This window comes from Aedes aegypti, chromosome 3, assembly GCF_002204515.2.
Source record: "Aedes aegypti strain LVP_AGWG chromosome 3, AaegL5.0 Primary Assembly, whole genome shotgun sequence".
In the NCBI taxonomy this organism is placed as follows: domain Eukaryota; kingdom Metazoa; phylum Arthropoda; class Insecta; order Diptera; family Culicidae; genus Aedes; species Aedes aegypti.
Window position 1 is genome coordinate 310587494 of NC_035109.1, and position 60948 is coordinate 310648441.

The window sequence follows — 60948 nt, forward strand, 5'->3', positions numbered from 1 at the left end:
TTCTAGTTTGAATCACTTAAGTTCCGTTAAAAATTTTACAAAATCTCCAGTGAGCAATATAACTAATGAACTATGGACATAGTCTAATGAAACATAAAACATCGGTTGACTTCACTATACATGATAGTGACGGCTACCGTTTGTAAGTATATATTTTTCAGTAACAATTTCATTGAAAATTTCGAAAATGTTCAAGTAGGCAGATCTATAGAACCTGGCAATCGTTCTTGTTGAAAATTTGATGGATTTATTGCATTCTAGTGATGATCAAACGATCATCTTTTCAAACTCAGAGCGCTGTTTGGTTCTCTAGACTAGTGAATATTCGAGGTTTGGCTTCGTTTTATTATTGATTACACTGCGGAACACGTTTGTGTCTCCAGCATCAAAATACCGCTATTCACTTAATTAAAGGTTGCTGAATCCATCGCCGTTTTCAGAAATATCATAACACGTCTAGTTTTTGAGATATCGACTGATGAAAATGCAAAAAATGACTATTTCAGCCAACTTGCATGCAAGTTAACCAGCTTGTAAGGTAATATATTGGCTTAATTTGCCCCAGAATTCAAACTTTATGTGTATAACTGTACTTATCATTAAAGTTTGATAGCCCACTTAACGAGAGTCCAATTAAAACGAAGTGCAATTAAACGTAGTGCAACGAACGAAATTCGACTGTATTTCAGTTTACAATTATGACGATACATTCTGGATTGTTGAACTTAGTCAACTTGGGGTTCAACGAAAGCTTCTGGAAGGTGATTTTCACTCAACGGGAGCAGTCCAACAGCACCAACAACAACGGCTGTGTCACCAGAGGCGCGTCCACATTTAAAACCATGGGTAGGACAAACGTTGGCAAAATCTGTATGTCCAAGGAAGTCCAGAAAGTTTTCAATTTCATGGAATCCTTGACAGAAAATTGAAAGTGACTGTTTTCATGTCAGTCATTACCACTAGACTGAGAAAGCTGCAATATTATTAGTATGTTCAACTTTATAAGTGATTTATTATTTAATCAAAATTTATACCCTTTTCCGGACCAGTTTACTTTTGACAGTCTTGACCAAAACAAGAACAAACTGAGAAACTCAATAGTCAATGATATATTTCTATAATTTCCTTATGAAAATATCAAAATGCAGTGAATCTGCTTTAATTTTTTGTTTTTTTTTCCACAAAGTTTTGAAATAAAGATTTTCTAGGTATCTTAACAGAACTTGCAGCAGAACTGGTAGCAGATCTGTCCCTAAAAAGACTCTATTTTTTACGGAATATCTTTAAAGTCTGTATTTTAACAAAAAATGGTCTCTAAAGTTAAAGAGAGTAGTGTTTGATCCTTCGACCTTGACGCTTGCTCCTGCGGGAGCGGGTGATGAGGGCAGGATCAAACATGTCGCGCGTCGGTAGTGAAGCGGTGAAAAAGTGATCGGTTCGTTAGTAGTGTTTGATCCTTCGACCTTGACACTTGCTCCTGCTGGGGCGGGTGATGAGGGCAGGATCAAACATGTCGCGCGTCGGTAGTGAAGCGGTGAAAAAGTGATCGGTTCGTTAGTAGTGTTTGATCCTTCGACCTTGACGCTTGCTCCTGCGGGGGCGGGCGATGGGGGCAGGAACAAACTTGTCGCGCGTCGTTCGCTCAGAGAAATGAAAAAGCGCCGCGGATCGCTAGTAGTGTTTGATCTATTGATCGCGTCGCTTGCTCTTGCGTGGGCGAGTGACGAACACTTGTTCGGCGTTTAATGCGATTATCGAATTATTTCGCGAATCCGGTTAGGCGTGATTATATCAAGGATCGCATCTCCAAACATTGGTGACTCCCAGATCTTTACCTTATCCCACTAACCCAATATCCTCTCCATGACAACCGTGGAGATGCAGAGGTGATCTCGGTCTCTAGTAACAACGGTAGTCACACTAACATTCCTTCCCTTCCCCGATGACCGTAAGGACGTGGCCGGCGCCGTTATTGACTTTTAAATTTGAGCTCTCGATTTGTGCACATTGAAGAATGGTAAGCTAATCCCAAGCCCCATTCATTAATTCCCTGTGCAACTTCGATTGTTCTGGTTAATCACGGAGTAGCAACTACGAATTGTACGGTCATCTATGCTTATGCTTATGCTTATGCTTATATAACTGTACTTATCATTAAAGTTTGTAATACTTTCGATACGGAAAAGTTATTTTTTGATGGTTTAGAGAATTGTTGTATTTTGCCATATAGAAGAAACGAAGAATTTTGTATGGAGACTGCAAGCATGTTGAAAAATTCGATTTAATCGAAATTTAATCGCGCAATTTCAATCAAATTATGTCTGAAATGGAAGTTCAAGTTCTATTTTGCATGTTTGGTGGATTAGATTACAAAAAAGTTTGATAAATTGTACTTTTAATTTCATGTAAACATTAATAAAACTAGTGTTTTATACAACTTTGGCGACCTCTAGCTAAAAATTGTGATGTGCTGGAACATTTCTGAGAATGGCACCTGATTCAGCAACCCCAAATCTACTAGAGACACATAATTTGATCCTTGAGACACGCAAAAATGTCATTTTTGTTATGCTGTTATCATTCATTCAACATCTTTTTTCTTTCTAGAACATCCGAAACATTTAAAATCGGTCAAAACGGCTGGGTTATTCAGGAAAGTGTTCATTTATATATATAATTTGCAATTGGATTAAATGGACAATTTGAAGTGAAATTTGTGGAAAAGTTACACATTTTCTCGATGAGAATCGAACTCACGACTCCCTGTTCACTGGATAAAACGCGTTACCTCTACACCACGAGAAGGCCCATGGACTCAGAGGTTAACCTGAATTCGATTTCAACTCAATAATTACGTGCTCTTCTTTCGCAAAGCGCACCTCTTTCGGAAGGATTAGATGCCCATATGAGCAATGCCTTGCCGAGAGCGCGTTTTTTATTAGGTATTGAAAGACCACATACCACTTACCAAAGACGAGATTTGCATAGTGCGGGCTCCCAGTGGGTCGCGACGTTCTCAAACGACCGGTTACGGAACATGAGTCCGTTGCTCTATAAATTCGTTTTAGTTATGATTTCATCGTTTTTTTTTACGGCTAACCAGCCGAATGGAAGTTTGTACAACTACCATAAAACTGAACATTACATATACTTCGCAATTGGAAGACGTGTTACTTTTTCGCAAATTTCTTATCAATTTGTCCATTTGTGTAACTTTGAACAAACGTTAACCTGGTTCTGGAGACGATCGTGAACATGGCTGGCAATGGTAATAGTGGTAGGTTTGACTTTCGAGAAACTCACGTGGCTTTCCTGACTACAATGGTTTAAAAACGTGAATCTCATCAAGTAGCCTTTGTTGGGTGGATACATTTTCTAAATCAGTAGTGTCGTTGCGGGCTGAAAAAGCGGGAAATGCAGCGAGAAATAGAACATTTTTCTACTGTAATTTTGGGTTGCCATTAGCAACCGGTGTTTTGCTACATTTAAGGCGTTTTGCCTACAACAGCGATAGGCGTGAGTTTCACTGGCTTCGCTGACTGTAACTTTTATACTGTAGCGTGAATTTCAGAACTTTTCCCAACACTGATCGTGAATATCCGTAAAATTGTCAATTTATGAAACTCATCCTAGACATCCTAGACAGACCCGTTAAAAGTACGAACTTAAAAAGTATGGACCTATGCACGGGTTCATTATTTGATGTTTTAGCGGTGCCGTGTTATTTATGTGACCATGGAAACCAGTGAATTCTGCACCGCTCAAACGTCAAATTAGTGAACTCGTGCATCGGTCCATCGCGACAGTTAATTTTGTAATCACCCCCGACAAGTTTACCGTCCCCTTAAAAGGATGATTCAAATATTATGTCATGTACCAGGGGAAGGGAGCGGGTCTTCCATAACGTTACGGTTCATACGAAAATTTCATTATTCCCATACTAAAGATGGTGCGTGGGGAGAGAGAGGGGGTCTTAAATTGGCAAATTTTGCGCCAAACAGACAAATTCACTTTGCTATATCTTGAGATCCTGATAATTTGTAAAGAAACGATTTTCATCAAAGTTGTTCATAAGCTCAAGGATATCCGGTAGGCAAACAATTTGGTTCGAAATTTTGCCGCTAAGTACCGCTCGTGAACTTTTAAGGTGGCAGGATTCGTCATCAATTTTCGAATTTTTAAAAGCAATTTTTTCGTTTTTTTCGTAAGGGATTCTTGATCGTTAATGACATGTGCACAACCAATATTTTAAATCGTTTCAAATTTTGATAGGATAATAAATCATGCTTGAATCGTTTAAGGCCCAACTAAAAATGGTGCAAAATTCAGAACTGAAAAAGCAGTTTTCTCTTTTTAAATAGACAAATCGAAGAAAATAAAAACACACAGCTCTTCTATTTGCCAAATAAAATGGCTGTGTGTTCTTATTTTTAACAATTTATTGTTTTAAAAGGAGAAAACTGCATTTTCAGTTCTGACTTTTGTGCCATTTTTTCTTGCATCTTAAGTATAGGATAATTATCCTTTAACTAAAACTTCAAAATTCACATCAGATGAACGTATCAAATAAAGAACCTGATGAGACATCACAACCGAATTTTCGCAAACTTATTCATCGCCGCATCATCGGGCTGCGATGGGTTAAATTAAAAATTTGATGAAGAATGGTTTTTCAATTTTGTTCTTTTCAACTGTATCGGTACTGGAGCTTATCTACGCAATGTTAGGTCCAGAATCTGATTATTTTTCTATAATTGCATAAACGTCACTCGGTTCATTATCGTATTTTTGATAATTATAAGCTAAAAAATAATTTTCCCGAAAAACGTTTGTCCCACAGTGAAAGACAGAGACAAACGATTGCGCGATGAATTTGCTGATTAGTGACAGATTGATAATTTCAGCCCACAGACCATCGTATCGGTGCTAAGTTAAGTTGTTATGTTCATAGATAAACATTGTTCCGCTGTTTAAATTATTCCCATACGACAATTACCAGTTTTGAAGCTACAGGTAATTTCCACAGATTTCTATCTAAGCTTAGAGCTTAACGAACATAATTCTAATTTACAGTCAAAAAATGAATGCCGAATACGTTGTATGTCGGTTGTGTTTAAATGATGAACCAGATCTGGAGTCCAAAAATGGAAACTCCACTAATGATGACTACACTAACACCGAAGACTGCTCAGAACAAACTGTGGAGCAACTAATCAGGCAATACCTACCGATTCAGGTTAGAGGTCTTCTAGTAGTATGAGAGTTCCTAATTCTAATTATCTTCAAATTTTCAGATAATGAAAGCCGAAGACTCGGGGTGCCCTTTTATTTGTAGTTGCTGCATATCTCAGATAAACCAGTGGCATCGATTTTGCCTTAATTGCATCCATAATGATAAAATCTACCAAGAACAGTTATCGGAACAGCAGGTCATTGAGGAAGAAGTTTTCCACCATGAAGAAGTGATGCTACTGAAAGAGGAGATGTTGGAAGTTTACCATGACGATCCCGAAGCTCAAGATCAATATCTGGAAATGAAACCGCTGGACATAATTGAAAGTTTAGCGGTTTCCAATAGTGAGGTTTGTGCTAGTCAGGAATTCGTCCCAGAAGTACAGGAGGCAAAGGTCGAAAAAATTGAATCTAAAGACAGCCCACAATTGAAACCTGCACCTAAAAAACGCGGAAGGCCAAAGAAAGATCCGGCAGATGATTTGAATTTGTTTCTGAGGAGGCCCTGTGGACCAAGGATCAAACAAACGGGCGAGAAACCAGCTCAGCGTTTACCCGAGATGTGCCCGATCTGTGGAAAGTTCGTCATAGTATTGAAGGAACACATGCGAGTTCACATTGACGATCGAAAGTAAGGGAGTATGATTTTGCTATTTTTCTACTGTATGTTCATTAGAATCTCTGTTTTACAGGTATCAATGTCCGCACTGTCCGAAAACTTTCGTTGCCAGAGATAACTTTCGCAGACACGTTAACATTCACACCCGAGCCAAAATGTACAAATGCAATCAGTGCGACAAAGAGTACACCCAAAGGAACTGCTTGAAAGCACACTTGAATACGCACACCAAGGATCGGAAATATGCGTGTCCGGTCTGCGAAAAGACGTATTACCAGCATACGGGTCTCGCCAGACATAAGCGTAAGCACTTTGAACAACCCACGGTCAAATGTCTCGAGTGTGACCACATGTTTTACTCCAAGTGAGTTAGGCGGCTCTGCATTCAGGTGCCTTCTTATATTTAATCAAATCATACATCTATTCTAGCGGTGAAATGAGACAGCACTACAGAAAGCATTTAAAGGTGAGGCCATTTCCTTGTGAAATTTGTAAGAGCGCTTTCTATCGGAAAGAAAACCTCAGAGTTCATATGAAAATCCACGAGAGGAAGAAAGCGGCCATACGCTCCGTTCAAGATGCATCCCTGAATTCTGCTTCTCCTATGCCGGAATGATTTGTGATATTGAGACTTTTCCCGAATACAATTGATTTGCGTTTTGTTCTCGTTTTCATCAACAAATGTTTATTTGTTCTTTATTTTTGAAGAGAACAATCCTAAAGCATTATCACAGACAAACAGGCGTAACACAGTGTTGTTACAGCTGGAGAAGTTTTTGCGTTTGGCGCAATAGAAATAATATGAATGGGTAATTTTCCTATAGAATATCAGTTTTGAGAGCCTTCAGTAAGCAAACACTGGAATTGAAAATACGGGGATTATAAAAATAACGCATCCTGAGCTAAAGCTCATGAGAAATTTAACTGAACGTATTACAAAATCGATTATTGGAAATTCTTGAAATTACTCATGTTAAATCAATCAAGCTTGTAACTCGTAAAAACTCAATTATAAATATCTGTAAAATGTTTTATTTACCTTTCAAGGAGTTTTCCTCTGATATTTTTCAAGAATATTAAAGAAAGGCGATTATCCAAACTCGGAAAATAATTCAGTGAGTTCTAAAAAAAGGGACGCCTTCCTTAGCCGTGTGGTTTGAGTCTGTGGCTACAAAGCAAAGCCATGCTGAAGGTGTCTGGGTTCGATTTCCGGTCGTTCCAGGATCTTTTCGTAATGGAAATTTCCTTGACTTCCCTAGGCATAGAGTATCATCGTACCTGCCACTCGATATACGAATGCGAAAATGACAACTTAAGCAAGGAAAAGCTCTCAGTTAATAACTGTGGAAGTGCTCATAATAACGCTAAGCTGAGGAGCAGGCTCTGTCTACAGTGAGGACATTAATGCCAAGAAGAGGAAGAGTTCTAAAAAAATTAAACCTAATATACCATGGGGCAAGTGTGTAAGGAAAATCGTATATTTAAAGTTCTCGACATACGTTAAAACTGAATATGATCACACACTGGGCAGATCGCTGTTTTCAACGGCCAGAACTTCTAGTAGGATATACATCGGTGTCTACCAAGTATTTTGGAATATTGTACTACATCTTGACTCCTTCGGATTTGAACTAGATCAAATATATCTTATCTAGATCAATTACGAAAAAGTCAAAACGTCGGATGTTTTATGTATCTTGAACAAAGCGTTACGCGTATATAATTTGGTCACCTCCATTTGATTTTGCTGTAAATGGCCAAATAATATAAACGTAACGGTCTGTCCCAAAATACATTGATCACCCTAATACAAATTATTCTTCGAGTTGTTTAGTGAAATACCTATACTGCCGTGAATCGCATGTCAATCCCATCTGAATTTTCGTCAGTTGAGTTGAGTTGAGTTCAGTTTTCAACATATATTTCAATGCTTTTTTCAGCTGCCATCATAAGAAAATATGATTTGTTCTGAAAAAATAGGAAAAAAACAGCAAGTCATATTGTCCCATAACGAAAAGAAATCGCATATCAGTCCCACTACAAATTTCCGCCACGTGCAACACTAAAAACAACCGGGTTTTGATCATCTCTATATTTTTCTCGGAAAGACATCGAAATGAAAAGCAATTTGGGAAAGTTTTATTAAGATCTGATCATTTTTCAATTTCAAGGGATTTTTTGAATATTCGTATGGAAAACAAGTTTGGAAACTTCACAATCCATTTTCCTAATGCCTACTTTTTACAGATGGGACTGACTTGCGATTCAGAACAGTATAAGTAGATTAAAAACCGAATTCAGTACTTCGAGTCGAGTCTACTACACGACACTGAAGACCGCCTTACAGTTTAGCATAAGTATAAGCATAAGTATTGATGACTGTACAATTCGTAGTTGCTACTCCGTGATTGACCAGAATCATCGAAGTTGCACAAGGAACCAAGAGATGTAGCTTGGGAGTAGCTTTCCACCTTCAATGTACACTTTCAAGAACTCCAAACATTAAAAAGTCAATAACGGCGCCGGTCACGTCCTTACGTCCATCGGGGAACGAAGGGAATGTTAGTATGACATCCATTGCTACTAGAGACCGAGATCACCTTTGCATCTCCATGGTTGTCATGGAAAGGAGTTTTATTAGTGAGGAGATATCATAGCTGCATGATCAGGATTCACCTTGGTAAGGGATGCGTTTCATGCAACCTCAGTTCAAAAAATCACCCAACTATTAGTACTCTAAAGACAACGTGGACATACGATAAGTCGACACTCTTAGCATCTTACCATTCAAAGGTTATTTTTTATAATGATAAAAATAAGGTAAAAGCAAGGGTATAGGGTTCTAAATGTTTATGTGCAAGAGTCTATGTCGTTACAGTGACGAACTGTTCATATTTTGTTAAATCAATTCATTTTAGTACCATGTCCACTGTTATCATGTAAAAAATACGGTTCAAAATGTATTGTACATTTAAACAAAAGCATGAAACGAGCTCACCAAACTGATCATCCATCCTTGATTGAGCAGCTGTAAGCCACTTTAACCAGCATGCTCATTTCACAAAAACAAAATATCACTCGGGTGACGTGAAAACCCGAACTCGATTGCACTCAGAACGCGTGCAAATTAAATGATGTCATTACCTGACTTGCACCGATTCGGCTCTGAACATAGTACCCCAGTACCCCATGGATCGCAATAGACAGTACCTCCCGAAAATGCAGGTAGCTGCTGAGCAACTCGATGTCATCATCGAGTTTGTTAAGAGCAAAAGAAACATCAGTAAAGACTTGAAAACAAGTCTGCTGAAATTGCGACAAACAGTCCTAGCTGCAAAGCAGGACTACGAGGAAGCCAAGGCACAACTTGGCAAGGTAGAAGGTAAAAGAGACACTAAGTCGTGTCAGACCGAAATGTTTTGCTTCACAGGCAACGCGAATATATTAGATGATATTATTCAATACGCGATGCGAAAGAGGGGACATTCCGAGGGAGGAATAGCGGAATTTGGGGCAAGTGTGCCACCTTAAGCAAATTGTTCTCTAACTTTGCCTAAAGCTTATAAAATCCACCAATATAGTCTCATGATGTTAGTTTCACATCTTTTCATAACCACTAGACTGGCCCAGCTCAGTATGGCAGAAAAATAAAGTTGTATAACTCCACGGGGCACCCCCTAGGATTATTTCTTAGGGTTAGAGGAAGACTTCCTGAAAATTTCAGCTCATTTGATCGTTCCATGAGTTGGCCCAATTGAATTGAAGTTAATATGGGATTTTCAGCTCACACATATGGGAAACAGCATATCATCTCCTGTTTGGGTCAGGAAAATTGTTGATCGCGTTTAATTGAACCCAGAATGTCAAAAACACTACTTGATACCATAGCGAACAATATTGTAGAAGGTTGTATGTTGATAAAAATTGAGAAAGTTGGTGTTTTAACTATCTGAAGTAGATTTGCAATAATGCTTGGTATTTCTTCAACATAGCTGGGTGGTAGCCACTAAGCGCATCATAGCCACCTATGACATTGGGCGAGCTGCGGTACAATGTGCATGCATATATGTGATTGTACGGGAGTGCTGACCTAAGCCTAACTTGCAACTACTGGAAGGATAATGAAAATGAGCTTAAAACCAGATACAACCTTCTGCAACTATGTTCATTAGGGTATCAACTAGTGAATTTGTCATTCTGGGCTCAATTGAACGCGATTAACTAGTCTACGGAACGAAACAGTGGCAAAGGGTCAATTTTCAATATATTTTAAACAAATATTCCATACAAACTTCGAATTGAATGCGCCAGCTGAGGGAGCAACCAAATGAGTTGAAATTTTGAGAGAGCTTTTTTCTTACCCTAAGACACATATCTAAGGGGTGCCCCGTTGAGTTTTTCAACTTTTTTGTTTAAGGGCCAGTCTAAAACCACTGTGCCATTTAAAAAGAAAATAACTTTAAAGAGTATTAGTTTTGGAGCTTCTCAAATATCGTCCAAAAACAACCTATTTTTCGACACTATGGGGCAAGTGTGCCACCCATATGGGGCAAAACGGCCACCTAATAAACATCGCATGTAATTCGACTTGTAATGAAATTTTATTTATTTCCTATTAATACTACTTACAAAGCAGACGCTAATCGACAAAATAAAAAATAATTTTAAGTTTACCGTAATAAGGGGATGCTTTATAACAAGGTTCAAAACACGCGTAATTACCTATTACGCAATTCGTATAACTAAAATGGTTATTTTTGTCTCCATTCAATACAATATATTCTTCTTCTTCTTTCTGGCATTACATCCCCACTGGGACAGAGCCTGCTTCTCAGCTTAGTGTTCTTATGAGCACTTTCACAGTTATTAACTGAGAGCTTACTGTGCCATGACCATTTTTGCATGCGTATATCGTGTGGCAGGTACGAAGATACTCTATGCCCTGGGAAGTCGAGAAAATTTCCAACCCGAAAAGATCCTCGACCGGTGGGATTCGAACCCACGACCCTCAGCTTGGTCTTGCTGAATAGCTGCGCGTTTACCGCTACGGCTATCTGGGCCCCAATATATGTATTACCCTTATATTACGGCGAATATGTATAACATTAAACTAGATCACCACTAAATAACGGTAACATATTGATGTAGATATGTAAAACGGTACTTAACAAGCCAAAAATTATGTTATTATTGAATATTTTGAGAAAAAATCACTTTAGGGGGGGCAAAAATGTAAGTTATTCCCCTACTATACTTCAATACTACTACTGGTGTCTCAATTTGGTTTATTATTATGATTTTGTTGATGATGTTCACATTTATATAAATTTCACTCCAACAATTTTTGTTTACCAAATAGGTGGCTCACTTGCCCCAATAAGTATACATTTCAACCAAACCGGATTACGTATGTAAAACAAAATACTTTTTTTCGTTCAAATGCCACAATAACTTACACATTTGAATCGTTTCACGATGTACAGTATGTTAGAAAACTCTGTTAATAATTTACCTTTCATTATGCTATTTAGAAACAACGAAATCTTATAAAAATCCACTCAAAATTGGATGTCTATGCACAACTCGATGTAAATACGTGAAAAATAAAGCAATTTTCATCATATTTTGATCATTGTATTGTGAACATATTGTTAAGCTCAAAATGAAAATATATATTGTAGTTTTGACGTTAACTACGTCTTACGGCAATATACTGGGTGTCAATTGAAAATCTAAAATTTTGCGACCGTCACGAAATTATGTAAGATTTTGAACGCTAATAACTCAGTCATTTATCGATAGATTTTCAATATTTTCCCACCAATCGATCGGAAATGTATACAACAATTTCCTCGAATGGAGAAAACGATTGATTATTGACAATAAACTATTGAAAATTGGGAAAATGTCGACCCCTTTCTTACGCAACCAATCACGTGCAAGCAGTTTTCCACGCTTCTTTTGCGTTCCGCTTCGCACTATAAAAGCAGACCGATTCCTGCTTCTTCGCTCATTCTTCTTTTTGCCGTCAGATTGTGAACATAGTCGGCGAGCAATTCTCGAGTGCCTTTCGCATTCTCAGTTCAGTTTTCAATGGAACGCGAATGGAACAACAACACGCCGCCGCGACTGAAGCCGCTTGTTGAAGCGCCCATCGTCATCGCCACCGCAAACCTCATCGGGCGAGGAGGATTCTACCAGTGCGCCGTCAGCACCTCGCTACCAGAGGCAAGCTTTTGATCATCAAGCGGCGGCAAAACACCAGCGTCCGGATTGTGAAATCGCTCAAGATTTCTCAATGGACTCGCGCTTCCAGAATTGGCGCTGCAGGAATCGGGGCGCAAAGGTAAGTTTTTACGAGGTGGCTGAAGAAAATCGACCAAAGCCGCTTGTTGAAGCGCACATCGTCATCAGCACCGAAAATCTCACCGGGCGAGGAGGATTGCAACCAGTGCGCCGTCAAAATGTGTCCGTGTTACGCAAATTCAACAATTCAATCGGCACTTTTCAGAGCCAACAAATGTGTTTTGAAGAGTTGATTGTGTAATATTCCTTAATTTGTTCGAGATGGCTGAAGAAAATCGACTAAAGCCGCCGAAATGTGTGTGTGTTACGCAAATTCAACAATTCAATCGGCCCTTTCCAGAGCCAACAAATGTGTTTTAAAAAGTTAATTGAGTAATTTTCCCTAATGTGTTTACCACATACTTGCTATAATTTCTTAATTTATCTCATAGCAGCATACAATAATTGATTTATTACGAATAATTGACAATACGGCAATTTGAGGATGTTTCCGAGGACGCTGCTGCAGTACCGTCAGGATGCAATAACAGCATAATGCTAATCTTGTACATCCCTTACCCAGACATCAGTTTCATATAGCCTATTTCCCAGATAAGATAACGAAGAATTTGAAAGGAGGAGCATCACCTGCTATTCTAAGGGTATAAAGCATCCCTTCTTCGTTGAATTCGGTTTCATTCTGTTTTCGCTTTCGAGCTGGTAAGAGCCCCTCCAAACCTGCTCAGCTCCTCGCTGCCAGAGGCTAGCTGTTTGTACGAGATGGCTGAAGAAAATCGACCAAAGCCGCTTGTTGAAGCGCACATCGTCATCCGCACCGCAAATCTCATCGGGCGAGGAGGATTGCAACCAGTGCGCCGTCAAAGTGTGTCCGTGATACGCAAATTCAACAATTCAATCGGCCCTTTTCAGAGCCAACAAATGTGTTTTAAAGAGTTGGTTGTGTAATATTCCCAAATTTGTTCGAGATGGCTGAAGAAAATCGACCAAAGCCGCTTGTTGAAGCGCACATCGTCATCCGCACCGCAAATCTCATCGGGCGAGGAGGATTGCAACCAGTGCGCCGTCAAAGTGTGTCCGTGTTACGCAAATTCAACAATTCAATCGGCCCTTTTCAGAGCCATCAAATGTGTTTTAAATAGTTGGTTGTGTAATATTCCCAAATTTGTTCGAGATGGCTGAAGAAAATCGACCAAAGCCGCTTGTTGAAGCGCACATCGTCATCCGCACCGCTAATCTCATCGGGCGAGGAGGACGCAACCAGTGCGCCGTCAAAATGTGTCCGTGTTACGCAAATTCAACAATTCAATCGGCCCTTTTCAGAGCCATCAAATGTGTTTTAAATAGTTGGTTGTGTAATATTCCCAAATTTGTTCGAGATGGCTGAAGAAAATCGACCAAAGCCGCTTGTTGAAGCGCACATCGTCATCCGCACCGCAAATCTCATCGGGCGAGGAGGATTGCAACCAGTGCGCCGTCAAAATGTGTCCGTGTTACGCAAATTCAACAATACAATCGGCCCTTTTCAGAGCCAACAAATGTGTTTTAAATTGATTGTGTAATATTCCTTAATTTGTTCGAGATGGCTGAAGAAAATCGACCAAAGCCGCCAAAATGTGTCCGTGTTACGCAAATTCAACAATTCAATCGGCCCTTTCCAGAGCCAACAAATGTGTCAAAGAGTTGATTGTGAAATATTCCCTAATGTGTTTACCACATACTTGCTATAATTTCTTAATTCATCTCATAGCAGCATACAATAATTGATTTATTACGAATAATTGACAATACGGCAATTTGAGGATGTTTCTGAGGACGCTGCTGCAGTGCCGTCGGGATGCAATAACAGCATAATGCTAATCTTGTACATCCCTTACCCAGACATCAGTTTCATATAGCCTATTTCCCAGATAAGAAAACGAAGAATTTGAAAGGAGGAGCATCACCTGCTATTCTAAGGGTATAAAGCATCCCTTCTTCGTTGAATTCGGTTTCATTCTGTTTTCGCTTTCGAGCTGGTAAGAGCTCCTCCAAACCTGCTCAGCTCCTCGCTACCAGAGGCTAGCTGTTTGTACGAGATGGCTGAAGAAAATCGACCAAAGCCGCTTGTTGAAGCGCACATCGTCATCCGCACCGCAAACCTTATCGGGCGAGGAGGATTGCAACCAGTGCGCCGTCAAAGTGTGTCCGTGATACGCAAATTCAACAATTCAATCGGCCCTTTTCAGAGCCAACAAATGTGTTTTAACCTTAGTAAGATACTGGGGTCATAATGACCCAAAATCGAATTTCAACCTGCAATATCTCTGTTGTTATCAAACGGATCTTTCTGAAATTTCCTGACTTTTAATATTTTGTGGAAACGAAGCGCAAGACCAAAAAAAAATTTTCTTAAGGTGATTCTAAGATGGCGCCACAAAAAAACAACTTAATAAGATACTGGGGTCATTATGACCCAGAAATGTATACCCCTATAAATCAGCGAAATATCAACCGAATAATGAAATTTATGCTGCATTCGAAAGATATACTCCTCAAGATTCTGGTCACTACCTGGAATACCCGTTCCGGATTAAGTGGCCACCGGGAATCGGCTACGAAGGGGAACATGTTGGCCACGTGGAATTTCAGTACACTCAGTCCAGAAATCTGCAGTCATCACCAAATTGTATAACATGCAGGCCATATAGGAATGTACTGTCTTCAGCAAACTTGTTTCGGGGACCAAGAACTTCCACATGGGATACAATTTAGTTCAGAACTCGACCGCGACGTGGCGCTAGCGTCGATATGAACTTCCGGTTGAGGCTAATTATGCGATAACTCGAGATCGCGAGCACATAGAAGGATGCTGTCTTCGGCAAAGTTGCTCAGGAGGATAAGCACTTCCTCATGAGATACAATTTAGTTCAGAACTCGACCGCTGCGTGGCGCTAGCGTCGATATGAACTTCCGGTTGAGGCTAATTATGCGATAACTCGAGATTGCGAGCACATAGAAGGATGCTGTCTTCGACAAAGTTGCTCAGGAGGATCAGAACTTCCACAAAAGATGCAATTTAGTTCAGAACTCGACCACCGCGTGGCGCTAGCGTCGATATGGACTTTCGGTAAGGGCTAATTATGCGATAACACGAGATTGCTAGCACATAGAAGGATGCCGTCTTCGACAAAGTTGCTCAGGATGATAAGCACTTCCTCATGAGATACAATTTAGTTCATAAATCGACCGCTGCGTGGCGCTAGCGTCGATATGGACTTTCGGTAAGGGCTAATTATGCGATAACGCGAGATTGCGAGCACATAGAAAGATGCTGATTTGGGCAAAGTTGTTCATGAGGATAAGGACTTCCTCATGAGATACAATTTAGTTCAGAACTCGACCGCTGCGTGGCGCTAGCGTCGATATGAACTTCCGGAAGGAGCTAATTATGCGATAACACAAGATTGCGAGCACATAGAAGGATGCTGTCTTCGACAAAGTTGCTCAGGAGGATAAGAACTTCCACATGAGATACAATTTAGTTCAGAACTCGACCATCGCGTGGCGTTAGCGTCGATATGAACTTCCGGTAGGGGCTTATTATGCGATAACTCGAGATTGCGAGCACATAGAAGGATGTTGTCTTAGGCAAAGTTGCTCAGGAGGATAAGCACTTCCACATGAGATACAATTTAGTTCAGAACTCGACCACCGCGTGGCGCTAGCGTCAATACGAACTTCCGGTGAAGGCTAATTATGCGATAACTCGAGATTGCGAACACATAGATGGATTCTGTCTTTGGCAAAGTTGCTCAGGAGGATAAGCACTTCCTCATGAGATACAATTTAGTTCAGAACTCGACCGCTGCGTGGCGCTAGCGTCGATGTGAACTTCCGGTAGGAGCTAATTATGCGATAACTCGAGATTGCGAGCACATAGAAAGATGCTGTCTTCGGCAAAGTTGTTCAGGAGGATAAGGACTTCCACATAAGATGCAATTTAGTTCAGAACTCGACCACCGCGTGCCGCTAGCGTCGATATGGACTTTCGGTAAGGGCTAATTATGCGATAACTCGAGATTGCGAACATATAGAAGGATTCTGTCTTTGGCAAAGTTGCTCAGGAAGATAAGCATACAATTTAGTTCAGAACTCGACCGCTGCGTGGCGCTAGCGTCGATATGGACTTTCGGTAAGGGCTAATTATGCGATAACACGAGATTGCGAGCACATAGAAGGATGCTGTCTTAGGCAAAGTTGCTCAGGAGGATAAGCACTTCCACATGAGATACAATTTAGTTCAGAACTCGACCACCGCGTGGCGCTAGCGTCGATACGAACTTCCGGTGAAGGCTAATTATGCGATAACTCGAGATTGCGAACACATAGAAGGATTCTGTCTTTGGCAAAGTTGCTCAGGAGAATAAGCACTTCCTCATGAGATACAATTTAGTTCAGAACTCGACCGCTGCGTCGCGCTAGCGTCGATGTGAACTTCCGGTAGGAGCTAATTATGCGATAACTCGAGATTGCGAGCACATAGAAAGATGCTGTCTTCGGCAAAGTTGTTCAGGAGGATAAGGACTTCCACATAAGATGCAATTTAGTTCAGAACTCGACCACCGCGTGCCGCTAGCGTCGATATGGACTTTCGGTAAGGGCTAATTATGCGATAACTCGAGATTGCGAACATATAGAAGGATTCTGTCTTTGGCAAAGTTGCTCAGGAAGATAAGCATACAATTTAGTTCAGAACTCGACCGCTGCGTGGCGCTAGCGTCGATATGGACTTTCGGTAAGGGCTAATTATGCGATAACACGAGATTGCGAGCACATAGAAGGATGCTGTCTTCGACAAAGTTGCTCAGGATGATACGGACTTCCACATGAGATACAATTTGATTCAGAGCTCGACCACCGCGTGGCGTTGGCGTTGCTATGAACTTCCGGTAGGAGCTAATTATGCGATAACTCGAGATCGCGAGCACATAGAAAATGCAGTCTTCGACCAAGTTGTTCATGAGGATAAGGACTTCCACATAAGATACAATTTAATTCAGAACTCGACCATCGCGTGACGCTAACGTTGATGTGGCCTTCCGGTAGGGGCTAATTGTGCGATAATACAAGAATGCGAACACATAGAAAGATGCAGTCTTCGGCAAGGTTGCTCAGGAGGATAAGAACTTCCACATAAGACACAATTTAGTTTAGAACACGACCATCACGTGGCTAATTTTCAATGTAAACAAAGAAATAAATTGCTGAAAGAAATTCGTGAGAAACTCCAAAAAGAACTAAACAGTAATTTAAGGAGTAATTTTTAAATTATTGGATAAATAAATAAATTGATAAAATTACGCCTTGAGGAGAACTGGGGGTGTCTCTCCTAGGAAATAATTTATAAGGACGTCCCCGAAAAAAAAATTGTGTGGCGTATCCCTAGAAGAAATAAGAGATAGAATTCCGAAAGAAACTCTTGAGCACATTTCATAAGAAACTTCCTACATTTTCTTACCCCCACTTAGAAAAGTGCACGTCAAAAACTTTAATTTGAACGTAATCTTCTGCTTGAGTTGTGATTATCTAATCACCTACACTATTCTTCGCAAGTTAGAGTAAGTAGATTTGCGAGCATGACTTGAAGTATAAAGATGTGAATGTTTTCGGATAGTGATAATTATCAATATTATTATTGAGATAATTAAAAATTTATAGTACAGTGAAACCTCCAGAACCCAGAACCTCCAGAACCTCAGAAAAATTTCGTCAGATTATCTTGAAAAAAGGTTTGTAAAAAAAATTAGGCAATTTCGCAAACACCAATGAAAAAATCCCAAAAATCCAAATTTCTTGTAGAATTCTATAATAAAGGATTAGAAGAATCAAATTAGACTGAATATATAACCGTGGAGGAATTCATACATCAACTCGAACGAATGTTGGAAATATCTTATGGACTAATACTAGAAAGAACAGCTGGAGGATTTCCAAAAATAGCTTCATTGGGACGCATTATTAAAAAGTACTCTGAAGTGTTTTTAAAAAATCCTCTTGAGAAAATTCAAAATTATCCTTTAGAAAAAAATCAGACTATTATTCCGTCAAATCCAAAAATAATAACTTGAGAAATACCGAAAACAATTTTAAAATCAGATCGTCGAAGAATTCAATAAAAAAAGACCTGTGAGGGAATTGCAAAAACTCTGAAGAATTCACTCCAGATAGATTTCTCCGGGAATTAATCCATCCTCAGGGAACTTTTCCAGGAATTATTGCATAGATTACTTCAAGCACATCTCCAGCGATTCTTCCAAAGATTCTTCAAGCGATTTCTCCTGACATTTCTCTAATAAAAAATAAGAGATTCCTCTAAGGATTCCTCCAAGAAGATCTCTACAGAGATTTTTGCAGAATGTCGAAGTTTCTCTAAGAAACATTTCTTCAAGGATTACTTAAAATATTTCCACAGTACATTCCGCTGGTAGTCCTCTCAAGATTCCTCTAGGATTTACTTCTAAGATTTCCTCCAGGGATCGCTCCAGGAATTCTATAGTGAATTATTCCAGAGATTCTACCATTCAATTGGGGATTTTACAAGAAATTATTTTATGAGTTCTTATAGGGATCGCTGGAGAAATTCTTGCAAGAGCCCAAGAAAGGATTCTCCAGCAAAGCCCTGGAGGAATTCCTTACAAAAATCCCCGGAACAGCATACATGCTTTTCAGTTACGCAGTCTCTATTTTTTTCAACGTTCTATTTATGATGAAGACTGCGTAGACGAAACTCATATTTCATTTATATATACAGTCAAATCTCTACCAGTTCATTCCTGAATCGATATCTACAGGAAACCATGTAGAGATTTTTCTGTAGCAATCCTTGGAGAAATTCCTGAAGAAAAAGCTGGAGAAATCTCTGCAGGAATTCCTGTAAAGATTTGCATAGAGAAATCTCTGTAGGAGTCTTTGGATAGACTCATGTACTGCCCATAACTGCATATTTGTAACATTCGACAAAAGTAGGCATTGAGTAAATGGAATACCAAGAGTACATTTGATGACAGTATGGGAGGAAACTAAAATTACTAAAAATTACCAGGAACTCAAAAGTGCTTATTTGAGCCTGATATTTTGTACAACTCATATCGCATACTAGGTGAATAGTCAGAAAATAATTCTGGTAGAAATTTCATTGCTGTTACATTACGAGGCTCATTTATAATCTCAATGTTACTGTTATGCGGTTATAATTACCAATGTGACAAAACAACTTTGTATTTTTTTCGAATTTTCTAGAACAATCTCACATATTTCAGTAAGCTGATCGAAAGTATTTATCATTTGATGACTCTCCATGGTATTAACTTCAATTTGTCAAAAATGTCGAATATGACAAATATGCAGATATGGGCAGTGTAGGCATCCATGAAGGACTCTTGGAGACATCTTTGGAGGAATCACTGATGAATGGAGGTATCCTAGGAAGAATCGATGTAGAAATTTTGCAGATGGAATCGCTAGAGAAATCCCTGGAAAAAACCTCTGTAGATTTTTTGCTGGAAAAACCCCTGTAGATTTTTGTTGGATAAATCCCTGAAAGAATCCTTATAGGAGTATTAAAATAGAAAAATTTCTCGAAAAATCTAAGGAGAAATATCTAAAGAAATCCATGAATAGATTTTCAAAAAAAAAAATTATAGAGATTTTACTGTAGGATATGTAGAGATTTTTTAAATGAAATCCATGGAGAAATTTTTAGCATAAGTTCTGATAATATTCTAGCAGGAATTAATGGGAGAATCTTTAGATAAATTTCAAGAAGAACTCTTGGGGGAATCCATGGAGTATTATTGAAGACCCAGTATGAATCCCTGGAGAAATTCTTGGGGAATCCCTGGAAGATTACCTTGAGAAATTCTTGAGGCGTTTCATGAAATTTCCTTGAGGAATTCCTGAGTTTTAGAATACCTGCAGAAATTCCTTGTGGAATCCTTGTAGAATTTCCTCGTAGAATCATCCCTGGAGGAATCCTGGAATAATATTTGAACGAATCTCGAGAGAACTGCTTGGGGATATTTTTGTATGTATCCGTTGAGGAATCCTCGAAAAAAATTATGAAGATATCACTAGAGAAACATCTTTAGTAATCCTCGAAGAAATTGTTTTAAGTGTTACTCCTGGAGGAATTCCTGGAGAAAGCCTTGAAGATATCTGTGCAAGAATCTTTGAAGACACTTTCCTGGAGAAATCCTTGCAAAAGTCTGTGGAAAATTTTATAGAGGAATACCAGAAGAAATAACTTAAAAAATCCCTGGAGAAATCTCCGGAGAAATTTCGAAGTATTCCTAAAACAAATCCTGGAGGAACCCTTGGAAAAAATCCTGAAAGAATCCCAATAAAGATTTTGTTGGAGGAATCTACGAAGGAATCACTTAAGACATTTCTGCTGGAAACCTTTGCGAAATCTCTGAAGAAATCCTTATGCATATTTTTTTTTTGTAGGAATCCTTGTAAAAATTCCATGTCAACTCCCTGGAGGAAGCTATTCCATGCATGGCAAACAAAAGTTCTTCCTGAAAGAATCTCTGGCAAAAGTCCTAGGGAATCCCAGAAGAAATCATTGTAGAGATTAAGGTACAGAATAGCTTGGATTATTTTCTGGTAAAATACTTGGAGGAATCTTCGAAAGATTTCCTGGAAAAATCTTTGGGAGAGTCTCTGGAGATAATTCGAGAGGATGAGGACAGAAGGGCATGGGTTTGTATTCCATCGGATGAGCTCTCGGTAAATAACTGTAGAATCCATCATACAAATCATTTAAGGTTACTAAACTATATCCTTTGAATAACTCCGATGTGAACTACGTCTTGAGATCTAGATAACTTTTTGGAGGAAATCCAGAAGGAATTACTGGTATAAAGTCATAAGATTCCTCCGGATCCAATTAAAAACTAAAGTGCACAGTTACTGCAACAACTTCTAAAGAAAACTAGAAGTAATTGTTTTTGCAACTTCATGACGTTATCTGTATCTGAACTCTTGTTGGAATTTTAGAAGTGAGTACAATATAGTTCATATCATATCATAGAGCTTATTTTATATTATATACAATCGACTCTCCACAACTCGATATTCTATAACCTGATATACTCTATAACTTGATGGATTTTCCGGTTCCTTCAAATTTCAATACATTGTGCTCTCCATAAGTCGATATTTCTGTAACTCGATATCTCCACAAGTTGATGTTACGTGAGATGTGAATTTCTCTCCATAACTCGATATCTATTTTATTTTTTTTTATTTTTTGGGGAAACGTGATCTAATTTTTGTTTGAAGGTGAATAAATACGTACAAGTTGTAATGACATGAAAATGATAAAAACTATTGTCAGTAAAAATAACGTGATTTTTCGAGCACTTCGAAAAATGTTTTCAAATAATAGTTTGTAAAATGCTATCAACAAAATAATACTGCTTTCTTACAAAAATGATAATAAAAATATTGGAAATACAAAAATTTGTTCCTTCGATTTTGTGTCGGTATATTCTATTATACCATAATTCTATAAGTCGATAGTCCCTGGAATATCGAGTTATGGAGAGTCGTAGTTTATATCGTAACATATATTTCGTGGATCGTGTAGTTAAAAGACACGGACACGGACGCCGTCTTCAGCCATTTAGCTGCACAGACTGTTACCTAACACTAGACAAAGAACAAGCATGCTCCAATGGTACAGCCGAGAAACATTCCTCACGAAAAGTTTCAATGGCTGCAGCGAGAATCGAACCCACACCCCATGACACGATGCACTCATTGCCTGACGACACTAACCGCGCGGCCACGAAGCCCACAAGTTCAGAGTTCATATCATATAAGAGCAATATAATGACGAGCGTCACGCGGAATTTACTACGCAGAATTAAAAAAAAACTGAACAACTTTGCCGAAGATAAAACCTTCAAAAAAGAGTTCCTTCTGGAAATACATATAGACGCCAGCACCACATGCGGGTTAAATTTTGAACGTATGTTCATGACTAATTCGTTATTCTCTCGAACAATTTTACCGCAGACAGCATCCTTCTATAAGTCGGGTCTCGGGTTTTCAAACCCGGACTCGAATGGTTCGGGACGGATTTGAAGGCTAGAACTTTTTTTTCGAGTACGTCGGAATCGGGCTTGTAAAAATTCGGATTTAGGTGGACTTTAGTAAGAGTTATGGTAAGAGTAACAACCAAAAAGCTTCCTTATGCATCAGAAACGATGAGTTTATCTATTTTTAAAACTCGGTCTTTTCTTACAAAAAATGCTTAGGTTTCGAGTCATATTCGGATTTGAACAGCGGATATTTTTTTCAAGTTCGGGTCAGGTCTGAGTACGGCTCGGGTCCGGGTTTAAAAAAATAGAGTAAGTCGGGTACGGGTCGTGTTTGGGCTCAAAAAATGTGAAACCCCCCTCTAATAATTAACCTCTATCGGAAATACAAATCGACGTCAAATCCACCGGGTGGTCGAGCAACTTTGTGGAAGACAGCATCCTTCTAAATGACCCATAACGCGGGTACGTCACAGTTTCATGGTGCGTTATGGAGAAAAGATATACCAGTGAACCCTAGTCCTGACTGCTTCAAACGAAGAGAACAGGATGTTAGAGTAATGAAAGGAACACTTATTAGTCCTTGTTACATTTTAAACCTTGTTGAAAGTGACAAGTCTCGGTTTTCCCAGTTGCAGAGAATGATCTGACAATGATCGAGACAAGGAAAAAAATTGAACAATTTGTTTCATAATCCTTCATTCATTTGATTCTCTAGTTTGAAGAAGTAGGGACTATGATTCTGATGAACGGACAATATCTGTGTAATTTCTACCGAAAGTCCATATCTACGCTTGCGCCACGCGGTGGTCGAGTTCTGAACTAAATTGGATCTCATGTGGAAGTGCTTATCCTCCTGAGCAACTTTGTCGAAGACAGCATCCTTCTATGTGCTCGCAATCTCGAGTTATCACATAATTAGCCCCTACCGGAAGTTCATATCGACGCTAGCGCCACGCAGTGGTCGAGTTCTGAACAAAATTGTATCTCATGTGGAAGTCCTTATCCTCCTGAGCAACTTTACCGAAGACAGCATTTTTCTATGTGTTCGCAATCTCGAGTTATCACATAATTACCCTCTACGGGAAGTTCATATCGACGCTAGCGCCACGCGGTGGTCGAGTTCTGAACTAAATTGTATCTCATGTGGAAGTCCTTATCCTCCTGAGCAACTTTGCCGAAGACAGCATCCTTCCATGTGCTCGCGATCTCGAGTTATCGCATAATTAGCCCCTACCGGAAGTTTATATCGACGCTAGCGCCACGTCACGGTCGAGTTCTGAACTAAATTGTATCTCATGTGGAAGTTCTTATACTCCTGAGCAACTTTGCCGAAGACAGCATCCTTCTATGTGCTCGCAATCTCGAGTTATCGCATAATTAGCCCCTACCGGAAGTTCATATCGACGCTAGTGCCACGCAGCGGTCGAGTTCTGAACTAATTTGTATCTCATGTGGAAGTTCTTATCCTCCTGAGCAACTTTGCCGAAGACAGCATCCTTCTATGTGCTCGCGATCTCGAGTTATCGCATAATTAGCCTCTACCGGAAGTTTGTATCGACGATAGCGCCACGTCGCGGTCGAGTTCTGAATTAAATTGTATCTCATGTGGAAGTTCTTATCCTCCTGAGCAACTTTGCCGAAGACAGCATTTTTCTATGTGCTCGCAATCTCGAGTTATCGCATAATTAGCCCCTACCGGAAGTTTATATCGACGCTAGCGCCACGTCGCGGTCGAGTTCTGAACTAAATTGTATCTCATGTGGAAGTCCTTATCCTCATGAACAACTTTGCCGAAGACAGCATCCTTCTATGTGCTCGCAGTCTCGAAATAGCGCATAATTAGCCCCTACTGGAAGTTCATATCGACGCTAGCGCCACGCAGCGGTCGAGTTCTGAACTAAATTGTATCTCATGTGGAAGTTCTTATCCTCCTGAGCAACTTTGCCGAAGACAGCATCCTTTTATGTGCTCGCGATCTCGAGTTATCGCATAATTAGCCTGATTGTGCTACTTTTCCCCGAATGCCAGTTCCCCGAATGACCCGTTTCCCCGAATGCCAGTTCCCCGAATGACCCGTTTCCCCGAATGCCATTTCCCCGAATGACCCGTTTCCCCGAAAAGTGGAGCAGTTCAAATAGGTGCTGGAATAGTTTTCAGTTGCAAGGTGGTGAATAGAAAGAACGATAAGCAATCAAAAGAAGGAGGTATTTGGTCATTTTCGGGGCTATACACATGTTGCCAAAATGCTGAGGACGGTAAAACTCGTAAGAACCGCCAACAAAATAAAGAAGAGTGCATATTAGATGACCAGTACGTTCACCACCCTGAAATGTATAAATATATGACAATTATGAGTTCCAAAAACTTTTCGGGGAAGTGGATTATTCGGGGAAACGGGATATTCGGGGAACTGGTATTCGGGGAACTGGCGTTCGGGCAAACGACATTCGGGGAACCGACATTCGGGGAACCGACATTCGGGGAAAAGTAGCACAACCAATTAGCCTCTACCGGAAGTTTGTATCGACGCTAGCGCCACGTCGCGGTCGAGTTCTGAACTAAATTGTATCTCATGTGGAAGTTCTTATCCTCCTGAGCAACTTTGCCGAAGACAGCATTTTTCTATGTGCTCGCAATCTCGAGTTATCGCATAATTAGCCCCTACCGGAAGTTTATATCGACGCTAGCGCCACGTCGCGGTCGAGTTCTGAACTAAATTGTATCTCATGTGGAAGTCCTTATCCTCATGAACAACTTTGCCGAAGACAGCATCCTTCTATGTGCTCGCAGTCTCGAAATAGCGCATAATTAGCCCCTACTGGAAGTTCATATCGACGCTAGCGCCACGCAGCGGTCGAGTTCTGAACTAAATTGTATCTCATGTGGAAGTTCTTATCCTCCTGAGCAACTTTGCCGAAGACAGCATCCTTCTATGTGCTCGCGATCTCGAGTTATCGCATAATTAGCCTCTACCGGAAGTTTATATCGACGCTAGTGCCACGTCGCGGTCGAGTTCTGAACTAAAGTGTATCTCATGTGGAAGTTCTTGGTCCCCGAAACAAGTTTGCTGAAGACAGTACATTCCTATATGGCCTGCATGTTATACAATTTGGTGATGACTGCAGATTTCTGGACTGAGTGTACTGAAATTCCACGTGGCCAACATGGTCCCCTTCGTAGCCGATTCCCGGTGGCCACTGGATCCGGAACCGGTATTCCAGGTAGTGATCAGAGTCTTGAGGAGTATATCTTTCGAATGCGGCATAAATTTCATTATTCGGTTGATATTTCGCTGATTTATAGGGGTATACATTTCTGGGTCATAATGACCCCAGTATCTTATTAAGTTGTTTTTCTTAACATCCGCGGAAGGTTAAAGAGTTGGTTGTGTAATATTCCCAAATTTGTTCGAGATGGCTGAAGAAAATCGACCAAAGCCGCCAAAATGTGTCCGTGTTACGCAAATTCAACAATTCAATCGGCCCTGTCCAGAGCCAACAAATGTGTCAAAGAGTTGATTGTGTAATATTCCCTAATGTGTTTACCACATACTTGCTATAATTTCTTAATTCATCTCATAGCAGCATAAAATAATTGATTTATTACGAATAATTGACAATACGGCAATTTGAGGATGTTTCCGAGGACGCTGCTGCAGTGCGTGTTAATCAAACAAACGGCCCTTTTCAGGGCCACCGAATTTTTCAAAAAGAGTTATTAAGCATTGATAAATTGCTTTAAACAAAGAAACAAAAGAAACCAAACTACAAACATATATCTTTTCTAAATTCACAAACCATTACATTCTGGATTATAACTAAAGAAAGGTTGCAATTATGACATTTGACTATAATACAAATGCAGAAAATTACATGGCGTAGTTAACGTCATGCGGTCGTGTCTTGTACACAACCCCCACTGATTTTTTATAAAAATCACTCCTATGGCACACTTGCCCCAAAGTCCGCTACGTGGCGAAAATACGTATGGTTGATAAGAGAAAAGTGACCTACGTTGCCGTCCTCCAGAGCGGAAAACCTGGCACGAGCCAAGCTCCGCGATCTACAGGACATGGCAACATTATAGAGGCCAACACCAAGCCTAAGGCCAAGAAAGCCAAGAAAAAAAGCCACGGATAGCCCGAACCAGATAGTGCATCCACAGGAACCACGGGCGCAAGGCAACAGCAACCCGTCGATACGAGTTGCAAATAAGAAACAACAGAGGAAATCGGAAACGGAGCCCAAGGAGAATGCTAAACCGAAAATAGGAATTTGGGCGAGGCCCTTGTTATCAAAACGGAGGAGGCGAAATACAATTCTGAAGGCGATGCGAAGCACGGAGAAGTTATTGCCATTGGGCGCATATGTGGAGATGCATAAGGATTGGTGAATTGGTCCTAGTCTTAAAAAAAGGACACCAAGGAAAAAGGGTGCCGATGATGATCCATTGCAGCGCCTAATGGCTCGTCGACCAAGAGTTGGCTGCAGAGGATTAGCCCTGCCGAGACTGGTTCATTGTTTAAGTCGGCTAGTAGAAACAGTTGGCCTACACTGAGGCAAAAAAACTTAATAATTTCTTAAGGAATAATTATGATTTGGCGCCATAACGATTATTAGTTAGTTTTACTTATGATTTTGGTGAAGAATTTCAGTAATAAAATTCATAAGTCTATCAATGAAATTCGGAAATAAACGTAATGATAATAACTTAATTCGAACTATCAATCGATAATATTTTTCGCCTTTAATTTCAGGCGCGCTCAAAAATTGACTTGTTTTGGTAACATGTGATCTGTTTTCGATTAACTTGTAGCCAACATCGAAAGCGGAGTAGTTCTTCTAGCGATTGCTATGATAATTATTTCAAGTAATTTTTGTTAAAGAATTCAAAGCTCTCACTTATGAAACTAATGATCCCATTTTCGAAATGTTTAAGCGTGCAATGAAACCGTAATTTGGCTGGTTCATAAGTCTTGATTTATGGAGAACCTAAGTATTTTTGTCTCAGTGTAGGCTACTTCTGCTCCATGTGTTGTGCTATATGCACTGGCACCTCCCCGAAAAAAATATCATAAGGTGGTTCCGGGAAGTTAAGGGTCTAACGCCAAGGGTAATGTCGGTGCACTCTGTACACCACTTGAGCAATTCAGCTAAAATTGATAGGTGGGTCGTCGTTGGTGCGGCATCCCCTCACTACCTGAGTTACCTTCTCAGGCGTCTGTTTGCAGATCTACCCCAAAAAATCCTTTTACGTTCAGCATGGTTTTGCTTGGTAGTCGCGGGTGCCACTATGTTAAGAAAGGCCACATTTTCATTACTAAGAATTTCGAATTAAACAATTTCGGTATTTTTTGCCTTTTTACCATTTTTTTATTGTTTAACCTTTTTCTTGTGAAAATGCGTATTTATTTGATCCGCCTTCAATTTATTGAAAACAACGTGCAACTTTGAAGTTACTGTAGAATTAGGCACTAACAAAGGAATGCTCCAATTCATGCCATGGCAAGCATCTGTCGTCTATTTCTGATGCACCTTCATGTGGGTTCTGAGATTATCCTTCCGACCGAAGGGACGGCCACAGATTTCACAGCTGAACGCTTTGATCGTTTGATGCTTTGTAATGTGCTTGTTCAGATCTCCCCTGCAAATAGAGCAACAAGTTACAAAACCTGAAAAGTTGCGCATGTCAACACTCAATTCTAGCGATATTACCTAGTGTAGAACCTATGCCCACATTCAGAACATTCGATCTTCGGTTCCTCGAAATGATTACGCCTGTGCCTGTCCAGTGAATTCTTCTGCAGATAGGTCTTGTGGCATATCGTACACTCGAACGTTCGTTCCCCGACATGCGATATCAGATGCATCTTCAGACTTTTCGGGTAGATGTACTGTTTGTCACATTGCGTGCATTTGTACATCTTCTCCCGGGTGTGCATGTTCACGTGGGTGAAATAGTTGGATCTGCCAATGAAGGTTTTGGGGCAGTGCGGACATTGATACCTGTAAAACATACATAAACACAATGAAATTTTCTACTTGGAACACTCAGTCGGCATCACTAACTTTCGATCATTTTGATGTTTCCGCAAATGTTCAGGTAGGTTCGAGAAGAAAATGCCACAAATGGGACACATTTTTGTATATCTGTAGTTTTTTTTGGCCGAAGGTTTGATACCTGAGCTATCACGCTTTGCTGTCTGCTTCAACTTCCGTTCGGTAGACGTCAGTCTTGGTCTACCACGTTTTTTCGGCAACTTTTCCAGTTTCTGTGGCGAGATAATTTTGGAGTCGTTTGTGTCATGCTTCAGGTCAGCATTTGCACTGTCGGGAAAGTCACCCGTGGTGACGACTCCAACGTCGACCGGTTCGACTTCCAGATACAGTTCCGCATTACTCTGTGCGTCATCATCATCATCATCATCCATTACTTCTTCTTTCAGTGGCATCGGAAAATAATCTGAGTCCAATTGCTTCTCCATGAGTCGTTCCTGGTAGACATCGTCATTGCTGAGGCACGATGTGTAGAATTGATGCCACTGCTCAATTTGGAACCGACAGTCACTGCAAATGGACGGGTGAGCAATGCTTTCCACTTTAACGATCTGAAATAAGGAGAGCCTTTATGTAAGTACCATCAGTGCACCAGATTCCGCTCATTTAAGGGATGTTATGAGTTCAAATGTTTATTATAAAATAACTATTGTGTCGATCAATACTATTTTTATGCCACTATGCGGCTCCAAGCGGCAAAATAAAAATATTTTGAAAAACTTTTATAAAAAATATTTGATTGCATTTGTTACTGCATCTAAGTGTTCCTATTTCCGCTCACGGTAAACTGATTGCGTGACGAACTTACTAAAAATGCATTATTCTGATTTTCTTTATACTGATATTTTTTATTATCGAACCATAGCTACTACTGTAATAAAGAAGGCTGTATACTAAAATCGACATTTATTTAAAATTTTGTTTATTTTTGGGCATGAGCGGTTATTGGAACACTCAAAAACACATAGTGTTCCAATAACCGCTCACAAGGTAGTGTGTTTTCAATATAAAGAAATATTTTATCAAATGAAAATAATGTCAGACGACTTCATTCGAATGTAGGAATATATCCGTGCGAATAATATTGGTTTTTGACACAAAAAATCAATTTTTACACTAGTGAGCGGATATAGGTGCACTGATGGTGCAATTGAAATTGAAACTTTGTAAGCGATTGCGCGTATTACGAGATTATAATTTAAGTGTTGTTCTAAAAGACACTCGTTAAAATTGAGTATTCAAAAAGGGAGCACAAAAAATGAAACGTTTATGTACAAGCTATTACAGTTTACATTACAAGGGTTTCTGCAGAAGTTCTTCTACATATTATCCCGTGCAAGAAAAAATTCGATACCTGGAAAATCCAGGACTATTTAACTGAAAAATTTCTGCCAAAATCATCGTAGTTACCCCTGATATTTATTTGCTGCCATTTCGGACTTTGTGCAGTTCCTGTTACATGCTACGGGGTGCGAACTGGATATCAACAAGCAGCCAGGCTGCTGTCAAGCCTAAATTTTCATCAAAATGATCCGAGTATACCTAGGAGTGTGTGGTCATTTCTTCGTCACGCTAAAAAAAATATAAGGTACCGTGGGGTAAGTGGATACAGAAAAATCAAAAATCAACTTCATTGTTATGTACAGCTAACGTGAATAATGCAATTCAATTTTTTTTTTCTGTGGATAACAAATGAAGGACTAATATTCTTCAAATCGTCATTTATCTCGATTTTTCTGATTGTTATGTATTCAGTACGAGGGACTTGAAAATTTGCGCCAAATGATCCACTTGCTCCACCATGGTGGGGTAAGTGGATCATCAATAACAAACTTTTGTTCTCAAAACAAATGTGGTGTAATTATGTATAGTACAAATGGTATTACTATTGATCTTGTAATTAGTGCTAGTATTGTTACATTTTAATACTTTGAAATTAAAAAGTATCTTTATTTAATCAAGATATATGTATAATATAATATACATTGATTCCCACTAATTCGAACAAAAAATATATTGTAGCTAGAATAATTTGAAGAAAATTCATCCATTTAAACACATAAGTTATATAGAAGTATTGTAGGATTATTCCTAACGATGTTTTATAAAAACGCTTGTAATTTAAAAATATTAGTTACATTTACTTTTGAATAACAAACTGAAATCCTTTTATTCTATTTATGAATACATTTGTATCATCTGTCTAGAACAATTTATATGGTCAAATAAGGTACGATTATATGCTTTCAATTGGAAAATTTGTATATTTCGCTCTTCTACAACTCAGCTTAGATAAACCACGGAAAGTTTCGTGTAAATTTTAAAATTATTATTTTTAAAGGTTAAAAAAAACTTTTAGGTGGATTAATTCAAATTTTCTTTGGACAATTTGACAAATTTAAGCTGGGAATGAATAAAGTTAAGGGAAAACAACATTTGCGGATACTAAACCTTTTTAAAATTATCGTATACAGTCTGCCAATAAATAATAATAATACTTGATCCACTTACCCCACCCCATTGAAAAGTAGGGGTAAGTGACTCATGTAGAATATATCTGTATTTATTTATAAAAATCACATATTTTTCATTGTGATTCATTCAATTAGAACTGAAATGCTCACCACGTATCGAAAAAACTAATAGTATTCGACTTTAGACAGAAATACAGTGGATTTTTGATTGATGGAAAACAATTTTCAAAATAATTAATTTTTGAAGCTAACAAGTTTGCTTGTGTTAGTGTACGTGCAGTATTAGTTTTGCAATAGTATCAGTGTGGGCGTAAGAATATAACCTCAAACGAAGCAATGGTGCGAAAGCATTCAACATATTCAAGTATTAATGCTTAATATTGACGAATGATCCACTTACCCCACTGATACACTTCCCCCACTGTACCTTACATTTTATGTGACACAAAAACTATCAACTGTTAAAAGTGTTGAAGTGTTGTTGTTAGACATTCAGGAAAAATTCTTGGATGAGTTCTAGGAAGAACTTCTGAAAAAAATACCTGGAAATTCTTGAAGCTATTACCAGAGAGCTCCCTGGGCAAAATATTTGAAGAATTATGATTATCTGCAAGATTTCAAAATCCTTGCCAGAAACCTGCCCACTTTTGACTGCGACCTTAACTGCCCATACTCGCAATACAGTCCCATAATGAAAATCATCATGTCGAGAAAAAGGCTTCTAAACATGATTGCATATTTCGTCTTTTTGTCGCTACTTGTAGGTGTTAATATAGATGACATTGCTGAAAATGTTTTCAATTCAATGGAAAACAATAGCTAACAACTAAGATAAATTAAATCTTTTGTTTTTAATTGCCAAATTAGGGAATTAGAACAAATGGGACTCGTTATCCGAGTATTTTTGTAGTCAAACGCAAAAATACCCGCATACCAGTCCCATTACATGGGGCTCGCTTTGACACATTGATGTTTAAGTTCACAACCGATTTTAAGACACTTTTCCTACTAAAGCCTGATTTGCTGCTGAACAGGAATCGCTAAAGAAATTTCTCGTCGATTCCTTGCAGAAATTTTCTACAGCGACTCCTGTTTGAACTGACATCTCTTTCCAACTGCGTACTGCGATCAGAAAAAAAGCGCTTCCTTGATCGATTCCTTGCAGAAATTTTCCATGCATCAAGATTGTCAGCAGCGAATCAGGCTTAAAGCTAAGTATGCTGTTTCGCTCAAGAAAAGTAAAGAAATTTCTTGACAGAATGAGTCAAGAAATTTCCTACAGAGAGTCCCCTTTTAAATGATATTTCTTCTCAAGCCAGCCTTAAAGGCCGGTTTGCTACTGACAAGAAAAGGAATCGCCTATCTCGATGCGTGGAAAATTTCTCCCAAGAAATGGTCAATAAAATCACTTTTTTCTGATCGCAGTACGCAGTTGAGAAGAAATGTCACTTCAAAGGGGGCTCTCTGTAGGAAATTTCTTGACCCTTTCAGTCAAGGCATTTCTTTACTTTTCTTGAGCGAAACAGCATACTTAGCTTAAAGCTTCAAACACTCGTATCCTTTAGATATAAAAATTACCTTGAAGTTAATGAATTGTATGGAGGTGATATCCGCGATATTCAATATGGTACTGATTAAATGAAGACATAATTCATTGCGGCCGCACTAAACGGACTGTTTGCTAAATCCACTCACAGCACGTGGGTGTTGAATTTGCAACATGTCAAGGTAGTAAAACGAGCAGTTTTGGACAGCTTAATGATGATGAAGGAATTCCTGGATAATGTTCCCGTATGTTGATTAGATGAGCAAGATTAGGTGCTACAAACAATCCGTTTGATCATGGAAATTTTACTGACAATTCCAAATCCTCCGGTGTACGAAAAAACTGCCATTACATACCGTTAGATGATGATCCTGCCGGTGAGTAAGTTGATCATAGATCAGAGGGCGACAGATAGTCAGCGGCTGGGAGGGAGAAACCAATACATAATTTCTGTACGTCATAGTGAGCCGAGATTCCGCTGTCACGAACTGTCACTGTGAGCCCAGATCTCAAACATTGGACTAACATGAAAAAAGCGCGTAACTGATTAAAACACATTTTCGTATTTCTTCAAAAGTGATAAAAATCGAATAAAAATCAATTCATGCACATAGCAAGTAATGTCACGTGAGCACCATTTAATCTGATTGAACATAAAGCATTGAAAAACGCATCGTTCTACTTTTTCCAATGAAAATGAATATTTAGTGCATAGAAAACTGTGGCCCTTTTTTCATGTTTGTCAGGAAAGATCGAAGGTGCACAACAAAATGAAACTACCGATTTTCTCGAAGCCTGCCTTGATTGTTGTTGACATACTGGAGTTATCTTGCAGTTCAAAATAACGTTGTCTTATATTTCGTGTGTAGTATCGGTGCCTCCCACCCAGGTTAGCGGTATCATTGACTTAGAGAGAATACATACAGTATTGGACAAAACATTTGCAACTTTTTCGATTTTCTATACAAAATGACCAACTTTGGTAAGCTAGATCTCAGTTATTTATGGACCGATTCGAATGAAACTTTCACAGAAGATTAGATATAACTTGAATTTTAACATACAGTCATCTCTCCCTTACTCGATATTCTGTATCTCGATTTTTTCCCTAACTCGATGGAATGCGCGGTCCCTTCAATCTAGCATGCTTTGATATCTCTGTAAGTCGATACCTCTCTAACTCGATGTTCCCTAACTCGATGCTATCTGTTTCAGTTTCCCAAGTAAGTTCACCTCTCTAACTCGATATTTTCGTGAAAAGTTCCAAATGTCCTCCAAATGTTAATAAATTTCATGAATTTGATTATTATGATTAAATTGCTAGTAAAATTAAGGTTTACTGCCAATACATGGGTGCTAAAATTTTTAATTTTTGCAGATATGTAAAAAAGTGTCACATAGGTAAATGTGGAAAAATTGTAATGTTTTTCATGTTAAAATAACTATTTTGAATGTATTTTGTCAAAATAATCAATAGTTTAATATTTGAAAAATATGTGTTCTGTATCTCGATACCTCCCTAACTCGATGGTCCCTTCAATATCGAGTAAGGGAGAGTTAACTGTATGTTTTTGAACAATTTTTCCAACCACGAGTTTATAAGTAATAACGGTTTGACTAAAGTGTAATTTTCGACGAAAAATTCAAAACTTTTTATCTCAAAATCTGATAGCCCTACAAAAAAACTGTCTTCAGTAAACTTATTCATCTCGTCAAAATCTACAACTTTGCTGAAAATACCATGAAGCTATTCCTTCAATATGTTTAGTTATGTCAACTATAAAAAATCGTCAAAAAATTCACTTTAGTCAAACCGTTACTGCTTTTCAACTTGTGATTGGAAAAATCACTCAAAAATATATGTTAAAATTCAAGTTATGTCTGATATTCTGTGAAAATTTCATTCAAATCGGTCCATAAATAACTGAGATATAGTTTATCAAAGTTGGTCATTTTGTATGGAAAATCGAAAAAGTTACAAATGTTTTGTCCAATACTGTATTTAATTAATTTTGCTATAGTAAAATCAAAATTATTAATTAGAATAAAATTTTAAGATTGATTTTGAAAAGAACACTAAAAATTAACACTATTCATGAAGCTAACTCAAAAGTGGTAAAAATTCAAATGGGACTGTTATGCGAGTATGGGCAGTTAAGATGGAAACCCTAGCGAATAATGGCGCCAGAACACCACACTCTACGGCTCTACTCGTTAAAGCTATGGTTTGTGATTTGTCTCAGTAATTTACTTACTTCGATTGGCAAATACTGGAGAACAAGTTGTGCTATATCCAGCTCCAATGATTCTCCCGTACTGCTGATCATCTCGTCGTAAATTGACATCAGATCTGGCCCATCTTGCAGGCACAATCTGCAAACGATTTCCAGCGACATTTTATGTTGAGATAAACTTCTGAAATAAAATAAAACGATCGAGACACTTTTTTGAAGCGAAATAAATACAATTACCTCTGTAAGATTACGATTTAACGTTCTTGAATGATTCGTTCGATAACTGCACTATCTCCAAAGACGATCCGCTGTTCCTGTCCTCTACGCATCGAAAAAGAAGCCCAATCAGCTGTTGTTGTAGTCCTGGTAAACACTGCGATGTTTACGAGAGCCTCTACTGTTAAACCTAAGACGAAGTTTATGTCGACTCTCACATCCTCGCACGAATGAGCCCATTCGTGTCGTAACTTGTGTAAGTGTTGGTGACAACAAAACTGTGTCGACAGCGAAGCGAAACGGAACCGAATTGTAAACAAAACCACGCGCGCTCCGTTGACCACTTTAGTATTCTTTCTGGTGCCTGATATATTTCCCCTGTAATCAATGGAACTCCTATCAGACGAAGGCCTTCGGCTGGACGGACGGCGAGCCAACGAACTGCGCCGCATTCAGTGCAAATTGGGAGTTTTCAGCCAGCCGGATGGCAGCGCTTACATCGAACAGGGCAACACCAAGGTCCTGGCGGCTGTTTACGGACCCCATCAGGCCCCGGCCAAGAAGAGCAGCCACGAAGAGGTGATTGTCAACTGTCAGTACAGTATGGCAACGTTTTCTACTGGGGAACGGAAACGGCGACCCCGGGGCGATAGGAAAAGCCAGGAGATGACCATCCATCTGCAGCAAGCGTTGAGTGCGGCCATCAAGACCGAACTTTATCCGAAATCGCAGATCGATGTCTACATAGAAGTCCTGATGGCGGACGGTGGCAACTATTGTGCTTCGGTAAACGCCGCTACCCTGGCCCTCATCGATGCGGGAATCTGCTTGAAGGAGTACGTCTGCGCTTGTACAGCTTCACTGGCCGGGAAGATACCCCTGATGGATGTGTCCAACTTGGAGGAAATGAGCGGAGGACCGACACTGACCGTAGCCTCTCTGCCCAGCAGTGGGAAGATTGCATTTATGGAAATGTCCCAACGGTTCCATCTGGACCATTTGCCCAAGGTGCTGGAAACGGCACTGCAGGGATGTCGGGAGGTTCAGAAAATCATCGATCAAGCCGTCCGGGAGCACGTGACTCAGTTGGGACAAGCCGGGGATTGGGGAAGTTTAGCAAAATAAAAGTCGGTTTTTCAACGGATTAACAATGATTTGTTTTAATTGTTTTAATGGAGAAATTGTTATCTGAATCACTAGTGCATTCACTATTGCCCTACTTAGTTTCTATTGTGCTATTAATGATGTCCATCAATTGCTTCTTCCGATGCATGGCTTGAAGCTTTGCAATCATATCTTCTAACTGGGAACCTCCTTCGAGGAATGCTTTCAGATTATGCGTGGTTCCACCGTCGACTCTGTGATCGGTGATGCGATCCTGGTTGTAGTTGTAAGTACGGATTTTCTCGTTCCTCAAGCTAGATCCCACTTGGGACTTTTTCATCGATTGAGTCGCGTTGAATTTGCTCTCCAGTTCCTGCTGGGTGAGTTTGGCTAAAAGTTTCTGTTTGGCGATTTCCTTGTTCTTGACTTGCGAACGCTCCGTTTGACACTCCACTGCCATCCCGGTAGGAAGGTGAACTATCCGTACAGCGCTATCGGTAGTGTTGACGTGTTGACCTCCAGCTCCACTGGCGCGCTTCGTTTCAATCTTCAAGTCTTTATCTTTGAGCTCTATTTCGAATTCGTCCGGTCGCGGAATGACGGAAACTGTTGCTGTACTGGTATGTATCCGAGCGGATTTCTCCGTGGTCGGAACACGTTGCACCCGATGTACGCCAGCTTCAAACTTCAGATATCGGTAGGCATCCCTTCCGTGTACCACGATCGATGCGTGGCGGATTCCTCCCAGCTCTGTGTCCTCCGTTTCGATTACTTCGGTTTCCCAGCCTTTGTAATCGATGAAGCCACAGTACATGTCGAATAGCTCCCGGCTGAATAGCATTGCTTCTTGGCCACCAACTCCAGCGGCAACTTCCAATATGAGCGTGTTGTAATCTTCTTCGTCGTCCATTGATAAAATTCCATTCATGATCTCTCCGTCCAATTTTCGTAAAATGTTGGTGTATGCCTGAAAAGTAGAAGAAGGAAATATCCATCAGTAAACGCGCATTGAGATGTCTGTTGGTAACAAGTATTCTTTGAACTTTATTTCTTTCAGTCAAATATGTTGGAGTTTTTTTTTGCATTAAAAAAGACACTACACGTTAAATGCTCCCAGTGGGCTATTTGCCCTTTAAAGAAAGCACCACACTAGACAACGGACTAGCATGCAACGCCCAGTGGCACAGTCGGAAAACATTCCAGTCGAAAAGTTGTACGGCCTGAGGCGGGAATCGAACCCACACTCCTTAGCACGATGCGGCTAAATGCCTTGGTGACACTAGCCGCACGGCTACGAAGCCCATTCCTAGTGACTGTACGACAAGTATTACTGTATATGTAGTTTCTCGAATTTTCTGCTGGAGTTCCATCAGAAATGAATTTAGGTATTACCCCAAAGCTTCCTCTGGATCGTCTTGACGTTTTCAGAGCAATTCCTATAGAACTTCCACTGCATATTCTTTAGAAGTTCTTGGCTGATTCAGAATTACCGTTGAAATTTCTGGAAGAATTTAGTTGTTAGTCAATTCTTGAAAAATGACTCGATCAAATTCTTGCTGATATTTTGTGGCATCATTCATAAAAATAAGTTGACGATTTTGAACGATTTTGACGATTTGAAATATTTGATGGAGTTTTTGCGCGATTTAGCATTTTTCAAGCATCCTCAGTTTGCGATTAGCCGGGTCAATTTGACGCAAAGAAAAAAAAAACACGCAAATTCACAGAAGTTTTGCTGTTCCTTTTTTGTTATCTAGAAAAAAAAAAAAAAAAATAAGGAAATTAGAACAACCACCCCGATTGTAAAAGCAAGCAATTTGGTCTATTTTTGGGTTGAACAGGCTCTTCAAGAATTTTGTATCAGATTCCCCGAGGAAAAGCTTCAGAATACTTTCAGGGTCTATCCAGAAATTCTTCTAGAGATTTCTCTACCAATTCTCCCAGAAATTCTTCCAGCGAATTTTCAAAGGATGCTTGGAAGAGTATCCCCAAAATTTGCTCAATGAAATCCTTGAAAACTCCAAAACTACTACCTCCAGTAATTTGCTAAGGTGTTACTTCGATTTTTTTTCAAACTATCCTAGAATTCACCCCAGTTTCACTAATCCTTCAACCTAATTCTCCAGTTGTTACTACGCAGTTTTACGTCCAAACATTTCTTAAAAAATTCCCATGTAATCTTCAAAAATTTATCAAGTTTTCAAACCAGTTTATACTACAGATTTTTTCCAAAAATTCCTCCGATCATTCCTGCACAAATTTATATAGAGATTCTGTCCAATGTTTTTCGAGAAATTTCTTTAGAAAATCCTGTAGAACACTATCCCGAGACTCGATTGTTTTTTTTCGATTACCTTAGCAAATTATCTAGGAAATCTTCTAACACTTCCTCAAGAGTCCAGGAGTTATTTCAGAGATCGTTGTTCATTATGGGTGACTTTAAAATTTCTTCCTCTTCTTCTTGGCATTATGTCCTCACTGGGACCGGGCCTAGTTCTCAGCTTAGTGTTCTTATGAGTACTTCCACAGTTACTAACTGAGAGCTTTCTTTGCCTAAAGTTGCCATTTTCGCATTCGTATATCGTGTGGCAGGAACGATGGTATTCTATGCCCATGGAAGTCAATGAAATTCACCCATGTTTTATTAGAGGCTACTGTTTTTTTTAAATGTACCTCACGGATTTGTTTTTCAGAAAAAAAATTCTTGGAATTTCTCTGTATATATTCTTGAAAGAATCCCTGAAAAATAAACTTGCAAAACTTACGTGAGAAAATCTCAAAACGAAATAGTAAATAAAAAAATCTTATAAGGAATCTCTTAAGCAATTGCTGAAGGTAATTTTAGAGAAATCCCTAGTTGAAATCTAATATAAATCATGAAAGATAATTTAAAGGAAATCCCTGGAAAATTCAGGAGAAGTTATTGATTGGATTTCAGAAGACGTTTCGACCGGGAATCTTGGAGGATATTCCACGAAAATCGATGATCTAGATAAAATGGATAAAATAATCTAGGATAAAATCTAGGAGAAATTAGGACTTTCTTGAAAAAATTCTCAAGAATTCATGATTCAGATGATATCTGAAATAACCTTTGAAGTATTTCCATTTCTGTGATTCTCCTTGGGAAAATCCAGGTACAATTGACGTATCCTAAACAAAATTCTTGGAGAAATTCTTTGGCAAATAATTACTAAAAGAACTCCTTTTAAAAAATCCAGAGTAATATTTGAAAATTTGGTTAAATAAGTGAATAATTTTCTGATGAGTTTCCTAGAGAATATCATGAAAAACACATACTATAATACTTGTCGTGATGTCACGACGAAATTCTAAAAAGGCTCAGATCTTAGAGAAATGACTGCTCTGATGCTATGAAAAATTAAACTGTTATCTCCTGACTCTTATTATGTTACGTTTTGTTTTCTTGGTTCCTGTTTGCTCTTTTTTTGGTTCCGTTTAGTCTCTTTTTTCTGGCAGGAATTCTTCAATTTTCCTATTTTTAAGGCACTCAGTCGCTCCCATTGCTGTAAAGACGAAAAGCTTTCTAAGTCTTGTGGTAACGTCTGGCACCAAAATGAGGGGCCAAATGAGAAAATGAGTGTCAGTCACAAAAACCGCCGTGTTTTCAGAAAATCTACTTTGATGTTTTTTCAGCAATTTTTCATACAAATTGTAAGGGAGTCCAAAAATAAGCCAGTCTTCTAAGAATTGTTCCAATTCAGAAATTTTGAGCGGAAAAATCATTTGAAAAAAAGGTCACTTACTTCCCTTTGCGTTTGAGCCCCTCAAATATAGTAACTTTTAATCAACTAAAAAAGTAACTTAGCTTCACAGTGCACAACATATTTGTCAACGTTTGTCCTACCTATGATTTCGAACGTGAACGTGACTTTGCCTATAATAGTGGTTTACGTTGCCCATTGCACGGTGAAGTCATCAGAAAATCGCTCTCTTTCCCTACTTCGGGAAATCTGAAAACAATGGACCTAGAACCTGTCAAAGTTGGCAGGTACTGGCACCATTGTTTTCAAGTTTTGTTGAAGAGTGAAAGAGAGAGAGTATTTTGCCGTGAAATTCCTAATAGACTTCCCATTAAACCTCACTACCGTGCCATCTACCGCTCATTTAACAGCATCTCAGAGTGTTGAATTCTGTCAAAAATCCGTTTTTAGATTTTTTTTTATTTGTGAAAAATTTTGGTACCGAATTCGCTATCGGTGGATACCTTGCTACAATAGGGAAAGTGTACCAGTTATGGCCATAGCGGTTCCCTTTTTGGCCATATGTTAAATTTCGATAACCTTAACATCTAGATACATCTTTTATCTTACTGCTAAAACACACAAAACTTTTCCGAATGTGAAGAAATTCAAGTTAACACGTATGGCGAAATAGGGAACCACTATGGCCATAACTGGTACACCTACCCTATATGTCAGCTTATATCATATCACCATTCACCGCTCATCCTAAGAATGATATGCTTCATATACCACTAGTTCGAATTATTTTATTTTAATCAGCTGGTTGATATCTTTGAACTATAGTACGATAACATATTAAACCGTGGCAATTAAGAAACATTTTTGGATCCATCATAATAAAATCATTACTCAACTCATGTTTACCGCCTTAAACATCCTAAAATTATGTTTTATAATTAATATACAATATAGAATCAATATATATAGCTACGAGCTAAATGTTTACCTTACATTTCGGATCAAAATAAGCAAGATTAAGGATACTTTATCACAAAACGTGATTTAGATGCGCATCTAAGGAAATATTCCGGGACATAATTTTTACGGATTACAGAGAAGGTATCATAAATAAATCTCAATGGATTTCAGGATTTTTTTGTCTTTATTAACGAGATTTTTAGTCCTGGGCTAGTACATTTCGGGTCCAACGGCTTTTCTTCTCTTCTGAAGGAAGTCGTCACTATGGACCTATGCACGGGTTCACTATTTGGGCCCATTCACATATTTCATAACGCTGAAGGGGGTGGGTGGGTGTCGTCAAGATGTTACAGGTCATACAAAATTCGGAAAATATTCTTACAAATGAGGGGGTGGATGGGTGTTGAAAATGGCCGTTTTTGGCGTTATGAAATTTGTGAATAAACCCTTTGACGTTTTAGCGGTGCCGTGTTATTTACGTGACCATCGAAACAAGTGAATTCGGCACCGCTCATACGTCAAATTAGTGAACCCGTAGTGATCGGTCCATAGCGTTTTTGTCATAAGTGACTATGTCGAGGATGGAATTCGATCCCAGGTCCTCGGCGTGAGATGGATTTCACATTCTCATCATAGTCCTTCACGATTTTCAAAGGACGAGATTCTGATGGAGCCTTGGGCTTAATCTTACAGAATCCTGAATAAGGTTATAACAGAATATTGGGAGTGATTCCTATTGTCATCGATTCCGTTGCCAGTACTGAAATCTTCGTCACTATTAATATGTTGAACAGATTCTGAATAATTTGCCAGAATTCAAAAATTCGCAAGCTTTCTTACCAAAACGTATGAAATTTTTCAAACAAGGTTTGCTTTGTATTTCATAACCACATCGTATAAAATGTTATAGGGCCTCGTATGAATCTTGATGGTTATCCGCTAGAATTGCAGAAAAACTGTAATTTTTTGTAGAATAAATAAACATGATTATATTAGGCTCGAAAATTATAACATTGTCGCCTCACAAAATAAGATTTAAGCAGCGAATGACTGCAAATTGTCCGATAATGTAGCTTTTGCTTGAATCTTCAATTATTTACATTTTTTTTTCAGTAGCGATAGGGGTCACTGTGTATTCTAGCAGTAATCGGCCCTTACCGTAGTTTTGCAGTCTAGTAGTTCAAATTACTATCAAACTATGATAAGGCCTGAAATGCTACCAAAGACAAATTAAAGACCTCGATGTCCCATGCAGTTGCCCAAAATTTTATGGTTCATAAGGTAATCTAGGACGCCGTGAAAAGTGTACTGCGATCTGTCAAACTTGGGTACCTTTTGTACTACCGAGGGACCAAATGTAGTACTAGAAGTGGTACCCAATCTGAGCCCGAGTGTGACGGACCTGATGCTACTAGAGTGGTTAAAGTGAAGAACGAAATAGTTTTATTAAAATGTCCTCATTCCCCATTTCATATCACTCATCAACTTTCGTAAAACACTTCAGATATATATTATCCATTAGGTATATCACTTTTCATTATCACAGCTACAAATTTTCATCAAAATTACATCACACCATTTTCATATAAATTCATTGTTATTATCATTTACCATCTGTTATCATTACTTAATAATTAAAAGGTATTCAATTTATTTTTTTAAATATTTATGCTGCTGTAGAGTCATTACTATTCAAACTACGATCAAGAAAGTTACAGTAAGAAAAAAATCACTTCGATCCAATCTTCTACACTTGCTGTCATTATGAACACTTTTATCATACATGTGTGAAAAGAAGGCCATAGTGTTTATCTTCAGAGAAATGATTGCAAAATGTATTATGGCCATTGTTAAACTAGTAGGGTTTATATAATTATTATTTGTATATTTACAAAACTATCACAACCACTTCCAATGCCATTTTCGAATATTCATCACAATGCATTTTTTCAAACATCATTATTAGCACCCACACAATCACTAATTTTATAACCACAAGTGTAACGCAGAGTTTCACCAAATACACCTTTTTATGTTACATTATAAAACGAACGATTGAACACACGTTGGCTTCGAAACTTAACGACCATTACTGATTAGTACAAAGGATTGTACAGCTCGTGTAAACAAACTGAACCATCAACAACCAGCACTGGTTTATAAGTAACTCATGAGCTCTGGTGGTCCCTCCGTTCGAAGAGGACCTGATAATATGCCGAAACATATTAACAGATCCTCCGCCTGAATGCAGCCGTGTTATAATAAAGCAAGAACCGTTAGAGGTGTGTCAAAGTATTGGTAAGGTGATATGTTTCACAGACGGGTATTATTATGGTGCACCTTCTACTTTGGCACCGTCAAACCCTGTGTTCTTGGCCAGAAAAATCTTCAATAATTTATGTTGTATTCAAAAAGAAGAGAAAAAAAGAGAAGTACGTTAAAAATCTTGTATGCAAATGTCATCTCCTGTTGGGGCAAAATGATAGGGACACCGACTGACAGAGTAGAGCTGACACTTTGTAAAGAAAGAAACATAACTTAATATACAAATTTCATCTAAAATATTCAATGTTTAATGCAATGATAATGATGCGGAATCACAAATATGTTGAAAATCGTCAGTGCGCATCGTACCTTTGTGCTGTGCGTACATGAATTCTCTCTGCTCTTGGAAGTTTTCTTAAAAACTACCTAAAGCAATAAAACAGTACTTTTCAGTGCTAAAATTAAAAACGGTACTTTTCAGTGCTGCTAAAACAGTACTTTTCAGTACTATTTTTCTACTATTGATCCCTTTACGATCCTTGTTTGGACCCGTGCCTTCGATTTTTCGTTGGACCCGTTGGCGAAAGCTAGCGGTGGTAATCCTTCCTGGACACCGTCTTGGGAAAAAACCTCTCGAAGGTCACGTCTTCTTATTCACTAAACATGGTTGCAACAACAAACAAAAGGAAGGGTGAATCTCTGAACTCACAACTTCCTTCCAAAAAAGTGGGATTTAAAACTGTCACTAAACGTGGCAAGAATGGAAGAAAGGACAGAAAGGGGGCCCAGATAGCCGTAGCGGTAAACGCGCAGCTATTCAGCATGACCATGCTGAGGGTCGTGGGTTCGAATCCCGCTGGTCGAGGATCTTTCCGTAAAGGAAATTTTCTCGATTCCCAGGGCATAGAGTATCTTCGTACCTGTCACACGATATACATATGCAAAAAATGGTCAATCGGCAAAGAAAGCTCTCAGTTAATAACTGTGGAAGTGCTCATAAGAACACTAATCTGAGAAGCAGGCTTTGTCCCAGTTGGGACGCAACGCCAGAAAGAAGAAGAAAAAGAAGACGTTTCTCCGGAATGCGAACTTTCTTCCAAGGGTGAAATGAATAATTGTATCGAAATGAGCAATCAGTTCGATGCTCTAGACAAATTTTCCGAACACCAAATCGAAGCAGCCTCTAGCCCAGGCTCTTTGATTCAAGTGAGGAAGCAAAGAGTGCCGCATATCGTGGTCAGTTGTTCCGAATTTTGGGGATTTAGGCAGGAGATCTTGAACTCCATAAGGGGAATCAAGGTTTCCTTCCAAATCGCAAAGAAAGGAGACTGTCGCGTTTTTCCGGAAACTCTAAAAGATCGCGAACTTCTTCTCAAACATCTTGAAGAGAAGAAATACAAATTGTATACTTATGACGACAAAACTGAACGTTTCTTCAAAGTTGTCTTGAAAGGTCTCTCAAGTGACTATAAGTCACCTGAAGAGATCAAAAATGGAATAAATGATATACTTGGATTTTCTCCAGTCCAAGTAATCATTATGAAAAAGAGAATCTAATCTGGCATTGTTCGGAAAGTGAATATTATTTAGTTCACTTTAACAAAAAAGAACTAAATAATATTAAAGCTTTAGAAAAAGCAAAACTTATGGATGTCCAGTTCGTACAACCCCATAGGGATGTACCCTTATAGTTTTCCGTGAAATCTGTGTCCTGGATTTTGTGAGATTCTGCTCAAAGTTTTTGCAGGGTTGTGTGAAATTCATGCATAGAAGTGTGGCAATCCAGTCTAGTCTTTCAGACTATTATTATCATAATCTATTATGGTATTGAATTAAAGGTTGATTATGAAAAGTACATGTAAACTTTTAGTGGACTTCGGGAAGCCTTCATGCAGTTTTCTCCCAGGGTGATGATTAATGTTTCCAATACCCACCTCCTTTTCCTCTCTCATCAACTGCAGCATATCCTCGTCCTTCTCGGCGCTCATCTCCTGCAGAGAGTTGAGATTGTCCATAATGATGCGCCTCTGTTCGTACATTTCCACCACATGGGACAGTAATGCCATCCGTTTGATGTCCTTCTTGTCCAGCTGGTCGGACACCTTCAGCGCATAGTACTCCAGCCGGATGTTCTCCAAGTACTTCTGTATACTTTCATCGGCTATCTGGAATCCTTCGTCAGCTCTTTGTCCCACCGCTGGAGGAAACGGCTGCTGGCCGAGTGGCGGAAATCGCACCACCGAAGAAATCACTCGACTTTTTGACGCCGCACTCGCACCCGACGGTGGCACCAGTAGGTTTCTACTGCGGAGGACACTCCGCAAACAGCACACCCGTGTCAGGAACATGATTCCGTTCGGAAGGGTAATTAATTTTTCATTTGATAAACACGTAATGAAAATATCGAGCGATTCCTTCCCACTGCCCGACCGATCGCGTGCGTCGATTCTTGATAACTTCGGGCAGCTTCGGGTGATGCTCGCGCAGTCAGCTGTCCGTCCTGTTATGTCGACTTTTATGAGCACACGCACACAAACAAACCATTCAACTTATTAGCTGTCAAATTACTTTCATTCTGTTTTGCTCTTGTGATTTGCGCGTACAAACCATTCATGAAATCAATCGGTAGACGTAAACAACGGCTTTTGTTTCGACTCCAGGAATTGTCCAAAGTAACGGTACTGTGAGTGAAATTGTTTTTTGCAATTTCTCATCGTAATAGGCTGTTTTTCATCACGCCGATCTGTCATGAAACGGCCTACTTTCCTGCACTGAACTATGGAGTGCGGGAATAGTCATTACCTAACTGAAACCAGTGCTGTAATGATTCATTACGCAACGCTTTCTCATTACGCAACTGTTTTGAGTTGCGTAATGAATCATTACCAAACAATTTTTCAGAAATTGTAAAATAAAGGTGAATGCATGCTGATATAATTTATGATACCCTCAAGTGGTCTTCTACGAAATTGCAAAAAATGTTGTACGTAACTCGTTGCAGAACTCGATTTTTACAGCACTCGACGTAATTATCCTACTCGGCAAGCCTCGTAGGATAAATTTACGACTCGTGCTGTAAAAATCATCATTCTGCAACTTGTTCCGTAAACTACTATTGTTTGGGTGATGAACGGTGCCTAGTCGAAAAATATAATCGAGGAAAGGAGAAAATTGCAATGGAACGGCTCTGCAGATTGTGCTTAGAAGGTGGGTCCGATCTGGGACCCATCTGCTTCAATGACGGTAACAAGGAAATCAACAATGTTGACGACGCTTCCACAGAACAAAGTTTGGTACAACTGATTCTACAATATCTGTCGATTCAGGTAATTTCCTTTCATGTAAATTGAATAACTTTGTTGACATTCATTTATTAGGTATGTCAAGATATCTATGTCAGGCAAACCTAGCATCCTAATTTGGTAAAACTAACTATGGTCTTATCCACTGGTGTACTAAACTGACTCGGTCGCACAATTTTGACACTAGAGCGGGTCCAGATCCCGTGGAGATTATACGGGAGCGTGCCCCGCTCAAGTGTCACAATTCTCAGACCGAGTGAATTTAGTACACCGGTGGATTAGACCATAAGCTAGCTGTTATTAACATTTTGTTAACATATTACATCTCCCTTGCCGTAGTAGTTATTTTTCAAGGGGTGAATTGAATTAACCTTCTTATAAGATAGAACAAACGTTTCTTAATTAACTTAAGCTTGATATAGAACTACTTGGGTACTTCCATGATTCACTTTGGCGTAGGGGATTTTCTCGGCCGAATATGAAACTGTGCAATAAGAAGCACTTCAATATGACGCATATGGTGGCCAAACAAGAGCTTTGTAGCTTAAAAAAAAACACTGCCGAAGTGAATTAAAAGTGCCAAGAATTGGATCCGGCTCTTTATAAAGCACTTATAGCGTCAAAAAAAAAAATGGAAACAATTTTTGCCATGAATTACTGATACTAACAAGCGTCTTCATAATGTCAGTAAATGGACACCAAATTTAGAACTATGGTTCTCTCACTCTATATCAAGATGCCGAATATCGAGTAAAAGAGAGTTGACTGTATACCGTTTAATTTCACTAGAGTTAACCATTTAGTATTGAAATCGGTTTTCATTTACTTCATTGCAATTAATTAGAGTAGTTTGGTAAGGATCAGCACAAATTTATTTCATCTAACTTATTATCACAATTCGATAGAAAAAAAAAAGATTATTTTTTAACCTTTCAACCTATAGCTCAAGTGTACTCTATATTCCAGATATTACACGGAATGCCTTACGAATCAAACATTCTAAAAAAAAACAGATGAACCTGTTTCGCATGATAAAACAGGTAATCCACAGATTTTCGACATATACTGGCTGAATCGTATTGTTACTTAGCTCAACAATGATTAGAATGAATATTTGTTAATTTATCTAACTTCAAATAGAAATAAGTGACCTGATTGTAGAACTATTTATTAACCAGTGTTGCAGAACAGCGATCGAAATACGAAGCACGAACCCTGTTGCCGGTAGAATCGTGAGAAGTGATCATACTAAGATTCAGATAATTTCCCACAAAATGTCATATAGATTAATCACAGAATTTTTAAAAATGATTTCCACAAAAAATTTGGACATAATTCTCGCCAAATCTTGAAGAAGATTCCAAAGGATATATTTGTAAAAAGTGGACACCAGACTTCAAACAAAACTTAAGCAAGATTCTGACGGAATCCTGAAGACAATCAGACAAATCTTAATATCAGGGGGAATTCTGACATAATTTTGAGTAGTTTGTTTTTGATATCGTGGACATCATTCTCACAGTCTAAGAAAGAAATTTTGAAGCCTGGGATAGGTTTTGATGAGAATTACACAGCTTCTACAGGATTTTCAGCATTTGTACGATACAAGATTTTCAGCATCAATTAACTTTTTCAATTTCTCTAAGCAGAAGACCCATTTTTTCACTAAATGACTTTCATCAGAGTTAACGAAAACGTAGAAATTGCTTGTTCACTAAATAAACGTAAATAAATAAATCACATTTTACTTCATATTTCAGTATTGTAATGCTAAATTTCGATAGCATTGTCAATATCCAATTTCGTTTACAAATAAATGTTAAAGATTACTTTCGATGTATTTTTAATATGTATTCCAGTAAGCTCTCATTATATTCAATACAGAGTCAGAATTAGGGCGAATGTGAAGACTTATACATTCTCAGTAAAATCGATTTGAAGTTTAGCGGATGTAGTTTTAATTCTATATTATGATTCCGATCGATTAGGATCCATTACAGCATTACTTTTGTAGCAAAACATTTAATTTATTTACATATTATAAATAACATGTTAAAATAAATAAAAATCCATCATACGCCATTCATCAAAATTTAAAGCTGTTGCGCCCCTCGGTTTTTCGTCTTCTTCAGTTTGACAACAGCGATTGCGCCTTTTGACCTCGTCCTTCTGGTTTGACTATCAACAGCTTCGCCGTTCTGCTACGCTCTCTCACACGAACCTTTATCACTATCGCCCTTTTGAACACTCAGTTTGAAATACGCCCTGCTGCCACACTCAATCTCAAATGCGCCCGGTTACCCCAAAGGAGGAAGATCGGCGAAATTGACATAATAGTTCGAATCGAAAGAGAATATCAAATGCGCCTTTATGTTTTTCTTGCTTATTTCGTGGAAAACGTTATTTTTAAGGAACAGATGTGCATTATATGATTGTAATTTATCAAATAAACTGTTAGGTGAATAAAACTCATTTTGTTTACATTTGTCAGTTAGGCCGCTATTCTGGTACTGTATTGAATATTTGTTCTTCTCTTCTTCTTCTTGGCATTAACGTCCTCACTGGGACAGAGCCTGCTTCTCAGCTTAGTGTTCTTATGAGCACTTCCACAGTTATTAACTGTGAGCTTTCTTTGCCAAACTTGTCATTTTCGCATTCGTATATCGTGTGGCAGGTACGATTATACTCTATGCCCAGGGAAGTCAAGGAAATTTCCTTTACGAAAAGATCCTGGACCGACCGGGAATCGAACCTAGACACCTTCAGCATGGCTTTGCTTTGTAGCCGCGGACTCTAACCACTCGGCTAAGGAAGGCCCCTGTTATATTATTATATTTGTTCTCTAATTTCTAGATCATCAAGGCAGAAAACCCCATGAACACCTTCATCTGCACGGGTTGTAAATCTCTGATCGAGGAATGGCACCGGTTCCACACCTCCTGCCTCAAAAATGATGAAATCTACCAACAACGCATCCAAGAGAATATAAATGCAGATAAGCTTAATGAAATAGTCGTACCGATGAGGCTCAAACAGGAGCAATTGGATACGATCGGTGGTGAGGAGTCTGTCCAGGATGAATACGATCCAGATTACGATCCACAGGTTTCAAGCAATGAAGATTATGGAAATTATAATAATGCAGAAGATAACGAAAATAGCGATGAAGAAGGCGGTTCCGAGTACTCAACATATGAGTATGAGGTTCTTGAATTAGAGTCAGCATCGAAAACAAAAAGCAGAAAGGGCAACAAGACTGATTCGAAACCGCTTTCGACAAGACGAGGAAGACCGAGGGTAAAGCCATTGGATGACCCCACATCTAAAACTACAAAACGGGCTGAGGTCTGCACGATCTGTGGGAAGTTCATCAAAAATCTCACCGAGCATATGAGAATTCACAACAATGAAAGAAGGTAACTAGCAAATAAGTTTTCGTTCGCATTAGGGTTAAAATTCTAAAATGTTCAACCACTTAGGCATCAATGTCCGTACTGTGCGAAGTCGTTCGTTAGTGCTTCTAATTATAGTTCCCATGTCAACATCCATACCCGTGCAAAAATGTACAAATGCGACCTGTGCGATAAGCAGTACGCGTTGCTGAACAGCATGAAGCAGCACCGGATGACGCACTTCAAGGATCGAATCTATCTGTGCCCGGTATGTGGGAAGGCGTACTATCAACCGACAGGGCTGGCCAGACATAAGCGGACCCACTTTGAGCAACCAACCATCAAGTGCTCCGAGTGTGACAAAATGTTTTTGACTAAGTAATGATACATATTTTCGCGTACATATCGAAGACAGATTCATTACAGCCATCATTTTTCTTCCAGTGGGGATCTGAGGAAACATTTCAAAAAGCACCTCCCGGAGAAGCCGTTCAGCTGTGAGATTTGCAGCCGCGCTTTCAATCGAAAGGATAATCTCAAAACGCACATGAAAACCCACCGGGAAAAGATACCCAAGCCAGATCCTGGAGACAAACCATCCGAAGATTCCGTGCCGCATGTCGAAATCAAGTTGGAGATCTCCAAGGCGTAAATAGCTCTGTTTTACACTAAGCTTGTTCTTATATGATTTCAAGAGATTTGAAATACAGAATGCATGATAAAAATTTCCTTCGAGTTCGAGTTTTCTTCCGTGTTTCATCTTGTAGATTACAGGTACATCTATAAACTGACACTGTAGACTGTCTCTTGAGGTGTTTCTGAAGAAATCCTTGAGGTAACTTTTAGAAAACCTGGAATAATTTCGTTCTTTATTTTATGGGAAAATAGGGTGATGTGCTAGTATTCATCGTATTAAGCATTAATCAGTGAGAACTGCAATTTTCCCAGTATTGCAGTGAATGACGAAGTCCCTCTTGAGGATTGCTGGAGCACCATAAAAGCAGCCATCGACAACGCATCTGAGAGCATCGTCGGGTACGTGGAAAGAAGGACATGTAACGATTGGCTCGACGAAGCCCTGGCTGCAAGGAACGCGACAAAACGTGGAGCGATATAAAATGAAACGAAAGCAGCAAACCCTCCTATTCCGGGACAAAAAGCGCCGCCTGGAAGAAGCGGAATTTGAAGCAATGCAGCCACTGCACAAGAAACGCGAAAGTTCTACGAGAAGCTTAACGCATCCCGAAAAGGCTTCGTGCCGCGTGCCGAAATGTGTAGGGATAAGGATGGAAGCATGTTGACGGACGGACGAGATGATCGAAAGGTGGAAGCAGTACTACGGCGAACACCTGAATGGTATGGAGAACACAGTCGCAACGGGTCATAACAGCGGAATAAGTAACTACGTCAGCACGGCGGATTAAGGAAACCAACATTGAGGGATGCTACCAATCAGCTCAAGAACACCAAGGCAGCTGGTAAGGATGGTCAGCATCTTGTCAGAATCTGGGAAACGGAACAGCTGCCGGAGGAGTGGAAGCAAGGGGTCATGTGCCCCATCTACAAGAAGGGCGACAAACTGCAATGTGAAAACTATCGTGCGATCACTATCCTGAAGGTCACCTACAAAGTGCTATCCCAGATTATCTTCCGTCGTCTATAATCAATAGCAAATGAGTTTGTGGGGAGTTATCAAGCTGGTTCTACAAGGAAATCATAGCAAGCCGCGTTGCGTTTTAAACCTACTGTCACGTTTTTTCGGTTCCGCTCATCATTTCAATTCAGCTGATACAATTGCAAATCGACTGGTACAAGTAAATTAACAGTTATATGAACAAAAATAGTGTGACTGTTTGAATCGTTTTCAATTCATCGAATTGTGGAAACGGAAAAGACGTGGAAATTTTCATTAGCAACGAAATTGTTGCTCTTCCGTGTGTTAGTTTTATTAATTGAAAATTAATGAAACGGGTTTGGCTACAGTACAGTATTTGGATCAAGAGCGTGCTTGACGTTGACCGGTGGATAAGCACGGATTGAGCAACGTTTTTTAGGATTCTGCAAGCATTTGGTGAGTCCGTTCCTTTTATGAAGAAATCTCAAAATTGTTTTACATTAACGAGTTGTGACCAGATTCTAGCGTTACGGATTGCGTTTATTCGGTTCTTGTGTAGGCTTGTATTTTATTCTTGCCAGTGGTGCAACCAAGGGGGGGTTTTGGGGGTCAAAACCCCCCCAGAGCCGAAAAATTTGAAGGGTTGCCAAGTATATTTTTGAAATTTAACACTATACATCATACAACTACAGAACAGTAAAAAAAGATACTACACGTTAATGCTTCCAGTGGGCTATTTGCCCTTTGAAGGAAGCACCACACTAGCCAACGGACTAGCATGCAATGCACAGTGGCACAGTCGGAAAACATTTCTCTCGAAAAGTTTCCGGCCTGAGGCGGGAATCGATCCCACACTCCTTAGCACGATGCGGCTAAACGCCTTGGTGACACTAACCACACGGCTACGAAGCCCACTAACTTAGTTTGATAATAAATCTTCGAGCTGTTTAGTAGAATACCTATAAGTAGATGAAAAACCCGAATTTAGAACTATACCATTTAATTCCACTAGAGTTTGTATCCTTTGACAGATACGCGTATTTTGACCTCAACTATAAGGCCGTCTTCAGTGTCGTGTACTAGGTGTCAGTCGAGTCTAATACACGAAACTGAAGACGGCCTTACAGTTGATGTCGAAATACGCGTATCTGTCAAAGGATACAAACCAGGTCCGTCCCACTCGGGCTCAGATTGGGTACCACTTCTAGTACTGCATTTGGTCCCTCGGTAGTGCAAAAGGTACCCAAGTTTGACAGATCGCAGTACACTTTGAACGGCATTCTAGATTACCTTATGAGCCAAAAAATTTTGGGCAACTGCAAGGGACATGGGGGTCTTTAATTTGTCTTTGTACAAACTCTAGTGGAATTAAATGGTATAGTTCTAAATTCGGGTTTTTCATCTACTAAACTTAGTTTGATTCGTATGGACACTGGTAAAGTCAGTAATTTTCATAGTTTTATTCTTCCAAGTTTTTTTTTTGTTATTCTTAAAATTTTTTAGGTGTTTTCTTTTTCTTCATGAAAATAGGATGTTTATGTAAAAAAACATGATACTCGGATTTGTCTATTACAAATATGGATGCAATAGCATCCCACTACAATAGTAAATGAGCTTGAGCTTGATTGACCGCCCGTGGGTTGACTGCTTAGGACTGATAGACACCCTCGGTGTATAAGTGCTGGTAAATTTCTATTTATCGCGATAATGGCGCCTGCCACGTCAGAATGTGGATCAATGAGGGGAAGGGGAAGAAATTGATGCGGCATTAAACTGGCTCCCACAGTAGACCGTATATACCACTACGTCTACGCTAGTTCATGCGGGAAGGTGTAAGGGCTGGTATAATTTTTATGGTATAATATGATGAAAGGGACGAGCCTGGGATTGAACCCATGACCTTCTGCTTATGAAGCAGAAGCGGTTGACATTGAACCACCAACCCCGTCATCCCACTACAATAGTAAACGAATCGGACTACAAAGTCATCCAAAATAAACTTTAATTGTCGTTTAGAGAACTTTAAGGTGTTATCACATATTTGGACATAAAATCTTCACAATGAAAGTAGCCCTCATGTTGTATCTATGGACTCGATTTTATAGATGACCAATTCTGTAAGATCTGACAATTAGTTTTCAATGATTTTTATAGCAAATTTCTGTTCTTAAAGATTATTCTCGAATTCATTCTCATTATTGAAAAACTCGAAAACATTTTAAATGAACTACACAGCGGGAGAGCAGCTGAGCAGCATCTCGCTAATTTATCGTTATATTTCTTAATTTATTTTATTATGCAATAACTAAAACTAAAATAACTAAAACATAAATTCTTCAACTCAATTTCTTCATCAAAAAAATCAGTGGGGGTTGTGTACAAGACACGTTAACTGCGCCATGTAATTTTCTGTATTTGTATTATAGCCAAATGTCATAATTGCAACCTTCCTTTAATCCAGAATGTAATGGTTTGTGAATATAGAAAAGATATATGTTTGTAGTTTTGTTTCTTTGTTTAAAGCAATTTATCAATGCTTTATAACTCTTTTTGAAAAATTCGGTGGCCCTGAAAAGGGCCGTTTGTTTGACTAACACTGTAGCACCGAAAGAATCGGTCGATGAAATAAGAAACAAGAATAATAACTCTTGTTTTCCACCCGAATGTTGCGCGTGAAGGTCATGTCGACACTAGAACCGCTGAGATTGGTTGGCTTAGAGGGATCCGAAGCTAGTTTGAGTTTCAGGTACTTCTCCATGAAATCCACAAACTCGATATTTTCCTGGTTGGTAAGATCGATGTTTAAATTTCCTGTCACGATCATTGGTCTGTTCTCCTTCTGATACTCGAATAAATTCTGCGTCATGAAGAACTTCTTTTGCTTCGTTGTGGTATTCGGCTCAATAAACACGCAAAACAGAATCGTTGCTGGCTCATTGTAGTTATCTCTACAGCGCAGATATTACCATAATGGTCTGAACGGCCCATTTTGGCGGCTTTGGTCGATTTTCTTCAGCCATCTCGAACAAATTAAGGAATATTACACAATCAACTCTTCAAAACACATTTGTTGGCTCTGAAAAGGGCTGATTGAATTGTTGAATTTGCGTAACACGGACACATTTTGGCGGCGCACTGGTTGCAATCCTCCTCGCCCGATGAGATTTGCGGTGCGGATGACGATGTGCGCTTCAACAAGCGGCTTTGGTCGATTTTTTTCAGCCATCTCGTACAAACTTGCCGCCGCTTGGTGATCAACAGCTTGCCTCTGGTAGCGAGGAGCTGAGCAGATTTGGAGGAGCTCTTACCAGCTCGAAAGCGAAAACAGAATGAAACCAAATTCATCGAAGGAGGGATGCTTTGTACCCTTAGAATAGCAGATGATGCTCCTCCTTTCAAATTCTTCGTTTTCTTATCTGGGAAATAGGCTATATGAAACTGATGTCTTGGTAAGGGATGTACAAGATGAGCATTATGCTATTATTGCATACCGACGGCACTGCAGCAGCGTCCTCGGAAACATCCTCAAATTGCCGTATTGTCAATTATTCGTAATAAATCAATTATTGCATGATGCTATGAGATGAATTAAGAGATTATAGCAAGTATGTGATAAACACATTAGGGAATATTACACAAATAACTCTTTAAAACACATTTGTTGGCTCTGAAAAGGGCCGATTGAATTGTTGAATTTGCGTAACACGGACACATTTTGGCGGCTTTGGTCGATTTTCTTCAGCCATCTCGAGCAAATTAGGGAATATTACACAATCAACTCTTTAAAACACATTTGTTGGCTCTGAAAAGGGCTGATTGAATTGTTGAATTTGCGTAACACGGACACATTTTGGCGGCGCACTGGTTGCAATCCTCCTCGCCCGATGAGATTTGCGGTGCGGATGACGATGTGCGCTTCAACAAGCGGCTTTGGTCGATTTTCTTCACCCATCTGGTACAAACTTACCGCCTTTGCGCCCCGATTCCTGCAGGGCCAATTCTGGAAGCGCGAGTCCATTAGGAAATCTTGAGCGATTTCACAATCCGGACGCTGGTGTTTTGCCGCCGCTTGACGATCAACAGCTTGCCTCTGCGAGGAGCTGACGGCGCACTGGTAGAAATCCTCCTCGCCCGATGAGGTTTGCGGTGGCGATGACGATGGGCGCTTCAACAAGCGGCTTCAGTCACGGTGGCGTGTTGTTGTTCCATTCGCGTCCCATTGAAAACTGAGCTGAGAATGCGAAAGGCACTCGAGACTTGCTCGCCAATCATGTTCACAGTCTGACGGCAAAAAGAAGAATGAGCGAAGAAGCTTTTATAGTGCGAAGCGTAACGCAAAAGAAGCGTGGAAAACTGCTTGCACGTGATTGGTTGCGTAAGAAAAGGGTCGACATTTTCACAATTTTCAATAGTTTGTTGTCAATAATCAATAGTTTTCTCCATTCGAGGAAATTGTTGTATACATTTTCGACCGATTGGTGGGAAAATATTGAAAATCTATCGATAAATGACTGAGTTATTAGCGTTCAAAATCTTACATAATTTCGTGACTATCGCAAAATTTTAGATTTTCAATTGACACCCAGTATATTGCCGTAAGACGTAGTTAACGTCAAAATATCTTCTCAAAAAGTATTTTGAAATTTGCAAAACCCTCCCTAGAACCAAATCCTGGTTGCGCTACTGATTCTTGCTTATCCGGAGTGCGGAGATTTACCCCTTCTAGCTCGTCGCGGAATTTACCATACGGTATTAGTGCCTAAAGTTTTTTTGGTATGCGGCTTTTTTCAGTTTGCACGTTTCGGTTGGTCGGTTGTCATAACTGACAGTTCCTTGTAATTCAACCATTTATTGTTTTGACAATTCGATGACCCTTGAGGGATCGATTCTGCTTTTTACTGGTAAACAATCTGAGAACTACTACCGTTGAACGCGCTATCAATCAATTTAACGCGGAACAACACTCTTCACACTGTAAATAAAATATGGTTTCTCTTTTGATTGTCGGCATTGAAGAAATTGAATTAAAAACAGTTAAACAATCAATGCTCGCAAGCTTCTCAGGCGAATACTGACCTGAAAACCCTCCCAACCTTCTACTCCGTAGCACTTATGAGGGTGTCGCTGAGTTCGTGGCCTTTCATTAAGTAAGTGCTACGCCAACATTTGCTTTCCCTATCCTAAGTTACGGTAGAAATGGGCGTGGCCGGGAATAGCAGTATTCGTGGTTTTGATACTCTTGTTTAACATTGAATAAAGGTTAACTTCCAAGCCTTGTTTCTGGAAGCAATCTAGATAAAATTATCAAAGAAAAAACATGAATATGGCAAGTATCCAATCTACGAAGTATATCGTAACTACGCTAACACCAAGTTATCAAGCTGTTTCCATCAACTGCCGCTTGACGACGGACCAAATCTACACTGTGCGGCAAATCCTCCAGAATTGCCGTGAATACCAAGTCCCTACGCAACATCTGTTCATCGATTTTAACCCGTATAGGCTTGAGTGAAAGCAAAAATACTAAAACCCTTTCCACTCAGCGAATACTTAGCGGATTGAATTATTTGTTTTGTCAGTATACTGGCCCACATATCTAGTTTCTAGAAATGGCTGGAGCAACTCGGGAATACTCCTGTAGCCGGAGTTATTGCGGTGGGTCACTGGGTCAAGTCGGGTAGAAAAGGGATATTTTTAGGTACATGCCAAGTTATCTTCATTTATTTCCAATGGCATTCATTTTATTTTGCATAAATCTTTGAGATCTGATAATCAGCATTATAAATGAATAGTTTTGCACCGTTTAAAGTGTACTAGATGTGGCCAATCGGGCATCTTGTCCTGAAGAACCGGCTCTAGATTTGTAAGGTATTAAACCGTTTACAATCTCTAAGCGAATCTCTAAAAGCATAGATCGAACACAGATGTTAAGATGCAAATCATAAATTTGAGGCATCCCTGGGACCCGAAAACGGTCATTAGTAGGATCAATCAAATGCAGTTGGCATAATTATTCAATTTAATTGATTATCAGAAGGTTTACGCTGATGCTTTTTTCTTAAAACTCCTTGATATAGTGGCCACATTATATCCGATTCTGGAAATTATCTGTGACTTGAAATTTGCCTACCTCTAGGGGCACAGAAGCACAAAACCATTGTCACCCGACTTGACCCAGTGATCCACCGCAATAACTCCGGCCACATTCCCGAGATTCTTTGAGCACTTTTAGAAACTAGATATGTGTACGAGTATACTGACAAAAAATAATTAAAATCCGTTAAGTAGTCGCTGAGCGGTGAGAGTTTTAGTAATTTTTCTTTCACTTAGGCCTATACGGGTTAAAGCGGTTCATTATATCATCGACCGCAAAAAGCTATAGAAAATCATGGACGAGTACAGATTTCCCAGGAAGCTCACAAGACTATTAAGAGCAACAATGAACGGTGCGCCGGGGACTTCGACAGGGTGATGGAATTTCGTGCCTGCTGTTCAACATCGCGCTAGAAGGTGTTATGCGAAAAGCCGGGTTTAATAACCGAGGCACGATTTTCAAAAGATCCATCCAATATGTTTGCCGGTGGTCCTCTATGGACATGAAGCATGGAACATGCTGGAAGAGGACTTGCAAGCACTTGGAGTATTCGAACGACGGGTGCTTAGGACCATCTTTGGCGGTGTGTGGCGGCGGAGAATGAACCACGAGCTTGCTAGGCTCTGCGGCGAACCCAGTATCCAGAAGGTAGCGAAAGCCGGAAGGGTGCGCTGGGCAGGCCATATTGCAAGACTACCTGACAACAACCCTGCAAAGATGGTGTTCGCGTCGAATTTGGTATGTACAAGAAGGCGTGGAGCACAGCGAGCGAAATGCCTTGATCAGGTGCAACAAGATCTGGAGAGCGTGGGCCAAAATCGAAGTTGGAGGGACTCAGAGCGTTAATGATTAATCATAAATTTAATCAAGATTAATGATTAATGATTATGATTATTCAAAAATGTTAATCATTAATCACAAAAAAATAAAAGTTAATCATTAATCACTAATCATAATCATTGCAATATTATATTTAAAAAAAAATCATTAATTTTAATCATAAAGATCGCTGATTTTATTCAGTAATCATAAGTCAAACATATAATCAATCATCAATCAATCATTGAACAAAATTCAACTAATTTTACAGCATTGCTTCCTAATGTATAAATATGTTTTGCATTTCTTATGTTGTGTGACAAGCACAGTGATACTTTATGCCCATGGAAGTTCCAAATCCAACCAAGTACAGCATGGCTTTGCTCTACAGTTTGGCCCATAAAAAATGCGAAAATTGTTTAAACGTGAATATAGCATCCACAAGCGTTGTTTTCATTGTTTTTGATAGTGAATGTAATTTCTGATTAGTGTAGTATATTCTGACACAAATTCGCAATCCAGGACAATTTTTGTCATATTTTTCTTACTGTCCTATATAATCTAATAAAGCAAATAAGTTCAAAGGTTTTGTCCGCCCAAAGCTAGAAACAGCGTCTGATTGTCGTATACTCTGGTGATGGAATTTCCACCTTCAAAAATCACACTTTATTGTTGAAAATTTTAGTTTGTTTGGTATCAGAGAATGGAGGAGTTCTTAGAGAACGTGTTTTTTATGATCACAATAAAATATTTTGCCAGGGTCATAGTTTTAAGGTCATTTACGTCTTATAGGTTTGATATGCCGTTATTTTTTGTAAAGTTTAAATAAAAAATAAATACGGAGGCCTATAACAGATTTTTGAGGATGAAATTTGTTCCTTCGGTTAGAGGCAACTTGTATCAATACTAGCTCATAGGTTTTGAGTAAAACGGAGCACACTTATATGAAGGTTCAATATAAGCTCTCCAAAATGAGCCGTTTTTTTCGAAAATATGTTTAAGTCTCCAATTACCCAGGTATGAACCAATTGTATCATTTTATATGGGCGTATGCTGGAGACAAGGCTTGTGCAGAATCTCACGCCATCGTTGATGTTTTAGAAGCTTTCATCACACAGATATTGATCTCGACGTCCGCATGATAAAATTCGAAGGTATGCTTCCAATTCTTCTCTGGTAAGGTGAAAGTAACAAATAAAAATCAAGTCCAAAACGAAAAACTGAGTCTAAATAGATTGAACAATACAAGTAATAAATAATATTTTTGTTTCATTCACATTTTCTATGTAAAAACTACCATATAACATTATATGACGATTTTCGCATTTTTTATGGGCCATACTGTACATCCGCGGACGTAACCATAGGTAATACTAAGAAAGACCTTCAAGTATTTCCTACATGTAGGACGGTGTTCTTAGTTGTATTTGATCCGAATCCAAAGACCCGTTTGGAGACTACTATTTTACATGAAAGATTGCTTTTTATAGGGGCAGAGTTCCAAATTTCGACCTATCACTAGTTTCTAAGCCATTTATATGATTTTTGCATACTCTGTATGAAAATCCGAAAATTGGCACAACATTTTTGTAGATCGAAAATAAGTCCTTTTAGGTCCACGTTTCTCAACAGGTGGTCCGCGGACCCCCGACCATGAAAAAAGACCCTGAAACGAACACATCACAGCGAGCCGTTTTTTCGCCGAAGAATGCCGATATCTCTGAAAGGCGCAAACGGATTCTCAATCTTCTGTCGCCATTAGAAAGATAATCTTTTTCTCTGTTAATGATGAAAAACCTGTAGGGATGTTTTTTTTTTTGAACAGGTTAACAAAATTTTGAAAATAATATGTTTTTATTTGAAGAATCATCGATATAGCTCTTTGGTGCCTTCAGCTAAAAATTTGCAAAATTGAATGTTCTGAAAGTGTTTCATACAAAGTATGCATAAGAAATAAACGCTTAAAGATATATTCACCATAAACCGAAATTTACACAGCGTAACAAAAATGACATTTTTGCGTGTCTCAAGGATCAAATTATGTGTCTCTAGTAGATTTGGGGTTGCTGAATCTGGTGTCATTCTCAGAAATGTTCCAGCACGTCACAATTTTTAGCTACAGGTCGCCAAAGTTGTATAAAACACTGGTTTTATTAATGTTTACATGAAATTTAAAGTACAATTTATCACACTTTTTTGTAATTTTATCCACCAAACATGCAAAATAGAACTTGAACTATTATTTCAGACATAATTTGATTGAAATTGCGCGATTAAATTTCGATTAAACCGATTTTTTCAACATGCTTTCAGTCTCCATACAAAATTCTTCGTTTCTTCTATATGGCAAAATACAACAATTCTCTAAACCATCAAAAAATAACTTTTCCGTATCGAAAGTAATACAAACTTTGATGATAAGTATTGTTATACACATAAAGTCTGAATTCTGTGGCAAATTAAGCCAATATATTACCTTACAAGCTGGCCAACTTGCATGCAAGATGGCTGAAATAGTCATTTTTTGCATTTTCAACAGTCAATATCTCAAAAACTAGACGTGCTATGATATTTCTGAAAACGGCAATGGATTCAGCAACCCTTAATTAAGTGAATAGCGGTATTTTGGTGCTGGAGACAAAAACGTGTTCCGCAGTGTTATAGTTTATTTAAAAAAGCCAAGAAAGAGATATTTGCTAGAACAACCGAAATAACTGTATGTAAAGTCCTTTAAAATTGACAACACATGTATTGATATAAGATCGATCACAGTAAGCGGAATCTAAGGAGTTGGGGTAGGAAAATGCTTTTTCTGTCTGATTATTCAATACCACCCTAACTTATTTGTTTAAAAAATCATTACTCGCAAATCATAAGGGATAGAAATTTGGGTTCTTCGGCAAG

At 39.1% G+C, this 60948-nt stretch overlaps 5 protein-coding genes across 9 annotated transcripts; 3 read left to right on the forward strand and 2 right to left on the reverse strand.

Annotated features, from left to right (window-relative positions):
• Positions 1–4845: 4845 nt before the first annotated feature.
• On the forward strand, positions 4846–6533 carry LOC5577177 (zinc finger and SCAN domain-containing protein 31). The gene is made up of 5 exons (XM_001663215.2): positions 4846–5013; positions 5074–5236; positions 5295–5863; positions 5925–6215; positions 6281–6533. Exons 2-5 carry the CDS (start codon positions 5081–5083, stop codon positions 6465–6467), a joined length of 1203 nt encoding a protein of 400 aa, XP_001663265.1. The 5' UTR covers positions 4846–5013; positions 5074–5080; the 3' UTR covers positions 6468–6533.
• A 21100-nt stretch (positions 6534–27633) lies between these two features.
• LOC5576821 (zinc finger protein 425) lies at positions 27634–34924 on the reverse strand. Of its 2 annotated transcripts, none has more exons than XM_011495382.2 (5): positions 34790–34924; positions 34574–34730; positions 28311–28849; positions 27957–28247; positions 27634–27885 (listed from the first exon to the last, which is right to left on the reverse strand). In XM_011495382.2, the coding sequence occupies exons 2-5, from the start codon at positions 34712–34714 to the stop codon at positions 27762–27764; spliced, it is 1095 nt and encodes a 364-aa protein (XP_011493684.2). In that variant the 5' UTR covers positions 34715–34730; positions 34790–34924; the 3' UTR covers positions 27634–27761. The 2 variants fall into 2 exon arrangements, with proteins under 2 accessions (XP_011493684.2, XP_001656265.2); XM_001656215.2 differs by having other exon boundaries at positions 34574–34733.
• Positions 34925–35022: 98 nt separating this feature from the next.
• LOC5577175 (exosome complex component RRP41) lies at positions 35023–35919 on the forward strand. Its single transcript, XM_001663213.2, has one exon. The coding sequence runs from the start codon at positions 35156–35158 to the stop codon at positions 35891–35893; it is 738 nt and encodes a 245-aa protein (XP_001663263.1). The 5' UTR covers positions 35023–35155; the 3' UTR covers positions 35894–35919.
• A 3-nt stretch (positions 35920–35922) lies between these two features.
• On the reverse strand, positions 35923–45295 carry LOC5577174 (peptide chain release factor 1-like, mitochondrial). The gene is made up of 2 exons (XM_001663212.2): positions 44757–45295; positions 35923–36839 (listed from the first exon to the last, which is right to left on the reverse strand). The coding sequence occupies exons 1-2, from the start codon at positions 45168–45170 to the stop codon at positions 35985–35987; spliced, it is 1269 nt and encodes a 422-aa protein (XP_001663262.1). The 5' UTR covers positions 45171–45295; the 3' UTR covers positions 35923–35984.
• Positions 45296–45394: 99 nt separating this feature from the next.
• LOC5576820 (zinc finger and SCAN domain-containing protein 21) lies at positions 45395–50245 on the forward strand. 4 transcript variants are annotated; one of them, XM_021848542.1, is made up of 6 exons: positions 45395–45505; positions 45724–45739; positions 45964–46148; positions 48978–49540; positions 49604–49894; positions 49961–50245. In XM_021848542.1, exons 3-6 carry the CDS (start codon positions 45999–46001, stop codon positions 50166–50168), a joined length of 1212 nt encoding a protein of 403 aa, XP_021704234.1. In that variant the 5' UTR covers positions 45395–45505; positions 45724–45739; positions 45964–45998; the 3' UTR covers positions 50169–50245. The 4 variants fall into 4 exon arrangements, with proteins under 4 accessions (XP_021704234.1, XP_021704233.1, XP_021704236.1 ...); XM_021848541.1 differs by lacking the exon at positions 45724–45739 and having other exon boundaries at positions 45395–45520; positions 45938–46148; XM_021848544.1 differs by lacking the exons at positions 45395–45505; positions 45724–45739 and adding an exon at positions 45787–45805.
• The last annotated feature ends 10703 nt before the right edge of the window (positions 50246–60948 follow it).

Coding starts and splice junctions, on each gene's coding strand:
- LOC5576821 (XM_011495382.2), bottom strand. CDS start 34,714: ATGTCGCTGGAAATCGTTTGCAGATTGTGCCTGCAAGATGGGCCAGAT. Junction 28,850..34,573: donor TCCAGTATTTGCCAATCGAA/GTAAGTAAATTA, acceptor TCCTTATTTCAG/ATCGTTAAAGTGGAAAGCAT. Junction 27,886..27,956: donor GGGCATAGGTTCTACACTAG/GTAATATCGCTA, acceptor CTCTATTTGCAG/GGGAGATCTGAACAAGCACA.
- LOC5576820 (XM_021848541.1), top strand. CDS start 45,999: ATGGAACGGCTCTGCAGATTGTGCTTAGAAGGTGGGTCCGATCTGGGA. Junction 49,541..49,603: donor ATTCACAACAATGAAAGAAG/GTAACTAGCAAA, acceptor TCAACCACTTAG/GCATCAATGTCCGTACTGTG. Junction 49,895..49,960: donor GACAAAATGTTTTTGACTAA/GTAATGATACAT, acceptor TTTTTCTTCCAG/TGGGGATCTGAGGAAACATT.
- LOC5577174 (XM_001663212.2), bottom strand. CDS start 45,170: ATGTTCCTGACACGGGTGTGCTGTTTGCGGAGTGTCCTCCGCAGTAGA. Junction 36,840..44,756: donor TGATGAGAGAGGAAAAGGAG/GTGGGTATTGGA, acceptor TCTACTTTTCAG/GCATACACCAACATTTTACG.
- LOC5577177 (XM_001663215.2), top strand. CDS start 5,081: ATGAATGCCGAATACGTTGTATGTCGGTTGTGTTTAAATGATGAACCA. Junction 5,237..5,294: donor GGCAATACCTACCGATTCAG/GTTAGAGGTCTT, acceptor TCAAATTTTCAG/ATAATGAAAGCCGAAGACTC. Junction 5,864..5,924: donor GTTCACATTGACGATCGAAA/GTAAGGGAGTAT, acceptor TCTGTTTTACAG/GTATCAATGTCCGCACTGTC.
- LOC5577175 (XM_001663213.2), top strand. CDS start 35,156: ATGGAACTCCTATCAGACGAAGGCCTTCGGCTGGACGGACGGCGAGCC.